Source organism: Melospiza melodia, unplaced genomic scaffold (genome assembly GCF_035770615.1).
Source record: "Melospiza melodia melodia isolate bMelMel2 unplaced genomic scaffold, bMelMel2.pri scaffold_35, whole genome shotgun sequence".
Taxonomy (NCBI): Eukaryota; Metazoa; Chordata; class Aves; order Passeriformes; family Passerellidae; genus Melospiza; species Melospiza melodia.
In genome coordinates, this window is record NW_026948670.1 from 7,180,263 (window position 1) to 7,250,599 (window position 70,337).

General features: G+C 50.2%; 2 protein-coding genes, 1 long non-coding RNA gene and 1 pseudogene across 3 annotated transcripts; 1 reads left to right on the forward strand and 3 right to left on the reverse strand.

Annotated features, from left to right (window-relative positions):
- Positions 1-3,957: 3,957 nt before the first annotated feature.
- Positions 3,958-13,202, reverse strand: LOC134434412 (uncharacterized). Its single transcript, XR_010031862.1, has 2 exons — positions 13,150-13,202; positions 3,958-4,199 (listed from the first exon to the last, which is right to left on the reverse strand). It is a non-coding gene; the product is annotated as an uncharacterized LOC134434412 (long non-coding RNA).
- Positions 13,203-18,800: 5,598 nt separating this feature from the next.
- Positions 18,801-19,739, reverse strand: LOC134434369 (olfactory receptor 14I1-like). Its single transcript, XM_063183034.1, has one exon. It carries the CDS (start codon positions 19,731-19,733, stop codon positions 18,801-18,803), a length of 933 nt encoding a protein of 310 aa, XP_063039104.1. The 5' UTR covers positions 19,734-19,739.
- Positions 19,740-33,369: 13,630 nt separating this feature from the next.
- On the forward strand, positions 33,370-34,080 carry LOC134434336 (cytochrome b-like; annotated as a pseudogene).
- Positions 34,081-39,873: 5,793 nt separating this feature from the next.
- LOC134434386 (serine/threonine-protein kinase PAK 3-like) lies at positions 39,874-49,498 on the reverse strand. The gene is made up of 10 exons (XM_063183051.1): positions 49,198-49,498; positions 48,518-48,770; positions 46,710-46,776; positions 45,974-46,022; positions 45,107-45,219; positions 44,324-44,441; positions 43,523-43,622; positions 42,925-43,121; positions 41,453-41,590; positions 39,874-40,113 (listed from the first exon to the last, which is right to left on the reverse strand). Exons 1-10 carry the CDS (start codon positions 49,477-49,479, stop codon positions 40,027-40,029), a joined length of 1,404 nt encoding a protein of 467 aa, XP_063039121.1. The 5' UTR covers positions 49,480-49,498; the 3' UTR covers positions 39,874-40,026.
- Between the last annotated feature and the right edge of the window lie 20,839 nt (positions 49,499-70,337).

Below are 70,337 nucleotides of genomic sequence, written 5' to 3' on the forward strand. Positions count from 1 at the left end.
CCGGGCTGGACAAGCCCAACTCCCTCAGCCTCTGCTCAGAGCCCAAGGGCTCCAGCCCCACCTTGGAGGCCCTTCCCAGACCCTGCTCCAGCTGCCAGACATCTTTCCTGCCCTGGGGCACCCAACCCACGCCACAGTGACCTGGATAATCCCTGTCCTTGATGTCCTGGTCACACAGCCCAGCCCCTCGTCCCTGTGTCAGGTTTTGGGGTTGATCTTGTGGAACATCCTTGGTGGAGGCTGCAGCTCCAGGTGGGCCAGGGAGATACCAGGGGACAGGAACCCTGCTGGGCATGAACAGCTTTGGACTTCTGGGGGAAAACTGTGAGGGAGGGCTGGGGAAGAGAGACCAACCCAGTGACCTCACACAGCCCTCTTGTGATGTCACACAGCCCTCCTGTGATGTCACAGATGGCTTTATGATGTCACAGCCTGCTCTGTGATGTCATAGTTTATTCTCAGATATTGGTAAGCTGGTCTTTGATGCCACAACACACTCTGTGAAGTCACACATTCCCTCCTGTGATGTCACACAGCCACCCCCCCGATGTCACAGCCTTCTCTGTGATGTCACAACCCATTATCTAATGTCACATGGCTCGTCTCTGATGTCACAGCCATCTCTGTGATGTCATAGTCTGCTCTGTGATGTCAGTCCTCTGCCCTGTGATGTCACACCTGTCTCTGTGATGTCACAGAGACTGTCTATGATGTCGCAGCTGCTCGATGACCTCCCATAACCTACTCTGTGATGTCATAGCCCACTCTGTGACCTCATGTTACCAGATGATAAATTGTCTCCACCAGGTGAGCACACACAATGCTGGTTCTCCAGAGCCCCAGGCCCATGGAAACCCCACAATGCCCATTGTGTGAGAAGGGGAACTGAAATTCACCAGCCTCAGTGTCCTGCCAGCTCAGCCAGGCCCACGGGAACATTGGGGTCCACGACCACCAGGGACCACCAGAGAGAACCCCCAGGACAGGAAAATGCATGGGTAAAGGGGAGGGGAAATATGTTAATTATTTTGGGGAAATGATTATCATAACTATGTTTAGTCCAGGACAATCAATGCATATGTGTGCAAAATACAGAATATAAACAGAAACTTTCCTGTACTCAGCATGCAGAGCTTTGGGAGGAGCTATCCCCCTGTGCATGCAGCCAAATAAAGATTGCTGCTTCTTAGTGCTACATTGGGGTTATGGAGTTGTATTATTTTGCCAATTTTTTGGTAACAATCCCACTCCCAAGAAAAGCTCTGTCTGCTGCTGTTCACAAAGAGAGAAGGGCTGGTGGAGATGTGCTGGTTGGAGGCTGCCTGGGATACAGTGACCATAAAATACTGGAGTTTTCAATATCCTGTGAAAGAAGGAGGGGTATCAACAAAATGTCTACACTGGAATTAGAGAGGGCAGACCTTGGCCTATTCAGGATGCAGATTTGGACAGTACTGAATCAGGGACTGATTATTTAAGGGAAACAGCACTTAAAAACAAAGGGGTCCAAGAAAAGATGGACACACTTAAAGAAACTAATTATTACGGGGAAGGAGCAGCCTGTCCCTTGGTGCCAAAAGATGAGCAAGCGAGGAAAATTACTGTCCTGGCTGTGCATGGAGCTTTCATGAGAACTCAGCAGAAAAAAGAGGGTGCATCACCTTTGGAGAGAAGGTCTGGCAAATCAGAGTCTGTTTAAGAATGTTGTTAGGCCATGCAGAAAGAAAAACAGAGATGTGAAACCTCAATTAGAGGTTAACCTGACCACTTGGGTGAAAAATAATAAAAAATATTTGTATAAATAAATTATAGCGAAAGGAAGTGTAAGAAGAACCTCTATTCATTGTTGGATAGAGTGGGGAATAGAGTAACTAAAGAAGAGGGAAAGACTGAAGTATTTAACCCCTTCTTACCCTCAATTTTCAACAATAAGTGAAGTTTTCCTCAGGACAAGTGTTCTCCTGAGCTGGTAGATGGGCACAGGGAGCAGAACAGCCCCCTGTAATCCAGGAGGAAGAAGCTGGGGACCTGCTGAGCCACTCAGATGCTCACAGGTGTCTCTGGGAGCAGATGGGATCCATCCCAGGGGGATGACGGAGCTGTGGATGAGCTCCCCAAGCTGCTCTCCATCATTTACCATCAGTGCTGGCTCAGCAGGGAGGTCCCAGAGGACTGGAGGTGCCAATGTGAGCCCATCCCCAAGAAGGGCTGGAAGGAGGATCAGGGGAGCTCCAGGCCTGTCAGCCTGACCTTGGTGCCCGGCAAGGTTATGGAACAGATCGACTTGAGTGCCATCACAGGGTGCCCACAGGATGGCCAGGGGTCAGAGCCAGCCAGCGTGGATTTCAATGTCTGCATGGACGATCTGGATGAGGGGATTGAGTCCAGCATCAGCAAATTTGCAGATGACACCAAGCTGGGTGTGAGTGTGGATCTGCCGGAGGGTAGGAGGGCTCTGCACAGGGCCCTGGACAGGCTGGATGCAGGGCCCAAATCCAACAAGGTGAGCTTGAACAAGACCAAGTGCCAGGTCCTGCACTTTGGCCACAACAACCCCTGGAGTGCTACAGGCTGGGGACAGAGTGGCTGGACAGCGGCCAGGCAGAAAGGGACCTGGGGGCACTGATGGACAGCAGGCTGGACATGAGCCAGCAGTGTGTCAGGTGAGCAAGAAGGCCAATGGCTCCTGGCCTGGATCAGGAATGGTGTGGCCAGCAGGAGCAGGGCAGGGATTGTTCCTCTGCTCTTGGCAGTGGCGAGGCCACACGTCAAGGGCTGTGTCCAGTTCTGGGCCCCCAAATTAGGAAGGCCATGGAGGGGCTGGAGCGTGTCCAGAGAAGGGCAACGAGGCTGGGGAGGGGTCTGGAACAGAAGTCTGGTTGAAAAGACATGAGGGAGCTGTGGTTGTGTAATCTAGAGGAGGCTCAGGTGAGACAAGGTGGTGTTAGGGCGCAGGTTAGAATTGCTCAACTCCCTCCATTTATTGTCACAATAAACCTGAGTGATTTCCCTGGTGTCCCCCAGCCCTTGCTGGCCCCAGAGGCTGATGGCATTTGTGCTCCCTCAGGTTCATGTCCCCACACCAACAGCATGAGGGTGCTCCCCCTGCTCTGTGCAATGCAAACAGGGGCTGCTGAGCCAGTGCTGCCGTGTCTGTGCCTGCAAGGATGGGGCACCTGTGTGAGCTGGGGGAGAGGCCAGGCCTGCAGAGGGGGGATGTTTTTGGCAGCTCCATGAGGACGCTCTGGGACGCTGCCCTGGGCTGTGCAGCACAGTGGGGATGGATCAGCTCCTGCTCTGCTGCTCCTTCCCGTCTGCCCTAGGGCCCTTGCAGAGCCCCAGCCATGCTGTTTTCCCCCAGCCTGCCCACAGCCAGCCTGGGGCTGCTCACAGGGGGTTTCTCTGCTGAGCATTGGCCTGGCTGTGTTCTTGAGAGAGCCTGGGCAAGGAGCCTGGAGCCCCCAGGGCCTGGCCTGAGGCGTCAGTGCTGCCCCAGCAGTGCCCATGGCCTGTCCCTGCTGCAGCCCTGGCACTGCCACCCCCAGGGCTGTGCCCGGCCCCGAGAGCACTCAGGCCCTGCAGCAACACCAGGGCCACCAGAGCAGCGGGGCAGGGCCACGGCAGCAGCACTGGCAACACCAAGAGCTGCTGCTGCTGGGCACAGCTGCTGTACCAGCACTGACCTGCCCCCAGCTCTGCACACAGACATTGCTGCTGCAGCTCCAGAGAAGGTAACAGACGGGGGATCTGTGGTGAAAAGTCTCTGATGAGAGGATCTCTTCTGGGAGACCCTTTAGTTCACTTGAAGCCACCAAGGGGCAGAGCTCCTCATTGACACAGTCTGGGGCTACAGCAAAGGTGGAAAGAAACAAAACGAAATATGGCAAAAACAATGGCATTTCTCTGTGAACCCTATTAAAAAAATAAAGGAATGAAAGGAATTAACCAACCTCCAAATTCAACAAGAACTATCAAAGTTCACTTTTATTGCAATGACTTGCAGAAAACGGCCAGCAGTTTAATGCTTCTGAAACCATCCAGTCATCAGTCTCCACACTGCAGCCTTGAGCTCCTGGTTCCTCAGGCTGTAGATGAGGGGATTCAGCGCTGGAGGCACCACCGAGTACAAAACTGACACTGCCAGATCCAGGGATGGGGAGGAGATGGAGGAGGGCTTCAGGTAGGCAAAAAAGGCAGTGCTGAAAAACAAGAAGACCACGGCCAGGTGAGGGAGGCAGGTGGAAAAGGCTTTGTGCCGTCCCTGCTCAGAGGGGATCCTCAGCACAGCCCTGAAGATCTGCACATAGGAGAAAACCATGAACACAAAGCAGCTTGAGGCTACACAGACACTAACAGCAAGAAGCCCAAGTTCCCTGAGGTAGGATTTGGAGCAGGAGAGCTTGAGGATGTGTGGGATTTCACAGAAGAACTGGGCCCAGGGCATTGCCATGGCACAGGGGCAGGGAAAAGGTATTGGCTGTGTGCAGCAGTGAATAGAGAAAGGCACTGACCCAGGCAGCAGCTGCCATGTGGGCACAAGCTCTGCTGCCCAGGAGGGTCCCATAGTGCAGGGGTTTGCAGATGGAGACGTAGCAGTCATAGCACATGATGGTCAGCAGGGAAACCTCTAATGACATGAAAAACACAAAAAAAAAGAGCTGTGTAGCACAGCTCCTGAGTAGGAGATGGTGCTGGTGTCCCAGAGGGAATTGTGCATGGCTTTGGGGACAGTGGTGCAGATCATGCCCAGGTCAGCGAGGGCCAGGTTGAGCAGGAAGAAGAACATGGGCGTGTGCAGGTGGTGGCCGCAGGCTACGGCGCTGATGATGAGGCCGTTGCCCAGGAGGGCAGCCAGGGAGATGCCCAGCAAGAGGCAGAAGTGCAGGAGCTGCAGCTGCCGCGTGTCTGCCAATGCCAGCAGGAGGAAGTGCCTGATGGAGCTGCTGTTGGACATTTGCCGTGGCTACAGGTGGGGATCTCTTCATGGAGAAAAGGACAGTGAAGTGTTAGAGGAGATATTTGTAACCAAAATCAAAGCCATTTCCCGTACACCCTCCTCTGTAACACACATGGATTATTTTAATTATTAATTAACAGGCTTCTGTGTTTAAGAGTTCTGAGGTTTTCTGATTGAGCTCCCCCCATTTGTCTCCTGTTATTCTTGGAAATCAGAAACCCTCTACATTGTTTCTGCACTCAGGGAGAACAGAGTAAGTTCTGTGAGACAAAGTAATGAGAGGAGAGTGAGGGGAGATGGTCTATCATTCTGACCTAAACAGAGTTTCTCTGGGCTTTAACCTTTCTCAGGTGGAGAGTGATCATCTTCCCATGTTTTCCCTAAAATGTCACCAGGTACTGCTGAGAAGAGATGGATCCACCACAGCCCAGCTCCACATTTGTAGCCAAGGACTCATGTTGCTCATTTCATTAACCCAGCAGCATTTTCAGTGTCAGAACAGCTCTGCCTTTCCCCATTAATCTTACAACTCAGAGATACTTTAGGACAGGTTTGCACTCTGGATTGAAGCTCCCAGCTTGGACTGAAATCTCAGGGACACTTCCAAGTGTCCTTATGATGGCATTGGATGAAGGGAGATGCAGCTCCTTCCCTGGCTGCACTGACAGCATTGCCCAGGGCCAGGCACTGGGGACAGCGTCACCCTGAGCCAGCTGTGCCCCCTGCCAGAGCCCCCAGGGCCGGGCAGCTGCTCCCAGCCCTGTGCTCTACAGAGGCAACTGGGCCCGGGGCTGCAGAGCTGCCCCACGGCTCTGCTGCAGCTCTGCCTGCACAGGAGGGGCTGCACACCTTGGAGCCCCGGCCCTGAGGGCACAGGCTGGGCTGGGGCACAGGAGGGAGGGGGCTTGTTCAGAGGGAGGGGCTGCACTGGAGGGGATCCTGTGGGCATCTCTAAACTCTCCCTGCCACAGCATTGCTGGGTTTTGTTTTCTCTCATTGTCCAATCTTCTCTCTGCTTCCTGGAGATTTCCCTCCTGTGGGTGTTTCCCTGTGCCTGATCTCTCCCTGCCAGCACTCACAGAGCCCAAAACTCTGTGCACTCTTCTTGGACTGACAGAACCCTGCCTGTTTGCAGGGCACTTGCTGGGGGCAGGTTCTGTTTGCAGATGGGACAAAGGACAGCTCAGACTGAGCCTGATGGGTCCAGCAAAGGGGATGCTGGTGCTGTCCGTGGGCAGAGTGGCTGAAAGTACATTAGCGATCTCCTGTGAATCTACGGAAAACTAAAATAACAGTTACAATGTCTCAGGAACTTTTAAAATTTCATAATTAATAATTCACAATCAATCTTCAATATTAATGTCCCCGCTCCCTGCCATTCTCCAATATTAGGAAACTGAATACAAAGTCTTTGGAAATGTCCTAATTTAATGAAATCCTTGTATTGGAAATATTTTATGACTGACCAGCATTCCTTCGCATGTCAAAGCCTCATGAGCATTTCACCTCCCCTGCACCAGAAATATTCAGAGATTTACTCACAGAGTCTGGAGGCATTTGGATGTTCCAGCTTTAGGAGATGGCTCCAGGTGCTGCAGCTGCATTGTCCTGCAGCCAGAGGTTCCTGTGCCAAGGGCTGGCAGTGATTCTGCCCCAGGCACTTCTCAGCACCTTCCCAGCCCTGACTGATTGAAGCTCTCTGTGCCTCTGTGGTGGCTTCAGGCAGTGCCCCAGCCTGGCTGGGCTGAAAGAGGAGCTGCTCCTCAGGAGAAATGTCTTTTTGAACCTCTTCTTGGTTTGCCAGGAGCTGCTTCTGTGCAAGGAGCCCAGCCCAGCTCAGCAGCACAGACACATCACAAGGACTTTAATGACCCTCTAGAGGCTTTAATGTTGTTTACATCAGACTCAGTCCCTGAAGGAGTGTTCAAAAAACCTCTCAAGAACTCAAAGTTAAATTGAAACTCTGAAGTTTCTTGAAGTTTTTATGGGTCCCACTGAGAAACTCAACTCAGAAAATGTCCCCAGGTTCCAGTTAGAGCAGAAACCTACAGACAGTGATGACAGCTGGGAACAAACAAGGCAAAGGTGTCTCTGGTGCTGAGCAAAGCTGGATGTGTTTCAGGAATGCAAACGGCCAAGGCCTGAGCCCTGCAAGGGTCACTTGTCCCCTCGTGGCCTCAGGCCTCAGGCCCAGGCCCAGCAGCCATGGCCGAAGTGCTGCCCAAGTTGGCTCTGGCAGGGCTGTCTTGCAGCTGCTGCCCATCCCTGTGCCCTGTGCAGCCCAGGCTGTCCCACGGTGTCCCTGCCCTGCACCTCTGTCCCTGCAGGCTGTCGGCATCCCCTGGCTGTCCCACCTGGCTGGGCCCTTCCTTTGCTGACAGCTCTGCCTCCTGCCTGCCCCTGCCTGCCCACACAGAGCCTGGGGCTGCTCCAGGCTGCTGCTGTGGATGTGCTGCACCACAGCCCTGCCCTGGGAGGGAAATTCCTTTCTCTTTGGGTCCTGTCTGGCCCTCCCTACCTGCCCTTTGCATTATTCTTTCTTTCTCTGGCTGTTCTCTACTATGTCAAAAGGAGCCACCATCTCTGAAACCACCATTCAGTCCCTCCCAGGGCTCTCCTCTGCTGTCCTCAGTCTCCACCCCACTGAGCACAGAGCCCCACTGTCCCTATATTGTGCTCATGTGCTTGAGGCCTCCAAACCCCACCTTGGGAGATCTCTGGGCCCTCTCCAAGGTATTGGAAATTAAAACATTCTGCTCATAATCTAAGAAAATCACCTCAGGACAAGACCAGTCAGACCTGTGTGTCCTGGCTACTTTTGCCTTGGAGCAATCCTTGGATAGACTGAATTTTTTAGGCCGAATTTCAGTTTTGCCCATGCGCACTTTTATGTGAACAACGATTCTCTTCCATTGGAAGGAAAGCTGAGGCCCAGTGTTTCAGGGGCAGATGAGCAGCAGCCACCAAGGGCCAAGGCGAGCCAGACCTTTCTGGAATTGCAGCTTGTACCTGAGAGAAATCCTTGGATACACAGAATTTGGGAGGTAGAATACAAGTTTTGGCCACTGGTCTCTTTATGAAAAGGCCGTTTCTTTTCTATCTGAAGGAGAGCAGAGAGCCCCAGGGTTTGATGGTAGATCAGAAGCAGCCCCCTGGGAGGCCAAGCCACCAAATTTGTCTCTCCTGGCAGCTTTTGATTGGGAGCTATCCTTGCATATATGAAATTTAAGGCCAGATCTCAAATTTGGCCATGGCCCCTGGGTGAGGAGACTGTTCTGTTTCCATCACAAGGAAGGCAGAGAGCCCCAGTGTTTCAGGGGTAGATGACAGGTGGCCATCAGAGCCCACAGTGCCAGTGAGAGCTGGCAAGTTTTGTCTGGGAGAAACCCTTCATGTAGTGAATATTTTGGGAGGAGTAGCAATTTGGTCATGGAGGAATAAGAAGATTCTTTTCCATAGGAAGGAAAGCACAGAACCCCAGTGCTTCAGGGGTTGATGAACTGCAGGCACCAGAGACCAAGGCCAGCCAGACCTTTCTGTAATGGCAGCTTTTGTGTAGGAGCAATAATTGGATATAGGACTTTTGGTGGTGGAATCCCAGTATCAGCCATGGGCACCTGGAGAGGAAGGATGGTTCTTTTCCCTTAGGAAGGAAAGGGCAGAGCCCCAGTGTTTCAGGGTAGAATTCAGGCAACCACCAGAAGCCAAGGCCAGCCAGACCTGTCTGTACTCGGAGATCTTGTCTGGGAGAAAAAAACATTGAATGTAGGAATTTTGGAGGACAAGTACTAGTTTTGGCCATGGGTACTTGTGCAGGAGGGACAGCTCTTTTCCATAGGAAGGAAAGCGCTGAGCCTTACAGTGTCTGAAGGCAGGTGAGACCCAGCCCGCAGGAAGACAAAGCCAGCCAGACTTTTGGCTGCCTAATGGCAGCTTTTCTCTGGGAGCAAACCCTGAATATTAGGAATTTTGGAGGGGAAATCCCCTTTTGGCCATGGATGCTTGGATGAGAAAAGCAGTTCTTTTCCATTTGAAGGAAAGCCCAGAGCCCCAGGGTTTCAGACGTACATGAGAAGAGACCCTCGACATGCCAAGAGCAGTTGGACCAGTCAGGCCAAGCCAACCTGACCCGTTCCCTGTTCCCTTGGATTCATGGGGCCCTGCAGTGTCACAGTGGTGGTGTCACATCGGATCCTTGGTTCCATCAGGCCCCAGATGTGTCATACTGGCCTCTTGTTTCCATGGGGCTCCATAGTGTCACAATGGTCCCTTGCTTCCATGAGGCTTGGCAGTGTCACAGGGGTCTCCTTGGGGCTGCAGTGTCACAATGGACCCTTGGTTCCATGGGGACTCACAGTGTCAGAAGGGTCTCCTTGGTTCCATGAGGCCCTGCAGGGCCTCCTAAACCAAACGAAGCCTCCAAGTGTCATCATAACCTCCAGGATTCCATGAGGCCCCACAATGTCACAATGGACATTTGGTTCCATGGGGTCCTGAACTGTTCCATGGATCCTTAGTTCCATGGGGCCCTGCAGTGTCACAATGGACTCCTTGATTCAATGGTGCCACACAGTGTAACAACTACCCCTTGGCCTGCCAAGACTCCATAGTGTCACAATGGTTCCTTGCTTCCATGAGGCCTTGTAGTGTCACAATGGTCTCCATGACCCCATAAGGCCTGCAGTGTCACAACAGACCATTGGTTTCACTGAGCCCCACAGTGTCACTGTGGTCCCCTTGGCTCCACAAGGCCCAGAAGTGCCACAATGGCCCTTTGGTTTCACAAGGCCTCCAAGTGTAAAAATGGCCTCCATGGTTCCATGAGGCCCTGCTGTGTCACAATGGACCTTTGGTTCCATGATCCCCCAGAGTGTCACAATGGTATCCTTGGTTCCCTGGTGTCAGAATGGACCCTTCATCCCATGGACACCCACAGTGTTCACTGCAGTCTCCTTGATTCCACCAGGCCCTGCCTTGCTCGAATGGCCCCTTGGTTCCAGTGGGTCCCAAAGTGTAAGAACAGTCTCCATTGTTCCATGAGGCCCTGCAATGTCACTGTGTTCCCCTTGGTTCCACAGGGCCCCACAGGGAACAATGGACTCTTGGTTTCATGAGGTTCCTCAACCCCAATGGTCTGCTTGGATCCGCAGTGTCACAGTGGCCCGTTGGCTCTGTGTTCCCACACTATGTCACAATGGCTCATGGTTCCATGAGGGCACACAGTTTAACAAGGGACCCTTGCTTCCATCAGGCCTTGCTGTTTCACAGTGGACTTCTGGTTCCTTGAGCTCTCACACTGCCAGCAGCAGTCTCCTTGGTTCTGCAGTGTCACCATGGACCCTTTGTTCCATGAGGTTCCGCAGTAGAAAACGGTCACCTTGGTTCCGTGAGGTTCTGCAGTGTCACCATGGACCCATGGTTCCACCAGGCCTTGCTGTGTCACAATGGCCCCTTGGCTCCAAGAGGTTTCTCAGGATCACAATGTTCTCCTTGGATCCGCAGTACCACACTGGAGCATTGGTTCAATGTGGCACCAATGTGCCAAAATGGATTTTGGTTCCATGGGGTTCTGCTGTGTCACAATGGACCCTTTGTTGCATGAGTTTGCACAGTGTCACAGCTGACTCCTTGGTTCTGTGAGAAACCAGTGACACCAAATCTCTGAAATATCAGAATAAGGCTCCTTAACACTGATTTGCTGCTTAAGAGGGTATAATTTATTCAACCCTGAGGCCTAGTGAGGGATAACTCCTTACATAGACATGTGATTCTACCCATATGTTGCTTATACACAGTCACAAAATGTGATAATTTTCCCACTTCCATAAAACCCACTCCAAGTTCCTAGATTCACTCCTTGTTTTCTCTATTCCTGTACCCTTGAGCCAGATGACTTATTCTTTTCTTCCATAAACATCCTTTAGGAGAAAGCAGCCCCTGCATGCCTTGTTCCTGTGCTGAAAGTTCACGGGCAGGGTAAAAATGGAATGAACCCTTTTGGTATCAGCCCCAGGCTCTGTGTGGGCAGGCAGAGGCAGGCAGGAGGCAGAGCTGTCAGCAAAGGAAGGGCCCAGCCAGGTGGGGCAGCCAGGGGATGCCGACAGCCTGCAGGGACAGAGGCGCAGGGCAGGGACACCGTGGGACAGCCTGGGCTGCACAGGGCACAGGGATGGGCAGCAGCTGCAAGACAGCCCTGCCAGAGCCAACTTGGGCAGTACTTTGGCCGTGGCTGCTGGGCCTGGGGCCAGGAGGGGACAAGTGCCTCTTGCAGGCTTGGGGCCTCATTGCCTCCTTGTCCCTGCTCAGCAGCCTGGCAGGGGCCGCCCCATGCTCCTGCCCTTGGCATTGCACATCCCCACATGCCAGTGCCCATCCTGGGAAGAGCCCTGAGCAAGGAGGGAGGGACAGGATCTGCCTGGCCAGGGGCTGGGGCTCAGGCCTTGGCCGTTTGCATTCCTGAAACACATCCAGCTTTGCTCAGCACCAGAGACACATTTGCCTTGTTTGTCCCCAGCTGCCATCACTGCCTCCAGTGTTCTGCTCTGACTGGAGTGTTCTGCTCTGACTGGAACCTGGGGACGCCTTCCCAGTCGTGTCTCTCAGTGGAACACATTAAAACTTCATGAAACTTTGGAGTCGAAATTTAACTTTGAGTTCTTGAAAAGTGTTTTGAAGACACTCTCAGGGACTGAGTCTGATGTAAACAACATTAAAGCCCTGAGAGGTTCATTAAAATTTTTCAAGTCATGATATGGAGAAAGATTTCAAACACTTTGTAAAAAAATGCACATTCTTATTTTAAGGGATGTATTTTATTTTATTTCTCTGTAGAGCAGAGGTGTTGCAGCATTCTGTGATTGATATTGACCCAGGGTCTCTCCTCAGCAGCTCTGGCCTGCTCACAAAAGCTGTGGCTGGAGCTCTTAGCCAGTGTGGACAACCTTGCTCCACATTGCCCAGCCCCATCCTGTCTGTCCTCACTGCCCTGGGCCCTGCTGTGCTTGCAGAGCTGGCTGCACCCAGCCTCAGAGGGGTTTTCCCTTTTTGTACTTTTTGCAGCAATCTCAAACTGCTGAGTTTCCCCACTGCAAACAGACACACTGCTCAGGTGTGTGCCAGCCCCAGGTGCCACCAAAGGCACTGCAGAGCTGCCCTGGGCCAGCTGTGAGGGTGGATCATCAGCCCAAGCTGCACTGGGCCCCTGCAAGGGGCTGTGGCCATGGGCACTGCACTGACCCCACTGCTGGGTTTGGTTGCCACGGCCACCGAGAGAAATTAAACTGTCCTTGAAAACACTGGGGAGGACTGGGACATACAGGGGATCACTGGGAACACTGTGGGAGACACTGGGATATACACGGAGTGACACTGGGGAGGACTGGGACATGCTGGGGACAGTGGGAACGCTGTGGGAGACACTGGGACATACTGGGAGTGACCCTGGGGGATACTGGGAAATACTGGGGCAGTGGGGCCATTGTGGAGAAGACTGGGGACACTGGGGCATCCTGTGGATGACATTGGGATGAACTGGGAGGGACTGGGAATAAACTCAGGGTTATTGGGAGAGACTGGGCTGTACTGGGAGGGACTGGAGGGGCACTGGGCTTGTACTTGGTTCTGCTTGGGATGAACTGAGCTGTACTGGGGTTGTACTGGTCTCTACTGGGGATGAACTGGGCTGTACTGGGAGGGACTGGAGAAGTTGAATGGGCTGTTCCCGCCTCCACCGCATCCCATTTGCCGAGACTCCCGCCCATCACCGCCCGAAGCCAATCAGCGCCAGTGATCGGAGACTCGGGGACGGTGCCTACGGTGGCCACAACTTCCGTCATGCTCCGCGGCCCAATTGAGCTTCATTGGAGCCGGGACTACAACGCCCGTCATGCCCCGCGCTCTACAGAACACCGGGATCCGCCCCCCCTTTGTGCCTAAAGTGTCCCCCAGACCCTCCAGGATCCCTCAGTGACCCCTCAGCGCCCATTCAGGAGTCCCCAAAAGCGTCCCCGGATCCCCTAAATGCTCCCAACCCCACAGATGCCCAGGACAGCCGCTTCTGGTAATTCATCTCCTCTCATCCCCCGCAGCCCCAGAGCCCCTCAGAACACAGTCCCGCGCCTAAAACTCCTGCCGTGCCCCCACCCTAATGAGCCCAGTTAGAGCTCCCTGAGCTCTCCCAAGTGCTCCCGAACCGTTTACGTTCCCCCGAGGATCTCAAGTCGCGGCTCAGACGCAGAAGTGTCCCGGACCCCCAAACAAAGCGTTCGAGCCACTTCCGGGACTACCGTTCCCATCATGCTCCGCGGTGCACGTCCAGTGCTGTTCTTGTCGGGACTTCATTTCCCGTCATGCCCCGCGCTCCACCAAGAGCCATTGCAGCTGCGCTTCGAACTCCCGTGATGCTCCACGGCCATGTTAAACTCCATTAGACCCCCGTTCTTACAATTCCCATCAGCCCCCGCGCCCCAGCAAGCCCTGTCAGAGCCCCCCAAGTGCCCGCCCGGACCCCGAAGGGCCCCAAATTCCCCTCCCTGACCTCCAAGGGCCCCCCTGGACCCCCAAGTGCTGCCCCAGACCCCGCACTGTCCCTCAGAATCACTGAGAACCCCTCCAAGTGCCCACCCGGCTCCTGCAAGTGTCCTCCAGACCCTCAAGTTCTCTCTGAATTCCCTCTCCAGACCCAAAACTGCCCCAAATATGCCCCAGAAATGTCTCCACGGACCGCAAAGTGGCCCCTTTTATCCTGTCTTTGAAAATGATTAAAAAGAAAAGGATTTAAAATAGGACTGATAAGCATAAAAAAGGAAAAACTAATAGCCACACTTCTCAATGAATTAATGTTGGGAATTGTGTTACTTAGAACTAATGACCAATACATTTTTTGCTTGTAAATAGCTGTGGGTTTTTAAATATAAATATTAAAATTTTGCAATACAAATATAGAATAATACTATTATATATAAGAAAAATAGTTATAATTTTCCTAATTCCATTAATTATATTTTTAAGGGGAAATGCATAATTACTACTATGTTTTGGGATGTGAGTCTGTAAGAGACAGTCCAAAGATCCCTCATCTGCCTCACAGCTGCTGTCAAGGACGGAGATTGCAGCCCTCCCCAAGGACTGTGACCCTTCAAATTCTAACCCCGGGGTGCTGGCCTGACTGGAGCGGGATGTCTGCCATGGGAAGCAGGAGGTTTCCCATAGGAACCAGTCCCGAAACAACGGGCCCCGCTCACTGCTGGCACCGGTTTGTGCTGTTCAGAACTGGACTGTCTGTGCCTCTTCCCAATGGATTTATTCTCCACTGTTCCCTCCAGGTGCCATCCTGCTCCCCTCCTGGTGGTAGATTATAAAACAGCCCTGAGTTAACCACAGACTTTGGGACTCTCCCCAGCGTGACCAGACGGATCCATTGATTGGACCACGGGGATTTCATCTCTCTGTTGGTAGCTATTCCTCCCTTCCTTTTCTCTCTCTGTCCTTCATATTCTTTCTAATCCTTCTATCGCATTTGCTGTGGGCACTCAATAATAGGTGCATTTTTTTTTGATTAATACATAAAGTCCCCCGCTGTGTGGCTTTAGGTATTGGAAAATAATGATAAATAAAGTACACATAGTTCATAGTATAAAATGTAGACACAAGCCTGGGGGCAGGGAGTGTGCCTCTGTCTGACTTCTGGCAGGGTAGAGAAAAAATATTATAGATAAGAAACAATAAACAACCTTGGAAACCAGAGCCGAAAAATTCAGACTTCTTCTTCGAAACACCAGGCTGGGAAAAAAGGATTCTTGGGGTCATTGCTGACCACAGGGAACCCGAGATTGGCCTTCTGGGTTGTCTGGGTCAACATCAGAGTAAATCTGGCAGTTTTTCTTTAGCCTATTAAGCCATGGTGCTCGGGTCTCATCTTTTTCCTGGGTGCTGTCAAACACTAACCTGGTATTACTCACTCTAGGGACTGATTCTTTTATCCCTCTGGTCATCAGGGACCTGTCATCTCTCATGTTCCTTCTCCCCTCTTCTTGATTAGGGTCCCAATCAGGCTCCACTAAAGGCATTTTTTGGTCACCTGGGGGCCTGGGTTTGTTTTCTCACTCCCAAATTTTCATTCCTGCAGTTCTTATTAATTGAGCCTCCTCTAGGGAAAATAGGATGTTAAAGATGGAGTTCAATTCTCCCCATGTATAAATATTAGGGCTAAAAATGGATCTATTTGATTTGCTATTCCTACTGGGTCTTCCACTAAATTCCTCAATTCTTTCCTAAAGTTTCCGACTTTGGACGCAGTCAAGGGAGCGTTTACAAATCCAATCTCACTGGCCACCCCACCCATGGGAACTTCTCTGAGAGGGAACAATTTTTCCGCTTCAGCCACTTTGGTCCGGGTGTTACAACATCAGCTGTGGAGACTGACTGGTTAACTTCACTCTTGGGCATGAGATTCTGAGATGTTGTTTGGCTTCTCATTTGTGGTGGGGAGGCAGAGCGGGAACTTGCTGGTGAATAAGGGGTGCATGAGATGGTAGAGGTAAGGGGACGGTAGTGAAGGGTAAAGAGAGTAAGGAGAGGGTTGAGGGGAAGGTGTTGGAGGTATAACTGGGTTAGAAGGTGGTAAAGGAATGACAGCTGGGAGAGGAGAAGGAACTGCGTCCACAGCAAGAGGAATTGGAGGAAGGATTTGAGGTACTGCAAGGGTAGGAGGAGGTAAGTGGTCAAGGGGGTCCCAGTTTTTTTTAGCCTTCCCAGCCTCTTCTTCTTCTTTTACTTTCCTAGCTTGCTTTCCCTCTTTTAATTTATAGACTCTTGTATTTTCCTCCTCTGATGCGTACTTTAGCCAACAGGTGACATTTTGTATGTGATGGGTCTTTTGCAGGAACTTGGGGCAAAAAAGAAGGTGCATCACCTTTGGACAGAGAGGCAGGTAAGTCAGGAAATGTTTAGGGATGTTGTTAGGTCATGCAGAAAGAAAATCAGAGAGGTGAAAGCTTAAGGCTTAACCAGGCCACATCTGTGAAGGATAATAACAATGTTTCTATAAATACATTGATGGCAAAAGGAGCTAAAAGGACAATCTGCATTCAGTATCAGGAGAGATATGGTTACCAAATATGAGGGAATGGCTGAGGTACCTAACCCCTTCTTTGCCTCAGTTTTCAAGATTAAGTAAAGTTCTCCTCATGACAAGTGTTCTGCTGAGCTGGTGGGTGGGCAGAGGGAGCAGAACAGCCCCTGTAATCCAGGAGGAAGCAGCTGGGGGCCTGCTGAGCCACTCAGATGCTCACAGGTGTGTGGGATCAGATGGGATCCATCCTAGAGGGATGAGGGAGCTGGTGGATGAGCTCCCCAAGCTGCTCTCCATCATTTACCATCAGTGCTGGCTCAGCAGGGAGGTCCCAGAGGACTGGAGGTGCCAATGTGAGCCCATCCCCAAGAAGGGCTGGAAGGAGGATCTGGGGAGCTCCAGGCCTGTCAGCCTGACCTGGGTGCCCAGAGACGTTATGGAACAGATCACCTTGAGTGCCATCAGGGCACCCACAGGATGGCTGAGGGATCAGAGCCAGCCAGCGTGGATTTCAATATCTGCACTGATGATCTGCATGAGGGGACTGAGTCCAGCATCAGCAAATTTGCAGATGACACCGAGCTGGGTGTGAGTGTGGATCTGCTGGAGGGTAGGAGGGCTCTGCAGAGGGCCCTGGACAGGCTGGATGCAGGGCCCAAACCCAACAAGGTGAGGTTTAACAAGTCCAAGTGCCAGGTCCTACACTTTGGCCACAACAACCCCTGCAGTGCTACAGGCTGGGGACAGAGTGGCTGCACAGCAGCCAGGCAGAAAGGGACCTGCAGGGACTGATGGACAGCAGGCTGGACATGAGCCTGTAGAGTGCTCAGGTGGATAAGAAGGCCAATGGCTCCTGGCCTGGATCAGGAATGGTGTGGCCAGCAGGAGCAGGGCAGTGATTCTTCCCCTGCACTCGGCACTGGTGAGGCCACACCTTGAGTGCTGTGTCCAGTTCTGGGCCCCAATTTAGGAAGGACATGGAGGGGCTGGAGCGTGTCCAGAGAAGGGCAACAAGGCTGGGGAGGGGTCTGGAACACAAGTCCTGTGAGGAGAGGCTGAGGGAGCTGGGGTTGTTTATCCTGGAGAAGGGGAGGCTCTAGGGAGACAAGGTGGTGTCAGGGCACAGGTTGGATTTGATGATCTCCAAGGTCTTTTCCAACCTTGCTGATTCTGGGACTCTCTGGAACCACCCTTGGAGCAGTTGCAGGAGGAGCCCTGGGCCTCCTCTGCAGAAGCTCCAGCAGCCCAGGTCCCTCAGCTTCTCCTGCCAGCCCCAAAGCCCATCCTGTCAGTCCTGCAGAGCCTCTGCAGCTCCTCCTCACTGCCCAGAACAGGGAGCCCCAGAGCCAGACACAGCAGCCCAGATGTGCCCCCCTGGCCTGGGGTGCCTCTGGCAAGGGAGCAGCACGAGGCACTGCAGGAGCCTGCAGACAATTCCTGCAGCACTTGCAGGATGATGCTGCTGCCCAAAGGACGTTCCCATGGAGCCAAGTCAGGAACTGCAGTGGGGAGTGGGGCCAGAGAGGAAAGGGCAAACAGGGATGGGCTGTTTGCAGGGGAGGGAGCAGGGTTGGGCAATAGGAAGAAATCTGGATCAGGAAAGAGGAAAGAAAGCAAAGGTGAAGCAAGGGAAATGCTCAGGGCAGTTTGGGGGTGGCTGCCAGGCAGCCGTGGCTCTGAACAACAGCATCTACAGTGGGACAGGAAACTCCCAGCTGATGGGAACAAACTTTCTGGCTGACTGCAGAGGCCAGGACAAAGCTGAGTGGTTTCCCTGCTGTCCCCCAGCCCTTGCTGGCCCCAGGGGCTGATGGCATTTGTGCTCCCTCAGGTTCATGTCCCCACACCAACAGCATGAGGGTGCTCCCCCTGCTCTGTGCAATGCAAACAGGGGCTGCTGAGCCAGTGCTGCCGTGTCTGTGCCTGCAAGGATGGGGCACCTGTGTGAGCTGGGGAGAGGCCAGGGCTGCAGAGGGGGGATGCTGTTGGCAGCTCCATGAGGACGCTCTGGGATGCTGCCCTGGGCTGTCCAGCGCACTGGGGATGGATCAGCCCCTGCTCTGCTACTCCTTCCCATCTCCCGCAGGGCCCTTGCAGAGCCCCAGCCATGCTGTTTTCCCCCAGCCTGCCCACAGCCAGCCTGGGGCTGCTCACGGGGCTTTTCTGTGCTGAGCATTGGCCTGGGCGTGTTCTGGAGAGAGCCTGGGCAAGGAGCCTGGAGCCCCCAGGCCCTGGCCTGAGGCGTCAGTGCTGCCCCAGCAGTGCCCATGGGCTGTCCCTGCTGCAGCCCTGGCACTGCCACCCCCAGGGCTGTGCCCAGCCCCGAGAGCACTCAGGCCCTGCAGCAACACCAGGGCCACCAGGGCAGCGGGGCAGGGCCCTGGCAGCAGCACTGGCAACACCAAGTGCTGCTGCTGCTGCTGGGCACAGCTGCTGGGCCAGCCCTGATCTGCCCCCAGCTCTGCACACAGACATTGCTGCTGAACCTCCAGAGAAGGCAACAAGAGGGGGATCTTTGGTGAAAACTCTGCTGGGAGATCCTTTATTTCATTTAAAGCAACTGAGAGCACAGCTCCTCATTGACATAGTCTGTGAGCTACAGCAAATTTGGAGGTAAACAAAATGAAATGAAGCACAAATAATGTCTTTCTTTGTGGACAGTATTAAAAAACTGAAACAAAGGAAAAAAAAGAAGAAAGAAATCACAAAATCAAGCAACAACTATCAAAGATAAGTTTTATTACAAGTGATATGCAGAAACTAGCCAGCAGTTTAATTCTTCTGAAACCATCCAGTCGTTAGTCTCCACCCTGCAGCCTTGAGCTCCTGGTTTCTCAGACTGTAGATGAGGGGGTTCAGGGCTGGAGGCACCACCGAGTACAAAACTGACACTGCCAGATCCAGGGATGGGGAGGAGATGGATGGGGGCTTCAGGTTGGCAAAAATTGCAGTGCTGATAAACAGGGAGACCACAGCCAAGTGAGGGAGGCAGGTGGAAAAGGCTTTGTGCCGTCCCTGCTCAGAGGGGATCCTCAGCACAGCCCTGAAGATCTGCACATAGGAGAAAACATTGAAAACAAAACATCCAGAAGCTAAACAGGCGATAATAGCAAGAAGCCCAAGCTCCCTGAGGTTTGAGTCTGAGCAGGAGAGCTTGAGGATGTGTGGGATTTCACAGAAGAACTGGCCCAGGGCATTGCCCTGGCACAGGTGCAGGGAAAAGGTATTGGCTGTGTGTAGCAGAGCATTGAGAAAGGCACTGGCCCAGGCAGCTGCTGCCATGTGGGCACAAGCTCTGCTGCCCAGGAGGGTCCCATAGTGCAGGGGTTTGCAGATGGACACGTAGCGGTCGTAGCACATGACGGTCAGGAGAGAATATTCTGCTGACATAAAGAAGAGAAAGAAGAATACCTGAGTAGCACATCCGGAGTAGGAGATGATCCTGGTGTCCCAGAGGGAATTGTGCATAGCTTTGGGGACAGTGGTGCAGATGGAGCCCAGGTCGCTGAGCGCCAGGTTGAGCAGGAAGAAGAACATGGGCGTGTGCAGGTGGTGGCCGCAGGCTACAGCGCTGATGATGAGGCCGTTGCCCAGGAGGGCAGCCAGGGAGATGCCCAGCAAGAGGCAGAAGTGCAGGAGCTGCAGCTGCCGCGTGTCTGCCAATGCCAGCAGGAGGAAGTGCCTGATGGAGCTGCTATTGGACATTTGCTGCCTCTGGACATTGGCACCTTTTGAAGAAGGAATGACAGTGATAATCGAGCAGAGATTTCTCATAGAAATGTCAAAGCCCTTTCTCATAGACCCTTTCCTACCACTAAACACCTCTCTCTTGTGTATGTCTAGGAGATCTTCCTTCACCTTTGTTGCTGGAGCCCTGGTTGCTGCTGTCCAATGTTGTGTGAGGAGATGGACCTTGACCTGCAGGACACCTGGGAGTGAGACCTGACCCCCAGTCAGTGCAGTGGCACAGTAAGGGCAGGGGCCAGTCCTGGTTTTGGGATTTGTATAAAGAATGTTGAGCCAAGGCAGAGGAGCTGCCTGCATGAAGGGATGGGGATTGTAGGAGGCAGAACCAGAGATTCTGCTGCACAGACTGGAGAAGAGAGTGTCCAGAGAGGCAGGAGCATTGTCTGAGGCTTAGTGCAGACTGAGGGGAGCTGCTCTGTCCCTCTCTCCTGCTCCAGCTGCCCTGCACTTGCACCTTTCTGAAATCCACTCCCGTGTTACCCTGGACAGCCAGGAGACACAGCTGAGAGCAGAGGGATCCCTGGCACACAAAGTGGCTCCTGCCTTTCCCAGAGTCAGGAGAGTGGGCTCAGTGCCAGCCTCCCAGGCTGCCCTGCCCAGAGCTGCCCGGGCACAGGGAGCTGGGACACCCCATGGCTGTGCTCAGCCTGCACAGCAGGAGCCCAAGGGCTGGGCCTGGCCCTGCAGCTGCAACTGCCATTGCAGAGAGCCCCTCAGCAATGCCAGCAGCACCTGCGAAAGGCAAGGAGAGAGAGAGCGGGGCCTGAGGAAAAGCCTTTCCCTGGCCAGCCCTGCCCAGCCCCTGCCAGGCAGCAGCAGGGCAGGACAGTGGCCCTCAGGCCCTGGTCAGCAGGGAATGGGCACTTGGCCGCAGAGATGCCCTTCATCTCTGGGGCTGCTCTGCCAGCCCAGGAGGGACTGAGGGTCCTGAGCCCCCGGGCTGAGGGCTGTGCTGGCTGCGAGGGGACACAAGAGCTGTGCTGCTCAGGGCAGTGTCTGCCCTGCAGGGCAGGCCCGGCAGGTGCCACATCTGCCCTGCAGCAGGGCTTCCCTCAGCACTGCCTCCCTCCCTGCCTGCCCACGGCTCTGCTGCTGGAGCTGTCCCAGCCCCAGCTGCTCCTGTGGCCCCGGGCTCCTTCCCTGCCAGAGCTGCCAGAGCCCAGCCCAGCCCCTGGGCCAGCCCTGCCCTGCAGCTGCTGGGCCCTGCAGGGATTAAAGAACAGCTCCCCCAGCCTGCGCACCAGGGAAAGGTGATGCTGCATGGATCTGGAGGCTGGGCAGGTGCAGGCACTTCCTGAAGTGCCCAGGAATCCTCGGGGTGATGGTTTAAGGGCCTCAGCCCCTGCTCTGCCCTGCACAGTTGAGTTTGCATTGCCACCAAGCTGAGCCCTTGGAAAAGTAGGAGCACAAATTCAGGAAAACAGAGACCCAAGCAGGAAACCCCAGCCCTGAATGAGTTCATGACAAGTCCCCTCAGAAATGAGCTGGAGCTCTGAGCAGCCCTGGCTGCAGCCCCAGATTCACCCCCTGCAGCCGTCCCTGGCAGCAGGAGCCGTCCTGCCCTCTGACAGGGCAGGATGGCTCTGACAGTGCCCAGGGCATCCCCACTCTGCAGCACATCCTCCTCCTCCTCCTCCTCCTCCTCCTCCTCCTCCTCCTCCTCCTCCTCCTCCTCCTCCTCCTCCTCCTCCTCCTCCTCCTGTGCTACAGAGAAACTGGGAGAGTCCTCCTGGCACATCCCCCAGGCTGTGGGGTGCGCTGGCTTCAGGAGATCCCTCCAGGAGCACAGGGGACATTGCCCTGCACCCACACACTCACCATGCACAGGGCTGTGAATATCTTTCCCCAAGTGAAGTCTCAGCTCAATGTCTTCCCAATCCTGATTGCCTTCAGCCTGTCTCTGCCTGGCTCCTGTCCCCTCAGTGTCTGCAGGCAGAGCCCTCAGCCCTGCTGGGCTGGGAGGGGAGCTGGTCCTGGGAAGAGCTGTTCCTTTAAAACTCAGCAGACAGACACAGCACAAGGAATTTAATGAGCCTCTTGGGGATTTGGTGTTGTTTACATCAGAATCAGTGCCTAAGAGGGTGTTCAAAAAACTTCTCAAGAACTCAAAATTAAATTGAAACTCTGAAGTTTCCTGAAGTTTTAATGGGTCCCACTGAGGAACACAACTGAGAAAGTGTCTCTAGGTTGCAGTTAGAGCTGAACACTGGAGGCAGTGATGGCAGCTGGGGACAAGCAAGGCAAAGGTGTCTCTGTGGTGCTGAGCAAAGCTGGATGTGTTTGAGGAATGCCAAGGGCCAAGGCCTGAGCCCCAGCCCCTGGCCAGGCGGATCCTGTCCCTCCCTCCTTGCTCAGGGCCCTTCCCGGGATGGGCACTGGCATGTGGGAATGGGCAATGGCAAGGGCAGGAGCATGGGGCGGCCCCTGCCAGGCTGCTGAGCAGGGACAAGGAGGCAATGAGGCCCCAGGCCTGCAAGGGTCACTTGTCTCCTGCTCCTGACTCAGTGCTTTCCCCAGCTTTGCCAATTCAAGAAAACCATTCACAACTGGGCTACCACTGCTGAGCAGTTTTCCTAGGTTTTGAAAAGCTACCACCTTAAGAAACCTGACAGATTTTCCTCCAGGAGGACACCAGCAGTAGCATGATGCCAATGTTTTCCACCCCTTTTCTGTGTCTTTTAAGAGCTCCACAGTGTCCAGCAGGAATGAAATTACCTGTGATAATGTAATTTGAGAGCTCTGTGTTGTTCGTTGCCACATGAGTGTTCATGACAAGCTGGACACCCCACTCGTGGCTCTGTTGAGTTAAATTCATCCCAATTGTGTGCAAACAGCAGCCCCGAGATGCTGAGAAGAGCAAGCACCGTAGGTGGGTGTGCATGCACACACCTGGGGGCTGACTGCTCTGTGGGCAGATGGTTTTGCACTGTTGTGAATATTCACTTTCCCAAGCTGAAAACCTATTTCAAATATATATCTTAAATGAAAATATATATCAAAAAATGAAATTGTCCAAAAATACATGTGCATTAAATTTCATGCATATTATATATTATATATTTTGATTAATATAATAATAACTTTATATAATATAATATAATATAATAAAATATAATATAATATAATATAATATAATATAATATAATATAATATAATATAATATAATATAATATAATATAATATAATATAATATAATATAATATAATATAATATAATATAATATATATATATATTATATATTATAATATAATATATACATGAGATCATTTTTGAAGCCATTGCTTGTGGGGGATATTAGATGATCTCCTAGTGTTTGTACATTTTTGCTTTCTGCTACTGCTGATCCTAGCAGCAACTCCCTGTCAGTTCTTCCAGGTCACTTCACACAAAGGGATTCCATCATTTCAGTGCCTGTGAGAGCTTGGCACTGAAATGCCAAGTTGATTCCCAGCTCTCCAGCCTCCTTCTGGATTTTGAGGCATCTCAGCACTTGTGTCCATGGCCCTCCCTTCATCCCCAGCCTGCAGCAGTCACAGTTGCTGCTGCCTCCCCCTTGCTGCAGCTCATTTGCCAAAGTGCTGCCAAAGGCAGCAGAGCTGGCTCAGGATCCCTGCTGGCTTCTAGTCTCTGGGATTAGCTTCAGGGGGACACTTGGAGCACTTTCCTAAAGAGCTGCCCGTGGGATGAGGGATTTGTCCTCCTCGGGTGGCTCCTGCTTGGATTCTGTGCTCATGGAGCCCCGGAGTTTGCTCAGCTGCCTCTGCAGCGAATTCTGAGCCAACGTGGGGCTCTGCTGCCAGCCCAAATCTGCCCTTCCCCTGCCCAGCCTGAGTGCAGATGGGGCATGTGCTGGGCATGGCCGGAGATTGGCATGGCCAAAATCCTCCAGCATTTACACCTGCCCATGGCTTTGGGTAGCACAAATCTACACTTACTTCAGTTGAAACATTGAATTTATTGCAGGTAGTTACAACCACACTACTAATGTACAAATACACAAACATTAATTCATGTTTAAAAATGAAATTTATTTTAAATTGCAACAGCTTTGCTACCAATATAGAAACACAGAAATATCAATTTATGATTAAAATCTAATTTATTCTGAGAATTGTTATATGTAAATATATATAGATATCAACTACAGTGGAAAAAAAATTACTTTATTGCAACCCTCTGCAACAACTCACTGTACACAAATATTGAAGTTACTGAATTGAAGTTTAACAATTAAATTCATTACATATTACTACAACCGTACAGCCCATATACAAATACAGAAACATCAATATCCCTCTCTAAAGAATCTCAAATCCAGAACTAAATAAATAGAATTTAAGAACTATACAACTCTATACATAATAAATAGAAGTAAATACATATATAGACATAACAATTTAGAGATGTAAACATGCATTACATATTTCACGACATATAACATGACAATATAATACAAATATAACAAACCTGTCTATAAATGCACAAATATCAATGGACCAATAAAAAAATCCATACGACCCCGCTATAGAAATGCACAGCTACAGAGCTGTATAAGTATGTAAACAGATGAATATACACGCATCAGTATAACAATACACACACATAATATCCCTACACAAATATCAGTCAGTGTATGTAAATATCCCTATACTTGTAACCATCCAAATCCAACTACACATCCATAAACAGCGCTAGATCAGGAGGGATTGCAGCCGCCGATGTTCCCAGGCTCTCGCTCGGTCTCCTCCTCCCGAGCAGAGCAGCTCTCCTGGACAGGGACAGCAGATGGGACATCTGGCAAGCACAGGGAACACTGAGTGAGTGTGGGGACGTTTCCCTTGGCAGCAGCTGCGCTTCCATCAAGGAAGAGGAAATGTCAGAGCCTCCCCAGGAGGGTCAGAAGGAAAAGCAGCCGAGCGGGCCAGGCTGTGGTGAGCTGTTCACTTCTTTCTGGCATCCCAGTTGCTCTGAGGGAACTCCCTCATGTCACGTTATTGAACCACCTCTGCACTTACCAAGACTGTGGCCCCCAAATCAATCAGCATTTATGTCTCCAGCTGCTTGCACCAATGACAGGGATTGTCCTCTAACAGTGCTGGGGCACAAAGTTACCTTGCACAGGTCATCTGACAGGGCCTTGTTCTTTCTGTGCTTCCTGTCTTTCTCCTTACCTTCCAGTTGGAAATTTTACAGCATTTCTTTTTCTTTCCCTTTGATCAATGCTGAAATGCCTGTTTCTCTTCCAAGTTTCAGTTTGTTCAGTGATCCTGTCATGCCTTTCCTCAGAAGCTTTTATCATGGAATTGAGTGTTAATTTCCACAATTTTGGTGATTTTCTGTGAGATTTATGCGAGTATCCTGTTCATTGGGTACCATTTAGGAAGGTACAAAAGAGAAAAAGGATGCTCTGTAGGTCAGTTCACTAGTGGAATATTCATGGATAGAGAGAGTGATTGGCTGAATTTTACATCTACTCCTAACCTGAAAGTGCAACAGGTAATTTGGGGAGAAATTAAAGCCTGATTTCTCCTTCTACCAGCCTGTATTCAAATATAAAATAGAGCAGGGTGAGAATGTCAGTGTTCAGTTCCTGAAGTGCCTTATTAAGGTGTTCTTAAAGTAATGGACATAAAATCTGGGTGAGCATTCCTAATTTCAAGCCACTCATTGTCAATTTCATTGACTCTGAAAACAGCAGAGATGTGCACATCATACCTGATCAATCCATTTGGGGATGTTTTAGGTTCAGATTCTCTGAGTCTTTAGATTTTTAGATCTCTAGACAATGCTTCCAGGAATCTAAACAGCTTTCAGAAATTCAGCTTTTTTCCTTTTTTCCTCAGTCTTTGCACTCATGGGCACCAGAGACCTTCAGTGAATGGATTCCACTCTAATGCATCTCCAGGCTGGATCTCCCAGCTGTGTTCACACTGGTGGTTTGTGTGTCTCTCCTGCACAGTGCAATTTTAAAATCTTTCTTCCTTATTATCTCTGCCCTTCTTTTTCTGTTTTAGCTTGCAAATGCATGCAGATGTATCAGAAATGATACATCTAATTTCTGATGCATCAGTTCCTGTCTAGCAATTTCATTTTATCCTGTTCTGATGTTATGCTAGCCTTCTATGTTTTATTCTAAGTGGACTGCTGTTTTCTTGCATGTGGAAGTTTTACAATGCAATGCTCTCATTCACCTGCTTCCATGAAACACTTCATTAACATTAGCACAAGTAACTGTGTGATTCCCTTCTGCTTTGTAGAAGATTTGGGAAATTCAAGTCCTGCTCAGCTACAGAAAAACATACATGGTGCTTAGTAATTCCCCTAAGAGCTTAAGTTAATGGTAAACAACTGCAGCTTATTCATTTCACAGAAATTGGGAGAAAAGACATTGCAAATATTGAGGAATGTAGTGCAATATTGATGGGCTTCCCTCAGTTATCCGGACAGACAGATGTCACTGGCAAAATTCCCTCTTTTCCAAAGGTTTTCATTTGCTTTGGCTGTGCTTCGTATGGCTGCAGGTCACATTTCCCCTGATTAAAGAAGTATCTTGGCAGTTACTCTTGGTGATATATCTTGCTAATTCTACACTTGGAGGAATTACTCAGTTCTGCAGTCCTTATTACATGCCCTGTTCTAAAAGATGTCTATGCTATTTTCCCTCTCTCTGTGTTTTCACACTTGTTCAACAAGGTTTTCTTTCTAAGAATATTAATCACAATATCCCAAAGGATTAAAAAATGCTTAGGTATTTTTTCCCTTAGTATTTACTAAAGAAAAATAATAATTAAAAAAAACCTGTATGCATGTAAATCTGGATGTAAAATACAAACAGAAATAAACTTGAGAGTTGTCCCAAAAACCTTAAGAAAAAAACCCCATGTAATCTATAAAGCCCAGAGTATTCATCTACAGCATACAAAAATGGGCATGTTCCAGAAGAGAAAATTTGTGCAATTGTTCTGCACAGAATTCTATGCTTTCAAGCTTTTTGCCCTTCAGGGGCAGTGCCATTCTCTGAACTGTAATGCTCCGAGCATGTTCTGCTCACCGTGGCAGCTTTCTGCTCTGCCCTGGTACAGATCATCCTCCCAGCAAAGGGACAGTGCAGCCACCACAACTTGCAGCACCTTCCCACACAGCAAGAACCTGAAGGACAGAGATGGCTTTCACCAGTTGCTGCGGGATCTAATAGTGCCACCTCTCAGCTGCTGAAAGCCTGAATTTCTGTGTTGCAGTGAGTTAGTTTATTGAGTCAAATATTCTGTTATATAGTGGTATGTTCAAGTGTTCCCTAAGTTATTACAGTTAGTCTCTCCCCTATGTTATGCCCTCTTACCCAAGTGTCTCTCAAGGAATCCCCTCCGTCCTCACCAGATTTTTCCCTGTCAAGACAACCTGGCCCCTTTGCCCCATCCCTCAGCCCAAACCCTACCCTTTGTTCCAGAAAGTTCCCTGTCTCTCACCCTAAGATCCAATCCCTATCCCAACGCGCTCTCTTCCCCTTGATTTGATTTGTTGTAGCCCTCAAAACCACACCCCAAGAGTCGTTTATTGGTTACCATATGGTGTCCACCACCTGTTTTGAAAGATTTTAAAAACCCATGCACAAGGGTGCTGGGGGTTCTTTCAACATCTGTTCCCTTTGGGAATTCTCACCTACAGAGCCTTCCCCCCGCCTCTCCTGATGAATTTGCTGCACTTTACACCGCGGAAGAGCCTCCTCTGCTTCCTTCACTTGGCCCTCCAAGGGTCTTTACTGCTCGGCATTTGGCCTAGAGGTTCTGGCTCAGGCAAACCCTAACCTAGCCAGTTCCCCGCTCTTGCCATTGTCCCTGGAGCATCACAGAGCTAGCCAGGGCTGCGGAGGGCAGTGACAGTGACCCATGCCCTGGCATGTCACAGCCCCCAGAGCCACACCTGCCAGGCCGCAAGCCTCAGCCCTGGTCCCCACTGCCGGCCTCAGGGGCTCCTGGGCATCCTCACCCTGAGTGCAAAGGCAGCCTCAGGAGCCCCCAGGGCGCTCTGGATCCAGGCTGCAGACACCCTAAAGCCAGCACTGAAAGGGACATGGATGGGGACTGCAGCTGGATCTTCCAGTGCTCGCCAGCCCTGACTAAGTGAACCCAAACCTCACCTGCAGCACCTTGAGCACATTGACCCTGCTCGCCCCTCCTGGAACGTGGTGTTCCCACATCCTACACCAGCCCTTTGCAGGGAATGACCAGCTCCCAGCTGCTCTGCTACCCTGGCCTTACTTTCTATTTGCCAGCCATGAACTTAACGGAAACACTCCTGAGAAACCTAGCACAACATTTGCTTCTCAGGAGCTCTGTGGCAAAAAAACTCCACTAATCCCTAGTTTTTGCACAGAGAAGGAGGTCCTGACATAAGGCACAGGCACAGGTAGGGCTCTGGCATATGAATTCTCGAGTCGCAGGATTCCACCCATTGTTGTTCCTAGCTGCTTTGCTGATATTTTAGAGCCAAGTTCTGGACAGGGGGTGCTGCTGACAGGGTAGGAAAATTTGGAGAAAAAAAGGTGCAGGAGACAACCAAAAAAAACCAAGGGGGAAAACCCTTAGAAATACAGAGCACAACAGAAGTCCTTGGAGATGGTTCAACAGAAAATGCCACCAGCAGTGAGTAGAGCCCAAGGTTGCTCACTGCCACCCCAGGGGCTCCTCAGTCCCCTGCTGGTTTGTGTCTGATGCAGCCCTGCCTGGAAAGGGCTCCATGCTCTGGTGTTCCCAGCTCACTCCAGGCTACATTCTTAGCAGCACTGAAAAAAGAGGTGAAACAAAGAGCCATTTTCTGTGCTGCCTGCAAACTCTTCTCCTTCAGTGCCACTGCCAGAGATCATCCCTCTGTCAGCTTGGCACTGTGCCTGCTGCATCCTCGTCCCTGTCCCTTGCATCAGCTCCTGCACATCATCAGCACTCCCTGCCCGCACATCGTGAACAGAGAGAGCTGTGTCAGAAGAGCAAGGAGTGCATTTTCTTGGCCTTTCTAACAGACACAAGAAGAATGAGTCCAAATAACTTTGATGTTTGTTCCTGCCCTCCTTTTTGCTAAGTCTATTCTGCTTTAATGCAAAAGCCTCTTCGTACATGGATGGAGTGATCTGGAATTGGCAGTTGCTTCAGGGTGTCAGGCACCATGGCAGTTTTCCCTTGTCTCTGATGAGGATTTGGTGAATTTTCCGTCGGTCACTTGGTGGTGTCACCATGGGCTGAGCTCAGCGGCCGACCCTGCTGTCCCCATGGGATGCATTGGGACGCCAAGCCCCTCAGGGCTGGAATTCGGGGTTGGGCGGGCTCGGAGTGCCTGGAGCCTGGGCCCGTGAGGAGCTGCTGCTGGCCCTGGCTGTGCTCAGCCCGCTGTGCCGAGCAGCCGCGGCCATGGAGACACAGGCGGGAGCTGTGGCCGAGGCCGGCAGGCGACCCGGGCCGGCTCGCAGCTGCAAGGACGCCGGCAGCCTGTGCCCTGAGGCCGAGGCCGTGGCGGGCGCTTTGCGGGCAGGGCTTTTCCGAGCCGGCCGCAATGTGCTGCCTCCCGTGTGGGCCCGGCTGCGGCAGAGGCAGGCGGGAGCGCGGCGGGGCCGGCAGCGGCGGGCAGAGGCCGCAGAGAGCAGCAGCCCGGCCGGGCCCGCTGCGGAGCGGCAGGGAGCTGCCGGCCAGCCCTCGGCCGTATCTATGCGCACAGGGCAGAAGCAGAGGCCGGAGCAGAGGCAGGAGCCGCGGCAGGAGCCGGCCATAGCGGCAGCTCGCCGTGCCCAGGGCTGCAGCCGCAGCTCTCCCCTGCTGGCCACAGCAGCAGCCGCTCGCCTCCGAGGCTCCGGCGCTTCCCGAAGACGAGAGGCCCGGCCCCCAGCACGCCCTGGAGCCCTGCAGCGAGAGGAGCCGCCGGCGCCGCAAAGGGCAGCGAAGAGAGCGCAGGGTGAGGAGGAGGACGTGAGGCTCGCTCTGGGCCGGGCTGGGGCAGCTCTGCCCTGTCAGCCTTCGCCTTGAGCCCTTTTCTTCTTTGCCATGAGCCCTGATCCCCGTCCTTGGCCAAGGGCCCCCACAGCCCTTTCCCGGGCTGCAGGAAATGCTGCGTCAGTCACAGAATCACGGAATCACTGGCTTAGAAGACAGACACTTTAAAAATTATCGAGTCCAAACTATGGCCTAATACCTCAACTAAAGCACGGCACCGAGTGCCCCATCCAGTCTTCTTTTAAAGGCTTGCATGGATGGTGAGTCCACCAGCTCCCTGCAGGGGTCTGTCCCAGGAAGAACCAAGATACCCCTGGGGCCTTCTACCCCCTGGCGCTTGGAGCTCTGGAAATTTGTCTTACTGCTTCGGCAAAATCCATAGAAGAGGACTGGGAAAAGTAGTCACAAATCGAGTAGCCTACAGAGCTCTAAATTGATGTGCAAGGAATACAGAAAAGACAGAAAAGAAAAAAGGCAAAACCCAAATGGCATCAGCAAAGTCTTGGGCATGAACACATAGCTGCAAAGGGTCTTCTCAGCCCTATTTCTTTGTATTTCTGGGAACCAGATGAATCCTGCTTGAGCCTCTGGGGAGATGGGTTTGGGAGGTAAAAGTTCATGTCTTTTTTCTCCTTGGGGCAGCTCCTGTTGCTAGCATCAGCTGAGCCTCTCTCCAGCCTGATGCCTGTTCTGATTGTTGCAGCAAAACAACTGATGGCAGACAGAAGACACTGACGCTTGCAGAGATGTGACTTTTTCCAGTGCCAGCTGGGAGTGGGAGTCAGAAGAAAAACTCGTGAAAGCACAACTCCATTGGAAGATTGCCTTCCTTTTCATTGCGTAAAGAAGCTCTAGATCCACTTGTGAATTGTCAGTTGTTCATTAAGGATGGGAGGTTCTCTTTCATGATTTTTTTCATGTGCTTTGGAAGTGGATGAGGCTCTTGTTCATTCACAAACTCCAGACCAAAATGCCTTTGGAAGATGGCCCATGTGGCAGTTTTTGCCCAGCCATGGTACTTGTGGATATAAGAAAGCAAGGGCAATGGTATTTGCAGCCAAAACCCAGCAAAGCTTGGCTCAGCCAAAACATCCTGGGGAGATAGAGGCCTCCAGCTGTTCCTAGAAATCAGCAGAGTTCCAGCCAAATGGTTGTATAGCACTAAGTGCAATCTCTTTCCCTGGATCAGATCTTTGCTCAGCTGAAGAAGCAGAAAGATCAACAAGGAGCTCCCAAAGGCCCATCACATCATTTTGATTTTGCTCATCTTGTGTAAGTTTGCAACTAAACATGTGCTTGCAGTTGAGCTAATGAGAGAAAAAAAAAAGTAAATAGAGGCTTTATGGTAGGGCCATGATATTCCACAAGAGGAATCACTGGTGTGCATTTCATTGGACCTCTCTAAATCCTATAAAAGTATTGCAGCTCTGATTTAAAATAGACCAATATGAACCAACTTGGAGAGACAGAGACTAAAATGGCTTATGGGTTTTTTTTAAGAGTGAGAAAAACTACCCAAAAGGTGTTGTTTTGTGACATTTTAAAATATACTACCTGAAAATTAAATCAAGGGTTTAAAACACAGTGTTTAGGTATATGAATAATTAAAACCACAAAAATGTGCAGATATGAATGCATGTTTTCATAAAAATCATGAAATTATAGACAAAAAATCACATGCCCTGAACTACAATACAAAGGCAGGTAGAACTGTACTTGAATGATCTCTTTTTAGATTGCTGGAGTTTTTTCCTTGTGAAGAGGAGCTAGGGTATTGCTGAAGAAAAGTGGCACCAGCAGGACGAGACAGCGTGCCGTGCTCCGTGCAGAGGCTGCCAGGGGCTGCCCAAAGAGCGCCCTGCTGCAGCCAGAGCCCTCCTGGCCTGGGGCCCGGGAGCAAAGGGCCAGGGCAGCCACCTCCTCCTCGTCCTGACCCTGCCACCGCTCCCTGCTGCTGCTGCTGAGGGAAAGAGAAGACTCTCCTAAGGCCCCATGAACGAATGCACTTACACAGCCCTGGGGATGCCAGTGAAGGAAACCATGTGTCACATAATGCATGTGTGACCAGAGTCACCAAACACCACCTAAACATGGAATTGTTGCACCTCTCTAGGACAGGCAGAAATTTAAAGAATTAACTGGGGAGTTGAGGGCAGAAGAGGCTGGAGGAGGGAAGCAACTCTGAGGGGAAAAAAAACCACCATATCTGGAGGGGAAAACATCTCTGCCTGCTCAGAATTGGTCGAGGGAACATGTCTTAAATCCTCTCCAGAAAGGGATGCTTTAGGTGAGCTTTGCACCTCCAACTGCCTTGGACCAGAGCCAGGAAGATTCAATTATGTAAATGATAGATAGATAGATAGATAGATAGATAGATAGATAGATAGATAGATAGATAGATAGATAGATAGACAGACAGATAGATTTCATTACTGAAATCTCTCTTTACTGTCCTCTCTGTTGCTACAGATATCAGAACTTGGTAGCAGTGCCACACTCAACTACAATCCTGAGATTGCTCTCCTGTTGCTTCAAAAAAGCACACTCTTGGGGAATGTGGAGCATGTAGGTCCTTACAGAAAGGGATCAGACCCAGAGCATTGCACTGGGAATTGCACTCTTTGTGCATGTGTGCTCAGGCAAGTTCTTCTCTTGGACTCGACCACACTGGTGGAGCTAAACTGGCTGGAATCAGAAATGCAGCCCAGCCCCTTCCAGCTCCTGTGACCTCTGAGGAGCAGCTGGAATGCAAGGGCGTTGACCTCCTGCTCAATTCCCAAACACAACACACACTGATTCCCTGGGCTGCAAAAAGGCATGGGCACTACTAAGCTCAAAGTGATGTATAAGGCCATACTGGCTGGCCTGGAACCACAACAGTTCCTTCTGCACCAAGGTCCCTGCACAGAATGATGTGTTCTCATGCAAAACTTCTGCATTCTCCAGAAGTGATACCTTGGAAATTAAAATTCTAGCAGACCCAGTCCCAGTGCTATAAAAGGGCAGAAAATAATGATGAAAAGAACTTCAGCTGGGAGAAGAAGAAAATGAACAGCCTCTTCCTCCAAGCAAACAAACAAACAAACAAACAAACAAAAATATATATACCCAAGAAAAAAAAAGGGGGAAAAGTCATTTCCAAAAGTGGCTCAAATATTTGGATGCACTGAGGAGATGCTGAAGGCCCCTCACGAGGCTCCTGCTCCTGTTGTCCAAGCTAAAGCTTTCTCATCCTGACCAAACAAGCCCCCTTCACAAACTTCTCAACATCCCTAGGATACTTTAACCCCCTATCCCACCGCCTAAGTATAACCAACTTCCTCAAAGGAGGACAGAACATCGCATCCCACCTAATTGACCTCTCCTGATACAAAATAGTAGGTCCAGAGAGGCTAGCCAGCCTACAACTTACAGCAACCAAAACTGCCACCACCTCCACTCAGGCCTAATCAAAGCTTACTTAGGATCATTCGCCTTATCCATTCTCATTATCCTCGTAGCCACATACAGAAATAACCAATGGCCCTCAACCTTCGTAAAAACCACCAAATCCTCAAAATCATCAACAACGCCCTAATCGACCATCAAACATCTCAACATGATGAAACTTCGGGTCTCTAGTAGGCGTTTGCTTAATTACTCAACTCGTCACAGGTCTTCTGCTAGCTATGCACTACACAGCAGATACCCATCTAGCCTTCTCCTCTGTCGCTCACATATGCCGAGACGTACAATTTGGCTGACTCATCTGCAACCTCCACGCAAACGGAGCCTCCTTCTTCTTCATCTGCATCTACCCACACATCGGCTGAGGACTCTACTACGGCTTATACCTAAACAAAGAAACTTGAAACATTGGAGTCATCCTCCTCCTAACCCTCATAGCAACCGCCTTCGTAGGATACATCCTACCATGAGGCCAAATATCATTCTGAGGAGCTACTGTAATCACAAACCTATTGTCAGCCATCCCTTACATCGGGCAAACACTAGTCAAATGAGCCTGAGGAGGGTTCTCTGTCAACAACCCCACACTGACCCGATTCTTCGCTCTCCACTACCTCCTTCCCTTCATCATCGTAGGCCTTACTCTCGTCCGTCTCACCTTTCTCCACGAAACAGCCTCAAACAACCTGCTAGGCATTCCCACAGACTGTGACAAGATCCCCTTCCACCCATACTACACCATCAAAGACATCCTAGGATTCGTACTAATGCTCTTCCTACTCATCTCACTAGCCCTATTCTCCCCCAGCCTCCTAGGTGACCCAGAAAACTTCACCCCAGCCAACCCGCTAGTCACCCCTCCTCACATCAAACCCGAGTGATATTTCCTATTTGCTTACGCCATCCTCTGATCCACCCCAAACAAACTAGGAGGCGTACTAGCTCTAGCCGCCTCAATCCTGGTCGTATTCCTCACCCCACTACTACATACATCAAAACTATGATCAATACCCTTCTGCCCCCTATCACAAATCCTATTCTGAACCCTAGTCGCCAATGTCCTCATCCTAACCTGAGTAGGCAGCCAGCCAGTAGGACACCTCTTCATCATCATTGGCCAACTAGCCTCATTCACATACTTCACAATCATTCTAATTCTATTCCCTCTGATTGAGGCAATTGTCAGTGGGCTGTTGCACACTCACAGGAGCCTTGCTTTTTCCACTGTGTGAGCACAGCCTGCAAACTTGCAGGGCAGTGTTAAAATGATTGAGTGAATTGCTCCTTTGCTTTTCTCTGCCTATGGCATTACTTATGGTGCCTATTTTATGACACATTTCACAAGTAAGTAGATGTTTCCTCTCTACTTAGGTTAGGGTGTATCCTTACCTGGCTTTTGTATGTCTTCCTGCTCTTTCTTAGTGACTGAGTTTCTGATTTTGAAACAGAAAGAGCATTAGGATGCCACTGGTTTGGTAAAGCTGCTGTCAAGGCGTTCAGCTAAAAAGGGGGTGTCTGTAGCCACAGGGGCAGCTAGGTATATACATGCAAGTATCCGCGCTCCAGTGTAGGTGCCCTGGACACCCCAGTCAGGCAGATAGGAGTGGGCTCTGGCACTCAGGGCTTCCGTGCACCAAGGCAACCTTCTGATGTCACTACGAGAAGGTGGCAACCTTTAAGTTTTTAAAGGTTTATTAAACCTTAAGAAAAGACTGTAAAAGGAAAGATTGCAGCACTGGGAAGTCTCCATAATTAGCAGCCACATGCTCATCTAGAAAAGGGATACTCTGCTTTTTTACCTTTAGCCCCTCCCAATGTTTTGTCAGTCAATTCTTTCTCTGCCGTCCAGTGGTGGAGATTACTTTCTTGCATCTTGATTGGAGGTCAATTTTTGTTACACCCCGCCTGCTGGTCACAAGCCAGCCCTCCCCAAATGCCCTGACTACCAAGACTGTTACAAGGGGGATAAGAAAGAGGACTATGGGAGGACATATTACAATAACAGCACTTTACATTTGAACATAATATCTCTCCACATAATATCTATCTCTTAATTGTGAGAGCCAACTATTACATTACTCACCTATAATGCACAGAAGCAGGAGAGAAGGCACTGGCTTGGCATAACAGCTGAAATAATTGCTAACAAATCTCCCCACATATTTGCACCTTTATTGGACATGGCCAGGACTCCTGTGGATGTACATCTCTGCCTTTCTTCCCCTTTGGAAGCAGTCAAACTGGCAACTCGTGGGGAAACCAAGGGCTTTGTGGGGGCTGCATTGCTCTGCACACACCCAGGCCACCCGTGGAACAGAGCTTTGGTGCCTAAAAAGATCAACCAGAGGAAAACAGCTGGAGGAGGTTTCATTTGGACCTTTCTTAGTCGCTAACAGAAGTTGTCAAAATGAAAGTGACCAAGCAAGGCCTGATCCCTGCTGCCAGCTCAGGGTTAGAAAGGAGGCATTACTTGATTTCAGTGCTGGGTGCACAGGGAATCACTTCCCTAAGCCCTGCACACCCAGCAATCTCACCTAGTAGTTTGTATCCATGGAACTAAGACATATTCAATACTTCGCTGAAACTTACTGGCTAAACATTACCTCCAATTTTTTGACATATTTCAGTCACTTCTCAGAATTTATTGACATCAGAGTAGGAGTGTCCTGTGGCTCCCTGCTGGTCATTGTCACAGGTTCAGGTGACCCATGCACAAAATAACCCAGGACAAAACTGGGCTTGCAAAGCAAATTCATTCCATTAGTTGCAGTAGCATATAATACATACTGACCTCTGGATTCCCAAAAATCCACTGAACAGGAGAAGGAGTTGGAGCGTGGTGCTCGGCAGCAGGGGCAGGTAGGCAGTGCACTTCCAGGACATCCCCTGGATCAAAACGCTGTGCATCTCGTCCTTCTCAACCCTTCAGCCCAGAACTAGGCCTTGTATCTCCTGCTCAGGAGTGGAATTTTACAGCAGGAGTTAGAGCAGCAGCTCACACATGCCTGGCGTGTGAGATGAGGCCATGATGGCTCAGGATGACTCCATGACTCCCTGCCACCAAGGGCTGCATTGTGCATTGTTCTCCTTTCAAAGCTTGACTGCTCACCCATTGACCAATCCATTGTTTCTCTTTCAAGGGTCATGGTCCCACCTGCTAAACAAGACACTTTTCTTCATTGTCTTGTCAACCTGCTCAAACATGGATCAAATATGGCAAGGCCTGGGACATGACTCCAGTTCCTGACACAGTCATTTGGGAAATATTCCCATTCCTCAAACTCTCCTTTGGTGGTCAAGAGCCTCCTAAAACACTTTCTTCCTTTTGAATGCATTTCAGCTACCTTCTTAGCAGGACCACTCTCCTTATTCTCAAGGCCAAGATAGCCACTTGCACACAGTAAGCACTGCAGTGGGGGAATACATGGTTCAGCACTCCTGTTAAAGCTAAAGGAATTCAAAAGACTATGCCCTGTTTGTTAGACTAAATGCCTCTCCTTCCTATTCTGAGAATCAAACACCAGTGTTTCATCAATACGCCCTTGCAGGTGCTCTTGCTGAGTGAAGCCACATTGCTGTGTCAATAAAGCAGCCGGGACTCAGTTTCTTCATGCAGGAAAAGCCAATTCTTTATTCACATAACTCATTTTTATACTGTTTTCACAGACTTGTGTTCAACTTCAACTGGCTGGTAGTTTCCTTGCCACACAATTTATTGCTTAGAAGGTGTATTAGTGTGTACATGTTAAGACTCTCTCTTTTTAAGACTCACTGTTACTCAGGTGATTACATTTTTCTTTCGTGGATGCTCATGGGACAGGTTTCTTGTTTATTACAGATGCAAACAGTTTTCTTAGCACAATAGCTTGTGCTAACTGCACTCATGACTATTCCCATGGGAAGTTAGCTGGCTGCACGTAGAAGATGGAACAGGCCAGCTGGGAATTTACCACAGTGTGGTAAATAGGTATGATTCGTGCTGATAACAATTGAAACAAGAATCAATATTGATACAGTAATTAATATTTGTAAATATTAAAACAGGTAAAATTAGTAATGCCGAAGAAAAAGGGAGAGGAGGGGCACCATGCCCCCCCCCCCCCCCCCCCGCAGATGTTCAGGAACAGGAGGAAAGCAAGAGATAATGGTTGCTAAAAATTAACAAAGAAGGAACTCTCTGGTTGTGTCCCAGGAAAATGCTAATTATAAGGGATTTATTGCCTTGATACTCTGTCGAAGGAAGGAGACCAGGACACCAGATGGTTCATCACAGGTCCAGTTTATTGAAGAAAGCATCAAACACTTATACAGCAAATAATAAGCTTATGAATATTCTGTAAGCCAAGCAATCTATTGGTTAAACTATACCATCAGCTCTTCCTCATTCCTTTGGGCCTACGTTCTCTACTTCTCACGTCTCGCTGTCCATTTCTTTATCATACTCAGCTAGGCCCAAGGACACGTTATCTTGCAGGTGCAAGATTTGGAATTAGCCACAGTCTTGTACTTTTCCATTCTCTAGTCAGCTAAATTTCCAACAGACACCTGCCTGCAAAAAGGCCTCGTCCCTAGTTAGGACATCTTTACCAAATTAATTCGGCTGTGTCCTCTCTCCTCAAGCCACTCTTTGACAAAACTCTCCACAATACTCAGATGTAGTAATTATGTTAGTTTTGGCTTACATTGTATTGGCTTGGTGTAACCCAAAGGTTAATTAAAGGACACAGAGGAGGACTACAAAATCTTCATCAGATGACCCCCAAAGACTTGTGCGACCACCAACCAAGTGGTGGCATATGGATGGTAAAGGTGATGATGAGGGTAGAGGTAGAAGTGTGAAGAATCGAAAATGGGAGGAGACGGCATTGACACATGGTATATAAGGATGAATATTCACTTGGCAAGCTTGTATGTGATGTGGCAAGGGTCCCAGAGGCCTGCACTCCGTACCCCGCAGTTATCTGTTGCTTATGCGCTATTATTAGAAACAAATTATCCCTTATTTTAATCAAATTCTATTCTATCCAATTTTATATTTTTATATTTTAAATATTCAATTAAAATTGCTACTACTTTTAATATTGTTTGGGGTTTTTTTTATGACGGGATAATTGGGCAAACATAACAATAGGTAGGCCTGATTTTATAAGGCCTTTCTTTTCTAATAACCCTACCTGTGTGCAACACATTATGACTTTCTTTCAGAAATTAATGAAGAAAACGCAAATTGCCTGCTGAAACCCTTCTGCCCCCTTCCAAATCAGTTCACTCCTCAAGCACAAGCCTCAGGCACATCCCTGATGTGCCTCTCTCCCAGCAGCTCAGAGCTGCATTGCACAGCGCTTGCTGTGTGCCACAGAGCACAAAGCAGGCTGGCCTGGTGGGCCTGAATATTTCTGCCAAACACTCTGCATCTCACACCTTTGCTTTGGCTCAGTGCAGAACTGCAGGGTTGCAGGCGCTTCCTCCCAGAGCTGCGTTAGGCGCTGGCTCCTGCAGTTGGGCCCTGCCAAGCTGTCCCGGCCTCACGCTGGCCTCGCTTCCCTGGCACAAGTGCAGGGCCTGAAGGAGCTGCCCTGTGCTCCAGCCTGCCGAGCAGCCCGGCTCCCTGCCCCAGTGCCCAGAGTGCTGCACACACTGCTGGCCTTTGCCAGGAGGTGCAGGGCAGCCGGCAGAAGAGGAGGAATCCTCAGGCAGCCCAGCGGCCCGCGGCTGCCCTTGGCCTTTCTCTGCTCCTGGGCACATTCCAGATGGCCATGGCCCCCAGGCCGGGCTATGCCCAGCACGGCTGCGCTTCCCCTCGGCAGCAGCCAGCTGCCACCTGGGCTCTGAGAGCAGAGGATTCGCCCGCTCCCAGCAAGAGGCACCCAGGGCCCGGCTGCTGCCTCTTGCAGCTCCAAGGGCCTCCTTCCAGCCTGCCTCTGCTAGGGCTCAGGCTGCTCCGGCCTTTACCGGGGCTCTGCTGGGGCTCCAGCCTGGGCAAGGCCGGGCCCGCTCTCACCTCACAGGCGCTGACAGCTCTGCACCACAGGAGACCTTCCCGAGCACCCTCTCTGATCTTTCTGCTTTCTCACTTGAGCAAGGCTCTCCTCCAGCCAAAGAGATTATTGCATTTAGGGAGCCCCAATGCTCTCCAGTCACAGCTGAAGGCCTGCATCTGTATAAGATGTTTGGGCTGCCCCATTCTTCCTGTGCTTTTGCCTTCAAATGCCATTGCCCTTTCTGCCTAAAATAGAAGTACCAAAGATGGCCAAAAACAGACCAGTGGGCCATATTCCAAAGGCAGTGTGGTCTGGAGAGGATGAATGAAGAACATCCTTCCCCACTTTCACACCATGCCAAAGACACTGTTTCACTTTCCACCTTTAAGAAACAACAGACAATTCAGAAGGAATTCTCGAGTTTATTCGCAGAGTGAGAAGGAAGGGAATCTTCAAGGTGAGTTGTGGTTTCAGAAACTTTATTGATTTTCAATCCTACTCTGCAGTCCTATTAGACAATCCTACTCTAACCCTAACCCTTACCTTAACCCTAATCCTTATCCTTATCCTTATCCTTATCCTTATCCTTATCCTTATCCTTATCCTTATCCTTATCCTTATCCTTATCCTTATCCTTATCCTTATCCTCATCCTCATCTTAATCCTTATCCTTATCCTTATCCTTATCCTTATCCTTATCCTTATCCTTATCCTTATCCTTATCCTTATCCTTATCCTTATCCTTATCCTTAATCTAATCCTAATCCTAATCCTAATCCTAATCCTAATCCTACCCTACAATCCTACTCTAAACTGATTGAGGAATAAATGGTCCTGATGTGATTATCACATTCTTGTCTCCTTCCTCTTCTTCACTGAAACAATCAGTGGCACCAGGCTGGACGCAGGCTCAGCAAATCTTACAAATGGATGCTGCCCAAAGGGAAAAAAAAACAGATCAACAAAAAACAATGAACCATGACTTTCCAAGCTCAGTGCTTCACAGGATTCCTCCTGCTCCTAGAAGGATGCAGGAAGAGGAACAATGGGACTGTCTACACCTCCATCTTTATGTGCAGACTTTGCCATCACAGGCAAACCTGGCCCAGAATCCCACTCATCCATTTATACAGGTGTCTTCATCTTGCTGAGATTTTAGCCCTGCCAGTGCTCTAGAAATGGTGCTTTTCTTCTTTTCAGGAAACTCCAAAGCCTCTCATTGGTCCCTCTCTTTGAAAGACAGGCACTGTGCTGATTGCCACAGGGACAGAAAGCAGTGTCTGCCTTTCCATGCCCTGCCCCTCATGTGCTGGATGGCACCTTCCTTCCCAGTAGGGCCAGCCCAGTGGCACTGGGCCCTGCAGTTCCCTCTCTGCCACACAACCTGGCAGTAACCCTGGCACAGTTCCCGTCTCCTTGAGCGTGCCAGGCAGCAGATGGGGCTGGGACAAGTCCCTCCCAGCTGTCCCTGTTTGCATGGCAGAAACCTCTGAGGGTGGGCTGGGGGGCACAAACCAGGGCCCCTCATAGTGAGCCCCCCACAGCCCCTCCTGCCCACAGCCAAATCTCTGACCCCTAGGCTGGGACTGGCTTCCTTGGGTTCCTCCACCACCATTTCATGTCTCTGTACCCTGCATTGCTCTACTTCAATTCTTTTGCCATTACATAAAACTGAATACTCCACCAAATCACAAGAGAGGGCAACAGACACAGTCAGAGGACAGAGCACCTCTCCTCACAGGAAATGCAGAGGGAGCTGGAGTTATTCAGTTTTGTGAAGGACAGGCCCCAGGGAGACTTTATTGCCACTTTCCAAGACTTCACAGTGGCTTTGAAGAAAAAACAGGACATCTTTTTTAACAGGGCCAGTTACAATAGGATATGGACAAATCTTTTTAAACACTAAGGGCATCTTATCAGAGTAGGTCTAAGGAAGAACTTGTGTACTCAGAGCATGGTGCCACACTGGCACAGCTTGCCCCAAGAGCTTGTAGGTGCCCCATCCCTGCAACCATTCCGGCTCCAGTGGCAACGGGCTCTGAGCAACCCGATCTCTTTAAAGATGTCCCTGCTCATTGCAGGACACTTGCACCAGAGGACATTTACAGGGCCCTGCCAGCCCAGCCCAGTCTAGGATTCCTCACCATTTTCATTTGAAGAGCAGCAAGAGTGGAGGTGAGGAGGAAGGGGGCTCATCTGCTGCCTTGGGCTTGAGTGGAGGAGGAGCCCATCCCTCAGAGCCTGTTTCACCTGCAGCCCCTTCACATTTTACCTGCAGGAGCTCCTTGGCAGACCAGCGCTGCTCCTCGTCTGTCTGCAGGCAGCAGCTCAGGAAGTCACGCAGCAAAGCCGAGAGGAGCTTGGGCTGCCGCAGCTGTGGAGTCCCTACTGTGGCTATCAGGTATGTAGCCTGGAGAGAAAGGAGACACCAGGCTCCACCTCCTGCTTTCACATCTCTAAGGCTCTCCCAGATCCCTTTGTTTAACCTCTGTTCTTCAGTGGCAGTTTCTGCCCTGGCACAGACCCAGAGATGACTTTCCTTTACCAACCAAAAACCCAAACCCCGATGCAGCCACAGCTTTTCCACCATCCTGCAGATCTTGCCTTGGCAGCTGATTTCATTGCCTGACCTAGTTAGTGGGAACTACATCAGCAAAAGGACATTTGCTTCTCTGAGGATTCATGCCAGCTTGAGATGGTTTTTGGAAGAGGGACTTTGCTATACTAACTAATTTCAAGGGTTAGTACATGAAAGGCATCTCTGCAGTGCTAGTTGGTCCTTTAAGCGCACGTGCCCTAGAACAAAACTCATCAAGCTTTTTGTGCTGTTCTTGAAAACAATGGGAATTGGAAGAAAAGAAAGGAAATCCATCAGTTAATACCCAGGCAGGGAAACAAACATTGACAATCTCCTCTTCAACACAGACACATTAAGATGCCTTATTGGGATGTATTGGGATGAAAATGCCTGCTTGGGCACACAGGAGCCACTTGCAGCTCTGTCTCTCAGCAGTCTGAAAATTTCAGCTTCCCATTTTTGCAGCCAAAGAAAAATTTTCTAGGTCAGAAGAAGGAGAGGTTCCATCCCTATGGACACTCTCTAGTCATTTGGCTGCTCAAGTCAATGCATTAATGGTAGGCCCATGCCAGAAAGTGCCAGGAAAGAAACAGGAGGTTTTGGCAGGCTCTCCACATCACCAGGCTCTGCCTTGGTGACGTGCAGAATGTTGCTTGGGCTAGGAGAGAAACACGGTCACTGAGTGTTTCAGCAGCACTGCACAAGAAGCAGAAGAGACTGTGTGCATTACACCCTCATGCCCATATTTTCCAGTGAGAGGAAACTGCACACAGGGTTAGGTTCCTCTCTAAAGACCACGGTTTTAGAAACTTTGTTGGGTTTGGGTTTCCTTCCTTCATTTCTGGAAAGATAACAACACTTTTAAGATGCTTTTTCCCTGTTATTAAGGCCATCTACACAGACAAAAGAACTGGAACCACTAACCCAAAGGAAAGTGTTGAGTGAGAATGGAGTTTGTTTGGAGTTTGTTTGCATGTGGTAAGGCTTGAGTTCCCCCACTGATGCAACCAAAAGCACAGCAGATGCTGATGTGTTGCAGGGACATTTGTAGGAGGGGACCTTGGTGGAAGTAGTTCCAGCAGATGGCAATGGGATTTTGTCCAGTGGCACACAGGACATGGGACAGGTGAGAAAGACCGTGGGATCAGTGAGTATTTGCTCCTTACCGTGCCAGAACTTTTGCCCAAGTAAGGAGGTTCTTGTTCTATCATTTCAATTCCCACAATTCCAAAAGACCATATGTCCACTTTGGGGCCATATGGTTGACCTGTCACCACTTCAGGCGCCATCCACCAAGGAGTCCCGGTTACCGAGCACCGTCTGCTCTGCTCAGGGGTGAGCTGAGTAGCGAGGCCAAAATCAGCTGAGGAGAAAACAAAATACTGGTTTTATCTGAATTCTGTGCAATTAGGAAAGCAAGCAAAAGAATTCCCCAGTAGAAGTTTGAAATTGCTCTGTTGAATCTCCTGGCATTGGCGACTTTAAAAATCCCCCCATGTTTTACACTGCCTCTAGCAGTGGCTTTTGTTCTTTGGAAACTTTAGACTTGTAACTCCCTCCCTCTGGAAGGGACCCACACAGAGCAAGGCCACTCTTGACTGCTTGTGGCTCCTTCTACCTCTGTGCACGTTGCAACTGTGCCCTCAGCTCGCAGCAGGGGTCCCTGCACTGCCACCAGCACCATTTTTGGGGAGCTGGCAGTCACGCCAAGAAGCCCCACACCCACATCCCTGGAAAGCTGCACCTGACCAAGAATATACTGACCCAGTTTGACAGAACCGTCCGTTCTGAGAAGGATGTTGTCACTCTTCACGTCTCGATGGATCACATTGTTTGCATGAAGAAAATCCAGTCCTTGCAGGCACTGAGCGAGAAAACAGAAACAGAAGGGCAAAAATGAGTGATGTGATTTCATCACACAAGAAAGGAAACAAAGAATCTAAAAGATTCCCTCTCCAGGGGAATGGGGAGTAATGGCAGAACAGTCATGGCCACTGAGAGGAAGAGCTTGCTGCTCCAACAGTTGCAGAGCAGGACCTTTCTGAGGAAAGGCACGTCAGCTTTTGAAAGAGCAACAGCACCTGCTGTTGTAGGCTGTCCCCTGCCAACCAGCCAGGATGACTCCTGCTGCAGCGCATGTGCTCAGAAGCAAAGAGCATTCTGGCTGCACTCCTATCCTTTTTAGCTGAGCATTGAGAGAAACGAGTCTCTCTCTTCTTTCTTTGCTGTTTGTTTCAAATCCTGCCACCAGCACCTTTGCTTTTACAGGCAAGGAATGCAGTGAAGACAGACTCCAGGCAAACATTTAGAGAGGCAAGGTGGAGAACAGCAACTACAAATACAAGAGACAGAGCGAGAATACAACAGCAGGAGATAAGAGTACTGGCACTGAGTACAGGGAGTGCAGGGGCACTGGCAGGCCTTTCACTTGAGATGCTTTTACTTGCCCATAGCATACCAGCAACACAGAAACAAAGCTCGGCACAGGAAACCTCTCCTGTTCTGAGCCCCTGTTTCCCAGACAATCCTGCCCAAGGCCTTGGAAACACAGCTGGGATTGCTGACCTCCCGACTGATGGCTGCCATCTCATCTTCAGACAGGCAGGTCTGGCTGACGATGTCGCTCAGGACACCTCCATCCATGTACTCTATAACCAGCAAGAGTTCCTCGCCCAGAAGGTAGCTGAAAGAAGGAAACAAGGGGGTAGAGATGAACATGCATGGCTACGTTGATTTTTTGCTTCCAGGTTTCTTATTTCCAGATGCCTTTGTGACAAGGACAGAATCAAAGGAATAGACATTCCCTCTTGGCTGTGCATTATTTGCAATCTGTGCAGTCTCATAGAGAAAGACACATCTGTGAAAAAGGAGATGTCTTAGATGGGCAGCAAATGAAAAGTGCAGTTTAGAAACAGCCCAGATATAAAACATGCCAGGCATGGTGTTTCTGGAAATAAGCACCTAGTCTTCCTGGCATGCATAGCAATGGCAAAGAGGGGCAACAATCCAAGGGAAATCCACTTTAGGATGGTTCATCTGCACTTAAGAAACTTTAAAAAATCAATCCCAAATAAATGTGGAGGCAGTGAACTTTGAGGCCATTGAGTTAGGAAGATACAGCTGATCCAGGTTTTGAATAATTTTGGAGTAATTATCAAACTAGGTGTGCCAGGGAAGACTCATGCAGACAAGATGCACTCTCTTCTCATCCATTGGAGATGAGTAGAGAAATATGAATAAATATAAATTAACAGCTTTACTTGCTGCCACTGACCAAAGTGGGTTTTTAACCTCTCATGTTTGCTTTATGTAAACACACATCCATGGGATAAGACCATGACCTCTCACCTGTCTAAATAATTCACAACATTGGGACTCCTATACCTCTTCATGATCATTATTTCATTAAAGGTTAGCTCCTTCCTCCTCACTCCTTGAAGATTTATTTTTTTTATTGCCACCTAAAATGACATTGAAAATCAGTAACTTGAGGGGTTGGTGGCACGAGACCACAAGGCACGTGGAGCAAGTGATTTTGCAATGACACAGCTGAGCTGTGCCAAACTGCCTTGTGATTAGGCACTGCAGTAATCAGGAACTGACATTCCAACAGCCCATTTCTCTGCTCCCTTGGGAGCCAGTTACAGGACACGTGGGGCCACTGACATTTTGCCTTGACCACTTGGTAACAGCGATGTCTCAGTTATCACCCACAAACCTCTGACCACACTCTCTGCTGCTTTGTTTGGGACTCAGAACTTAATACTCTGTGGATAAATCTTGGGCTATGGGCAGGGCTTAGGGCTTTCAAGGACGCCTTGCAGATCTCTCCCTACGTGCAGTTCCCAAGTGCAGCACTGCAGGTGGCTAAGGAACTACCAGTAACTTTCAGATGGATTTGCTGGCAGCCAGAAATGAGAATTCAGGACTCTGAAGCTGTAGCCCCAAAGAGCAGTGAGGTGCTCGCAGGCACCACCTTTGTTTTAGCAATGGAGAGCGAGTGAGTGCGTCCTTCTCTGAAAGGAACCGCTGCCCTCCGTGCCTTCCTTCCGGCAGCTGAGGAGGACAAAGTCCCAAATGTGTTCTGTGGGCTGGCACCAGTCTGTGCTTCTTGTGCCTTTTCAGCACAGCTCTGCCCAAAGCTCCAGCCACAGCTCATACCAGAGGGGAAAGCCCTCGAGTGCAGCAGAGCCTGCCGGGGCTGGTGACATTTACCTCTCCTCCTGTGGCACTGTCGAGTGCTCTATAAACATCTCCAAAAGTCCTAGAAAAAAAAACAGAAGCAGAGAAAGCAGAAACTGTTTAGATCTTGCAGTGAAAGCCAGCCCACACAGGAGATCTCTGCTGGTAGTGTCAAAACCTGCAGGATGCAGGAGGGCTCTGCCAGAAGGGAGATGATGCATTTTCCTCTCAAGTGCATGGGCACTGGGCCTGTTCCTGAAGCACTGGGGTCCAATTTCTAAAGGGAGTCAAGTCTTTCCTCTTGGGTTTCACTGTCTAAACAGTGTGGTTCCTATCCTGACCACAGAGTGTTTCCCTCTTCAAACCAGGGGAAAGAATTGTTCCTGGCAACTGTTATCTCACAGCTTTGATAGGGCATAGGTTGCTCTTTCAGGCAAGCAAGTTTCTTCTCTTTTCATTAGTGTGCCAGTATGATTTTGAGACATACACAAAAAATGCTAAAGAAATTAACACAGAGCTGTCCCACACTTGAGAGACAAGGAGACCTTCCAGGTCCTGTTCCTTGATGCAGGCAAGACCTCGGTAGCAAGGCATCTCTGACAATGCCTTCTGAGCCCACTCACAAATTCTGAGCAGCATTGAGAGATGGGACAATCTATCCCCAGTGTGTGATCATCTTTGCAGCTGTCCTGACTTCACGCTGGATAGACATTCCACCCCAAAAACACCTGGCCCATCGTTGTGCAGGAGTAACTGCTGTTGGACTCACCCGCTGCCAATATAATTCAGATGCCTGTATTTCATCAGGGGATTTTCAGTGGTGTTCACCATTCTTCCTGAGGGAAACAAAATGCAAGATGCTGACTTTTAAGTAGAGATCCCAGCTTCCAGGAGATACAAAAGGCAGCCCCAGCGCCTGGAGCTCTGAGCCCTTTGTGGTCGGCTGGGTAGCAACAACCACAACCAGGCAGACAGCCCTGCAGCACAGGTGGCCAGCACAGAGACTGATTTGTACAGTCTTTTGAAGAGTTCTCTTGACAGGAAACAAAGCACAGGGACATACAATCCCAGGAGAGGAGGACATCTTCCCCACCTTTCAGCAGTTTGCCAAAGGAATGCCTTCCCATTTGTAAACCAGAGCAGCTCCAGCTGTAACCGATCCTGACGGGGCTTTCGGCATCAGGACTCTGACCTGTTTGTGAGCAGGCTGAGCTCAAAGATGCCCCTCTCCCAGCTAAGGAAGGCTCCAGCCTCTGCAGTCACTCCAGCCCTCAGGGACAGGGCAGCGACCACAACAAGGCTGGCAAAGCCCAAGCGTGAGCACTGACAGGCACTGATGGGAAGAAGCCAGAGTGAGCCTGAGCCCCAGACAAGCTGTTACCCCCATTCAGGACACAACAGGATGGGCTTTGAGATCAGCCACACCGAGGCACAGTTCAGTGCCCTTTTTGTCCCAACAGGTGATGGCAGACACAGAATTCACTGGGCTCTGGTCTCAGCCCCACCAGGTCTCTTATCTGAGAGCACAGCACTGGCAGCTGTTACGGGCAAGAAGCAGATTCATTGGGTTGTGCCGCAGAATCACAAAGGGCTTGATGTGTTTTCCTAGAGACTGATCTGAGCAGGGCCTGGGCCAATGGGTAGGATTCTAACAGTCATGGGAAAGAGTGGGAATCAGGTATGGAAAAGTGCCATGGATCTGAGGGATATACCATGGCTGGGCTGGAGGCTCTCTCCTGAGAAATGCCTGCAGTACAGTTTTATCTGATCACGCCACTTGGATGTGTCTCCTGGACACATCTTGATAAGCATAAAACTAGAAGATTAAATAAAGTTTGTTATCAAAGTCTCTGTTTTTTCTTTGGCGGCACATGGAAAATACCTTGTGCTCTCTATTTGTCCTGTAACCTGATGTTCTTTCAAAGTAGTTCTTATTGACAAAAAGATAGCATTCTCTTATTGACAAAAATATACCATTCTCATGAAAATAAACTGCAGATGTAGTAGTGGTAACAGTAACAGTCATAAAAATGACATCAGTAAAACGTGGGGTAGAAGGGCTCCTTCAGGATGGAGAAAAACACAACAAAAAACCCCCACCAAAAATGAACAACAGAAAAGCAATCCCACCCCACCCCCCCAAAAAAAAAATCCCCAACCAAAAAGACAAAACTCCAAAGTCAGTCCATTCCTGTGAAGTTTTTTTGCTGTGATGACTGGTTGCAAGTCAGGAGTCTAAGGAGAATTTAGGAAGCTAAAAATTCTGTTCAGTTTGGCCACTAGCACACAGGACTTGCCTAGATCATTTGCTAGGTCACAGCCTTCTGCTGATCCAAGAACAATCCCTGCTTCAGCCTTTAGCAGAGAGGGAAGCTCAGGCAAACCCAAGCCAGTCCCAGGTGCCCTCAGAGGCTGCAGGAACACCCAGAGCTCTCTCGCTGCCTCGGAGCACAGCACTGCCTCTGGGGAGTCCTAAATGGCCCTGTGACACCGAGCTCAGGAGGAGCATTGGGTACAGCTCTGCTGACACCTGCACACAACACACTGTCCCTCAGATAAGAAACACCCCAGACGTACCCAGCAGCTCCAGGTACTCCTCCTCAATCTCCTGTTCCCGGGATGTGCCCGAGCCTGAGTTCCCAGGTTTCACAGAAGGGCTTCCTCGAGGTGATGCTGCTGCAGCAGCAGGTTCAGAGCCCATGATGTGCTGGACCTGGAGCATTTCTGGTGGGCACTGTTCCTGTGCCTCACTCCTAACTTGGGGTTCTTCATTGCCACACATTCCCTGCAAGTCTTCGCAGGCTGCCCGGTGAGATGTCAACACTTGCACCTCAAGTCAAACAGAACAAAGCAGTCAGACACTACAGCTTGTCCCTGTCAGCCAGGAGTCATCGACTGTGAGGAAAGGCAAAGAACAGATTGACAGGGGATACAACAGCTTGTTTCAATCCTCCATCTGGGTCACCAAGTTCCACTGTAAAAACACCTCAAGAAAAAAGGAGAGCAGGAACAGGCCAGCAGGAATCAATTGGGATGACTGCTGGCCAAAAGGCCAAAGGACAAGTTTCACTGTCCAGGGCAGACGTTGAGATTCAGCACACCGGGAAATGTCCTTCAGAGTGACTGTGATACACACACTACAGCAGCATGGCACTCAGAGGCATGGCCCCACTCCCTGCTGCTCTGCACTGGAAAGGCAAGAAGGGCAGAAACCACCAGATTGGTGACTGCAGTGGCTGCATCCTTCTTTCACTCACTTGGTTTTGCAGAGACTGACGGAAGTGATTAAGTTTCTCTCTGATGATTTTCATTTCTTCCTCCAGCTGCTTATGCCTTGCCTTGATCATGCTGTGAGCTGTCTGAAGCTCTGCATCCAGCTGTTCCTTCATGTTCTCTAATAAACAAAAGAGAGGACATTTCATGAGTGGAGTGGCTGCCACTCTTTCATTCACCTGGTTTTGATGATTGCCCCTCTGCTGATGGAGATTCTCCTCTTGAATTCTTCCCATGTCTTCCTTGTTCTTTCTCTTCACTGCCATGATGTCACTCTGAGCTTCGGGCAGCTCTGCTTGTGGCTCTGCCTTGATGTTCTGTACACACAAAAGGAGAGCAAGGGACTGAGAGCTGCCATCAGGCTCAGCTTTTTTCCTCCTGCAGCCTCAAAATCACATTTATTCAGCCCCTTCTTTCTGCTTCCCTCCCCACATCTGCCTCCATTGCAAACCTCCTGTCCCAGGGCTGATCTCTGCAGATTGCAAGGCTCTGTGCTTCCATTGCCTGTGGGACTCCTGGCCTCCTCAGTCCCAAGAGGTTGATGCCCCTCTCCCTGCCCTTCCCTCTGTGCCCTGGCCAGTCAGGCTCACCTGGCCATTCTCCTGTGGCTCTTCCACCTGCTGCCTGAGCTGCTCTTCCTGCTCTCGAGCTGGGAACAGCTCTCCCTGAGTCTGGCATGGCAGCTCAGATGAGGCAGTGTGCTCCTGCTCTTTCTCTAGAAGCACCTGCACAGAAAGCAAGAGAAGATGGGTTTCAACTTCCCATACGCCCTTTGTGGGCCAAGACTCACAGACTGCTGGGCTCACACCTTCCCAAAGCACTGTGCTGCTGCTCTCCTGGGTCGTTCTCTGCCCGAGGGGAGGCACAGATTCCAAAGTGACCCTGGCCTACAATCAGGGGCCATCTGGGTCTGAAGCTCCAGCAGCCTCTCAGGCAGCTGACAGGGAAGGGGTGGCATTTCTCAAGGGTCTGGTGAGGGCCTCCCTCTGCTTCTGCCATGTCCTGTTTGTCTTTCAGTAGTGACTGACTCCCCGCCCTGTCCCACAGCTCCATCCTGGCTCTGCAGGGGCTTCCTGGGTGAGCTCACTCCTTGTGAGAGACACTTCTGGAATTCACCTTCTCTTCAGGCCTGCACCAGCATTCCTCCTTCCTGACATCCACACTCTTGTTAGAAAACCGGGTCATTCAGGAGATAAGGATGCATGCAAAGATCTCTGATGGAAGTCAGAGAACCTCTATGGCCATCTCAGTATATGGAGGAAGACCAAGGTGTTTCTTCTCCCTCTTTTGTCAACAGAGAATTCTGACCAGCAGTAACAGAGTTTCTCATAAGGCCCCATTAACGAATGCACTTACACAGCCCTGGGGATGCCAGTGAAGGAAACCATGTGCCATGTATGGCATGGCATGTATGACCAGAGTCACCAGACCCCAGCTACAGCATGGGATAGTTCCACTCCCTTAAGACATGCAAAAATTTAAAGGACAAATGAAGGCTTCAGGTCAGAAAAGGCTGGAGTAGGAAAACATGAGGGGAAAAAACAACCATCTCTGGAGGGGGAAACATCTCTGCCTGCTCAGGATCAGTCAATGGAACTTGTCTCTACTTCTCTCCTGAAGGGATGCCTTTGCATCTTCCACTGCTTTGGAGCAGAGCCAGGAAGATTAAAATAGATAGATAGACAGATCTCATTTTTATCATCTCTCTTTACTGTGCTGTAGAATTTACATTCTTTGAATGGAGAGAGATATAATTCTCTCTCCTAGGTTTTTTTTAAGGGAAGGTAGTGAGAAACTCATAGAAGGAGAGAAAACAATTATTATCTCTACTTGCTGTTCTTGTTTTTAGTACATGAAGAATGTGTTATAGTGATTGTTTACTGAAAGTGATTTGTTAATTGGATTTTAGAGATAGTTGTTAAGACTGATTAGATAATTAGATAAAAGGCGGTGTGGAGACAGTCACGAGTTTTTCTTTCGTATGTTTTTAGTATAATATCTCTTTAGTATAGTTTTAATATAGTACTAGTGTAATATAACATAGCTTAATAAAGCATTTGTTTAAACTTCTAAATCATAGAGTGAAAGCACATTATTCGCTACGTGGGGGTCACCCGGAATCAATCCTGTCCTTTCTGTCGCTACACACATCAGCACTCGGCAGCAGTGCCCCAACCAGCAGCCATCCTGAACTTGCTCTCCTGTTGCTTCAGTAACCCACAGTCTTGGGGAATCTGGAGCATGTCGGTCCTTATGGAATGCAATCAGACCCAGAGCATTGCACTGGGAACGGCTCTCTTTGTGCATCTGTGCTCGGGCAAGTTCTTCGCTTGGACTCGCCCACACTGATGGTGCTGAAGTGGCTGGAATCAGAAATGCAGCCCAGCCCCTCCCAGCTCCTCTAATCTCTGAGCACCAGCTGGAATGCAAGAGACTTGATTTCCTACTCAGTTCCCAAACACAACACACACTGATTCCCTGGGCAGCCAAAAGACACGGGAGCCGTTAACTTGAAAAGGATGGGCAAGCCCTACTGGCTGGTCTGGCACCAGAACAGCTCGTTCTGCACCAACATCCCTGCCCCAAACTATGTGTTCTTGTGCAAAAATACTGCATTGTCCAGAACTGCCCCCTTGAAAACTAAAATTCTAGCAGAATTTCTGCCAGTGCTGTAAAAGGGTAGGAAAGACTGAGAAAAAAGCTCCCTTGCTCCCTGGAGAAGGAGAAATTGCACAAGGCTTCTCCTTCTAGCAAACAAACAAATAAACAAAATATGAAAGTGTTACCCACACCAGTGTCTAAAGCACTTGGATGCAGTGAAGGGATGTTTGGCAGGGACACAGCCCTTGTGCTGAGCATTGGCTCTATGGATCCAAGGCAGGGATCAATGGCAGTCTGCCTGAAGGTCCCTCATGAGCCCCCATTGTCCAGGCTAAAGCTCCCTCAGCACCTCCTCCCTGGCCTTGTGCTGCACCCCTTGCCCAGCTCCCCTGTCCCTCTGTGCCCACGCTGCAGCCCCTCCATGACTTTCTGCTTCCCAGGGCCCACAGCTGCACACAGCACTCCAGCTGTGGCCGCAGCGCTGCCCAGCACAGGGCCACGCTCCCTGCCCTGCTCCTGCTGCCCCACTGCTGCTGGCACAGCCACCGTGCCCTTGGCCTTCTGGGCCCCCTGGCCCCACGCTGCCTCATCTTCAGCTGCTCACGGCCGCCAGCCCTGCGTCCTTTGGGCCCACGCAGCTCCCCAGCCACAAAGGTGCCCATTGCACTTCAGATACAGCAGGCACCATTGCAAGATGGCCTTCCTGTTCTACCACCTCATGTTCCAAGTAGATATCATCAAGTTTGATAGGAATACGATTCTAAGTCCCTCTCTCTAAATTAAAATGATCTAATTCAACTGTACAGGAAATTGCTCTTCATTAAATTTTCCCTATCTGCTCTCTGCAAGCATCGTTCTCTTTTCAAAACTAGGTTTTTAGTTCTTCAAGCTCTGAGAAGGAAATTTAAAAATATCCATCTCTGCCTTTATTATTTTTGTTACAGGCATGAATATGGTTTTTCTTTCGGCCTTCCTAGCTGGCCCTCTACAGTCTACTGCTACTGGCCAAGCTCTCAGCTTGCTCTACAAGTCTTAAACACCAGGAACATGAAATGTTCCTTTCTCACTCACCTCAGGATCTTCAGCGCTGCTGAATACACGCTTCAGGTGTCCTGTAGTCGGAAGGGAAAATGAACCAGATGCTGTCAGAAAACTGCCTGGGCTGCTGAATCCCACAGAACAAGTCAACCCAAACAGAGATGATTTCCCATTTCACAACATCCCTCCAGGAGACACATCTCATTCACACAGCCAGCAAGAGATCAGGACAATATTCTTGGTTCCTGCCTACACTGCAGCCAGTTTAGCCAGGAAATGAATACAAATATGATCAAGCAAATGCAAAGTGTTTTTAACACTCAATGCTCCTGTTCTACCAAACACATAAGACAGCTTCTGAAATCTTCTCCTTCAGGTACTCTTTTTTTTTTTCACTCAGTGTCATGCACTAATTCTGATTAACTTGCAGGAAACCGTTGCCCAGAAAAGCTTCCCCAAAATCCCCCAGAGGTGGCGCAGTTCTATTGTGGAAAAGTACAGCAGCACTTCCTTTCAAAGGGAACAACTATTTTAGCATTTAGTAAAAGGTCAAGTTAGTCAAATCCTTTCATGACAAAATTTAAAAAGAAAGAAGCTTTCTCTGAATTCTGGGAACAACTGCAGAGTTTTTGGAAAGCCTTAAAGAAGGTCTGCCAGTCTACATTTTCAAAGGTGTCTTGCTTCTCCCAGCAACCTGAGGAAATGACAGACTCTGCTGCCACAGACTCTCCCGTGCAGGGAACGGAAGCCCTGCAGGTTCCCCTGCAAATGCTGCCCCTGTGGCTACAGACACCCCCTTTTTAGCTGAACCTCTTGACAGGAGCTTTACCAAAGCAGAGGCATCCTAATGCTCTTTCTGTTTCAAAATCAGAAACTCAGCCCCCAAGAAAGAGCAGGAAGACATACAAAAGCCAGCTTAGGATACACCCTAACCTAAGCAGAAGGGAAGCCTCTACTTACGTGCAAAATTTGTGAAATAATAAATGGAATAAGTAATGCCATATGCAGCAAAAGCTGCAGTGGCCAGATGGTTAACTATTGGCATTTCTGCAATTTTTCTAAACGCTAAAAAAACAAGCCTCTTGTCAGTGGGCAGCTGCCTACTGACAGATGCTTTGACCAGGAAGGTTCTCCTGATCTGAGCAAGGCCTAGGGCTGCTCTGACACTCAGGCCTTCCATGCACCAAGGCAACCTTCTGATGCCACTATGACAACGTGGCAACCATGCCCTGACATCACAAAGGGACAGCTCTGTGTTGGTCTTTATGCAAAGCAATAACCAACCTTCCCTACAGAAAACACAAAAGAGCCTGGGAAATTCTCATCTGTCACAAAGCACCAAAAATTCCCCTCATGGGCCAAACCCTCTTGTTCAGGGGATCCAAGAGGAACTCCAGGAGTGCCCCAAGCACCTACAGCCTGTACCCAAACTGAGCACTCAGATGGGACACAAGCAAAGGAAACCAGACCAAGATAATGGCCCACAGCATTGCATGTGTGAGAAATGACTCTCACTTTTAAAATTTTAAAGGTTTAGTAAACCTTCACAAAGGACTGAATAAGGAAAAGTTGCATCATTGGGAGTCTCTGTGATTAGCAGCCATGTGCTCATCTGCAAAAAGGGGTCTCTGCCTTTTATACCCTCAGCCCCTCCAAAAGTTTTGCCAGTCAACTCTTTCTCTGCTGTCCATTGGTGGAGATTACTTTCCTGCATCCCGACTGGAGGTCAGGCGTTGTTACACCCTGCCTGCTGGTCACAAGCCAGCCCTCCCCAAATGCCCTGACTACCCAGGCTGTTACAAGGGGGATGGGAAAGAGGACTATGGGAGGATATATTACAATATAATCACTACTCATTTGAACATCCACATAACATCTGCTTCTTAATTGTCAGAGCCAACCATTGCATTACTTGTCCAGAACACACAGAACCAGGAGAGAAGCCACTGTTGGCATCACAGCTGAAATGTTTCCTAACAAATCTCCCCACACATTTGCACCTTTATTGGACATGCCCAGGGCTCCGGTGCGGGTACATCTCTGCCTCTCTTCCCCTTTGGCAGCAGTCGAACTGGCAGCATCTGCCCGCCAGCAGCAGCTGCTCCAAGCTGGGAACGCCACTGGCGGTGCTGATTTCCAGAGGCTTCTGTGTGCCAGGGGAAGCCAAGGCAGGAGCGGGTTGAACGGTGCTGGCGCTGCTGCTGCTCTGTGCCAGAGAGCCCCGGCTGGGCAGGGCACGGTGCCCACTGCGCTGCGGGCTCCTTCTCCTGCCACAGCTGGGCACAGCTGGCAACCAGGCATGACAACCTGTGGGCAAGCCAAGGGGTTTCTGGGGCTGCACTGCTCTGCACACACCCAGCACACCTGCAGCACACAATTTTAACCCTCAAACAGGTAAACCAAAGGAAAACAGCTGGACAAGATTTCATTTTCACCATTCTTACCTGCTCAACACAAGTCTTCAAAATGAACGTTACCAAGCAGGGCCCAATTCCTGCTGCCAGCTCAGGGTTAGAAGAGAGGCAATCCTTGATCTCAGCACTGGCTGTGTGGGGAATCACTTCCCTAACACGTGCACACCCAGCAATCTCACTTACTAGTTTGTATCCATGGATCTAAGACATATTCAATACTTTGCTGAAACTCACAGGCTAAATATTCCCCCAAATGATTTGATTTACTGATTGATACTTATTGACTTCTTGATACTTAAATCACTTCGCCGAATTTGCTGACAAGAGAATAGGAGTGTCCTGTAGGTCCCTACTGGTCATTGTCCCAGGTTCAGGAGGAGACCCATGCAGAAAATAAGCCAGGAAAAAACTGGACTTGCAAAGCAAATTCATTCTATTTGTTGCAGTAGCAAATAATACATACCAAGCCCTGGATTCCTAAAAATCTGCTGAGCAGGAGAAGGAGGTGAAGCGTGGTGCTCGGCAGCAGGGGCAGGTAGGCAGTGCACTTTCAGGACATCCCCTGGAGCAAAACCACGTGCATCTCATCCTTCTCACCCTTCCAGCTCAGAGCCAGGCCTGGCATCTCCTGCTCAGGAGTGGAATTTCCCAGTTACAGCATTGGCTCACACATGGCTGGTGTGTGAGATGAGGCCAATGAATCCAGGATTTAAAAGAACTGGAAGAGTTAAAATTTTAGCAAGATTTAGTTAGGGGGAAAGAGTATAGCAAGAAGAGAAGAAATAATAAGGGATAACTAATTTTTATCAGATAAGGTAGTTAAGGCTAGGGTAATATATCACTTGCCTGTCTTTACTATGTTTAAAGAAGCGGGATGGGATGCGGATTTCTTTGGGACAAAGAAGAGGACCGTAGCCTGCACCTGGGCCCCAAAACTTCAGCTATAGCCAAGGGGTGTGAAAGCCTGCCAACAGATCATAAGGAAAGAGGTCAAATTGAGGAAGACGTCTTGGCCTTCATCAGAAGGAGACCATTCCCCACTTTAAAACCCACCAACCCATTTGAAGTGAAAGACTGCAGAAATGTGAAGGAACTTTGGACTCAATTATAATACATTTTAATTCAAAGGAGGGTAGGCAGTGTTATCTAATGAATATGTGTCAGGTTTTTTGGGATTTATATGAATGTGCAAGATATTTTAGATGAGTAGAGATGAGAGAGAGAGCCAGTGATTCTTCACACATGTCTTTAGGAGACAACTCCTCCTGTGCCTGGCTGTAATAAACACACCACCTCCTACCTTTAACTGTGGGGAGTTCTATTCCACACCTCATTTGCTGACCGCGGCAGGAACGCTTCCCTGCTCCAGCAAGAACATCCGGGCTCTGGACGTCTCTGGGCGCTGCCAGGACATTCCTTTCCTGGAGGCACCTCCGCTCTCGGCTGCTCCTCGTGGGGGACAGACAAGACTGCTGGCACTGTGGAGAAAGGAACGTTTAACTCTGTATAAAGTAACCCATAAGGCGTATGCAGGGGAAGGGCTGTTCACAAGTCACACAGAGATGTCCTGTGCACAACGTACGCCTGTGCAGTTTGGGCTTGGGTCTGGCTGATGGCAGAAAGGATTTGCTGTGTCAATAAGAACCTGCAAGGAATTCTGGGGCTGAATTGAGCAAATCCTGTTTTATTGCTGCTGTTTTTCCTGTGTGTTGTAATTGTGGTTGTACTTTCAGTGTGTGAATGTTTGAGGAAGATGATGTGGGTGGATGCCGATGTGGTGGATGGTGTGTGTTGTGTTGAGAAGAGTGAGCTCTCTGTCCCCTCATAAAGAGATATTCCCTTCCCGGTGTGTGTCTGTGGACTTTCTAGTTGCAGGGATTGGTACTCCCTGTGACACCTGGTGCTTGGGTATACAGGGGGGTTGAGTGGTTTTTCTCCCACACTGTGGTCATTTGGGACTGCACGGTTGTGTTTGGGAGATTTCAGGATTTTGTTTTCAACAAGTGCAGCAATTTATGCAGAAAACTACAGTGTGGTGATTTATTATGCTGAACTATGGCAGTTCCTTTCTACTGCCCCCCTCTCCGAGCATTTACAGTCTCCTGCCACGAGGAGGACACTCTCTTGCCTCCCCTGGACATCCTCTTTCCTTTCCTGGACACTCCCTTTCTCTCCTGGAGCTGTTCTCCATTAAAGCTGTGGGACTTTGGTCCCGGGAAGAGAGAGCGCCTCTCGTCTTTTGCTTTTGTCCTTGTCAGTGTCACTGGGCCCAAAGCTCGCCAAACTGATCCCCCACGAGATGAAAACTGACAAATGGTCCCATATACACAGCTCAAAAATTGGCCACATTTTTGATGGACTGGAGCGTTCGCCACATTTTGGAATTCCCTATTCCTACACAGGTCAGGCAATTGTTGAAAGGACGCACCACACTCTAAAACCATTCTACAAGAAGAAAATGGGGAGTGGCCCAAGCAACACCCCAGATGAGGTTGAGCAAAGCTTTATATGTCTTTATGTTTTTAATAGCTCATTTGCAGGAACTAATCCTCCAATTTTTAGGCACTTTTCAAACAGCACACAGGAAAAATTGAAAGAAAATCCTTCAGTTTTGATCAGAAACCTTGAGTTAGGACAAATTGAAGGACCATTTTCACTAATCACTTGGGGCAAAGGGTATGCTTGTATTTGCACAGGTGCCGGACCTACGTGGGTCCTGGTGAAGGATGTGAAACCGTCTCATACACAAGAGCACACCGACAATTCCACCAGCAGGGAAATGAGCACGCAGACGTGAGCCGCACGGAGAAGCTACGGTGCATGCCAGGCGTTCCCCGTTCAACCTGTGAAAGCTACAATTCTAGAGTTTGATGTTGATTTTTGGACTGGGAAAATGGTTTGTATCATAGAGCTCTTTCAGCAAAAGCGTGGTGTCCATTGTGTTCCAAAGAATTCTAAGATATCCAAATTTGTAAAAATTGAAGGTTAGAGGGACAGTTTAGTGCCCTATAGTTGGCCAGTCCCTGAACAAGCGCTAAAAGATTTGCTTGAGAACTGAAATAGATGGGGAAGCTTTTGCCAAAAAACAGCTGAACAGGAACATGGAGCTTGATCAAATGATATACTGGCACTTGTTGGTTTTGCTTGCTTGCTTTTGCATGCATACGTGCCTGTAGATCAACCAAAAATGAATGTTTGCCTTGCTTTAGCCAAGTCAGCAGGCTCAGACACCATGTGTTTGACCCATTTCAGCCCAGACAAATCATTTGCAACCCATCTGGTCGGTGTGCCTGTGCCAGCCAAGGAGCAGCCAATACCCAATCGTGACAAATATTGGTGTGAGGCTGCCAACGAGACCAATCCCATAACCAGCTGACATCACTGGGCCCCTGATCTTCTTAAAGCACCTTCTGAACCTCAAGAATTGGAATTCTTGGTTCATTGGTGATGGAATTTTGTGCTGAGTTTCAGTACCAGGGAGATCAACAGTTAAATATTACTCCCCATCATCCTGAGGACAGATACTCCAGTTTGTGGTGCAATTGTACTACCCCAGTGCCCCCTAAGGGTGAAACTGCTGAGGAGTAGATGACCTAGATGAGTCCCCACATCAATTAGCAACAGAATATTGGCTCATTTGTGGAGATAGAGCCTGGCAGGACATTCCCTCAAAAATTAAAGGTGGCCCATGTAGCATCAGACAACTCACTGTGATAGCACCTATCGTTCAAAAAGCCATCAAGAGAAAACACAGAGAAAAAAGATTTGCCCATCATTATAAAGAAAACTGTAATAGCAATTTCAGACCCTAGGGCCCTGCAAAATGAGGTACATTGAATTTATTTCTACATCAACTTGCCTTGGGTGAGGCATTGAAACCATTACACCGATTGGGGCGTTGGCTGAAGAAAGAAGACAGTGCTACTTCCATTGCAATTAGTGGCATGAGGACTGATGTTAGTGCTGTCAGACATGCAACCTTACAGAACAGAGCAGCAATTGGTTTCCTTAGCAGCCATTCCATGTGTTCAGTGTCACCCCCATGTTCAACCCTGTCACTGTCAGCTTTGACAGCTTTTGGACTGTGTTTGAGAAGTCAATTTTTTCTGACTGTTGAAGGGCTTTGGGGCCCAGAGTTCTTGTTAGGAAGAAGGGATTAAGCGTGTGAGCCATGGAGTTGTTGGACCAGGTGTTTTGTCTAAGTGGTGAGAAGGGTTTCTTCCTTTCTGTTCCTCTTTCAAGGGGAATATTAATGTTGCCCCTGAGTCCTCAGGAGGGGAGCCTGTGGACAGAGCTGCAGCAGAGGGAGCTTTGCCTGGCACCGAGAGCTGTGGGAACAATCCCCAGGAGCCCGAGGAACCTGGTAAGGACAGAGCCCCCACTGGTTTAGAGAGGTGTGAGATGGCTGCTCTGAGCCTCCCTCTGGCAAGGGAGGGAGATGAGAAGGGTTGAGTTCCTGTCTGCAGCCTTGGTGCTTCCTGGTGCCTTGAGTTCAAATCCTGCACTGGCACAGCCTGCCTGAGCCCAGCCCTCCACACTTCTCTAGAGGCTCTGACACTGAGTCCTCTGAGGGAATCCACAAAATTAGAGAGTTTTGGGAAAGCTGCAAAAGGCAGGTCTCAGATACAGCAGAACTGTGATTAGAGCCAAGCAGCAGCCGTGAGATAGGTCAGCAGAAAAATTATTTAAACTGCAGAAAAGCAAGGACAAATAGAACAATGGTCTGTGTATTAATGCTGGTCTAGAATAAATCTCCAAGGTACAGAAAAGTTTATCTAGCAAGATATTGGGAAGGTTGAAGCTTAATAATGGAGCTCAATGCATTGTGTTTTATGGCTTACTGGTAGGTATTGTCTTCAAAATAAACAAGCACTGTTTTAACCAAAGGTACCTGTGCTTATAGTGATTGGATAGAACTACTGTCAATATGCTTTTGCTTTGTGTGATTGGTCAAAAAACTTTTAAAGTAAGTTTGAACATTAAGTTCTTTGTCTGCTGCCTGGGATGTGAGCTGCTGGCATCTTCCCATTGTCATAACCACGTAATGAGACTGATGCTGGAAAACAAACAGCTCGAGACGCGTTCCTCAGCAGCCCCAGCCCGCTCGTGATTTCTACATAGCCCCCTGCCAGCGTCAAATGGCACGGCTTGATTTGCAGGGCAGACAGTCTTAAACATCTGCAATATACTATCAGAGTCCTAGTTTGGCTTCATTCAAAGAAAGAGGAGAGTGCACCCAACACTGACCACTTGTTAGGCAATATCTTCCACCTTGCCCTTGTACCCCTACAGAGAGGCTGTCTGCAAAATGCCCAGAACACCCTCCAAATCTGCAGCAAGGACAGGAAAAGCAGGCAGAGAATCTTTCTGTTTTCAAGGTCCCCCTTCCTAGGCAACTCGACCCTTTCTACCTGATTCTCACTTGAGATCTACCCATGATAGAGCATTGCTGGAAAACACTTTAAAGGGTCATTAACCAGAACCTGCTTGGAGAGCAAGGGCAGAAACTCTTTCCCTCCCTGATGGGATGTGGGCTGGCAACTGCTGCTCTGAAGATGTGCAGCTGCTCCTCTCTGGAGAGGCCATGGAAGGGCTGTGATGGTCTATGGGGACCAGAGGAATGATGAGCTCAGGTTGGCATTTGAGCTTCATGGGAACAAGCAGAATGAAGAGCTCACAGTGGAGATGAAATTTGCCTGTGCCTGGCTCCTCCAATGAAACCCCAAGAAGTCCAGATGAAGCAAACACCTTCTCCCAAGAAGCTAGGAAACCTCAGAGTCCTGAGCACCTGCACTTAGCCTGGAAAGGCCAGGAGGCAGCTCTAAATCCTCAGGTGAGGCAGCACTGAGGTCCTGGTATGAGAGCGCTGTGTAGCAGTGTTGTCCAGAGCCACTGCCAGGAAGTTCTGGGAGCTCCAGTCTATGAGATTCAGTTCTACAATTTGAAAGAGCAATGCAGGTCACACCATGCTTGGCTAGAGAGCCCTGCCCTTCACCCGTGCTGCTGCAGCAGGTGTGGGTGCACATGTGCACACACACACATGCAGGTGAGGGGCAGCCTTCTGAGTGTCACTATGCCCAGCTGCTGGGGCCAGGTACCCTGCTCCAAGGCATCTACACTGTGCCCTAGACCACTGTCCCGCTAAGGCCACACAGGGACACTCCAGAAGGGGTCTGTGCTAGCCTGGGTACACCAAATAATACAGATAGCCCAGTTACACTGTCCTAGGAACAGCGATCCAGTGCAGAATGTTCTGGATGCCCAGCACTCGACCCTGTAGCCTACTTACAGTAGTCGTTGAACATCTCTGGTGCATCCAAGACCCGTTCTGGCTTTGAGGGAATATTTCTGCTATTCTTCCTGCTGGATCCAGGTGCCATTTTCTGACTGTAGAGCACTTTCAGGTTATTCTGACAGCCTGTGTGCAGGGGAACAGGTTTGTTAACCTGAGTTAGTTTCCTCCCAGCTGAGTGCTGCTCACCCAACTAGGAATCCCTTGGAGTGAAAATAAAGTCCTAAGAGAAACACTCACAAGCCTGCAGTGCACTAAAATCACTGGCAGTATCAACTGCTGAACAGGGGTGAGCTACAATTTCCTCATTCATGGAAACAAATTTGACAAACACTTGGGTTTTTGAATCCCATTATATTTAGTTGCAGTTTAAGCTAGAAAGTGCACAGCAGAGGGTTTGATGCTCTTACAGACTTCATGAAGGTTTGGAACCTGCAGTATAGGTGAAAGGTCACTGACATCTTTTCATAAAAATCCTTTCTTTAGGATTTTTCCCCCTTCTGAGAAGCTGTGGCCTCAGCAACAAAAGGTAAACAATGGTTATCTGCTGCTGGGGAATGCAACAGGTGGATGTGTGATTGGTCTCGGGTGGATGTTTGGATTTACTGACCACTCAAGGCAGAGCTAGGTCTCGCTCTCTGCTGAGACACAGCCCTTTGTTTATTCATTCTTTTTCTATTCTTAGCTTAGCTAGCTTCTGAGAACTTTCCTTCTATTTCTTTTAGTATAGTAATAATGTAATATATATCATAAAATAATAAATCCAGCCTTCTGAACATGAGGTCAAGATTCTCGTCTCTCTCTCCACCCTGAAGACCCTTGCAAGCCCTGTAACAGGTGACCAACTGGCAGTCATAGCACCTCTCCTAAATAAATTCACTGTAACTGTTATGCCCTCCCTCGACCTCAGGAACCTTAAGAAAGGAGACTCCAGCCTGTACAGCTCTCAGAAACCAGTTGATTTCTCCTGTGACCACACACAGAGCCTCTGTGTTGCTGTTCCCCTGACCTGATCTCTGCTGCTGATTCAGCTCACACAGACTCTGTATCATACCTTCTGGAGCATTCTGTGGTTTTCCTCTGAGGTGGAGGATTTTTGCCTCTTCTACATCAAAACCATTCAGATTCACTGCCCAGGCTTTCTGTTGCTCCTACAGAGACAAATCACCCTCAGTGCAATGCATTTAAAACAATTCCCACACTGCAATTTAAACAGACACCTAAGTCCCCTTCTCTTAGAATCTGAAGATGTTTGCCTGTGCTGCAAGGGTCAGTCACACAGAGGCAGGTCAAAGCAGTTTTTCCTCAGACTGTCATACATCGTCCTGCTCACATTTTCACACAATGGCAAATTCAGTGTCATGGCCAGTGGGAAAAGCCACAGCCACAAAGCGACCAAATGCTTCACAAACAGATTTCAGAAGACAGTGTAAAACATTCCAGAAGTGTTCCCTGTGGAGACATTGTCCTAGAATAGCTATCACCAGCAGTTTCACTTTGCATAGGCTCACAGCTTTGTGTTTTTGTTGCCTGCTACATTTTAAAGCCTCATGAGTCAAAAGCTAAATTTTGCTACCAGAAGCAGCATAGGCTTAGAGTGCATGGCAGTCTCTACAGCTTCAGTCTCATCCTAGGCTCCTGAAGCCCAGAGCTGCAAGTAGTGATGGCTGGGACTTGTCAGCCATCTTGATAGAACCTATTGTTCACTGCTCTGTAAAGGGGCAGGAAGGAGTAGCGGTTGTTGAAGCAATTGTAACTTAGCAAAATGCTCACCTTCTTGGTAGGGGAATCCTCAGCAGGGTCATTCTCTTTGGTTAGGAGGAAATTTGCCATCTCCATCTGCATGGTGCTGCGTTTGGGAATGTAGCGATCCCCCCCAGCCTTTGTGGGGTAGCTTTGAATTTTGGATCCAGATTTACCTGCATTCACATATGAAAATATTGTCTTACAGCTATTTAACAGCCTGTATTGGAGCTTTCACGGGAGCAAACCCAACACTCTTCCACCTCACACCCACCAGACAAGTAGGACTCTGAGGTCTCATGCCACAGTCACAACTAACTTATATTTTCCTCCCTGCCACCAAGTTGGTTAGGGACAGTGTGGTGCAACTCCTTGGGTCTAGTGCAACAATTCCAGAGTTCAGAGATAAGGGGAAGATACAAAAACGCTCACAGGATGTAAAGCTGTCAGCTGACAGTCCTGCCCACTCTTGTCCTAGCCTCACGCTGCGGGCCGGGCAGCACCTCCAGCAGGCAGGGCAGGACGGTCTCCTCCGGCGGCTGCTTGTCGAAGGCATGGCCTGGGGCGACATGGAGTGGACGGGGTAGGGGCTGCCCTTTGAGCTGCCTCCGGGAGCAGCTGAGTCGCCCTGCCCACCCACTCGGCTGGCCGTGCTTGCTGCTTTCCTGGAGGAAACTGCCCAGAGCATGGTGCAGCTCTGGAACGGGCGGCCAGAGTTTCTGCTTCATGTTGCTGGGTACGCAGGAAGGGGCATCGAATTTACCCTCAGACTTGAGGTGCCCTAATGCCCCGTGCAAGGTGCCCAGGCTTGGTGCTGGACCCCCCCGCCTGCCCCCGGCACTGCCCTTACCTGTAGAGGGAGGGGAAGGTGCAGCACAGCCCTAGGAGCGCTGCTGAGAGGAGCAGCGGCACCACCGTAACACTGGGGATGAGCCAGCCTGCATCGGAGGAGGAATGCCGGAACTGTAGCCTTTCCCAGAGCCACCATCTCTGAGCCCCTCGCAGCCTCCTGCCCCGTGCCCCCCTCCCCATTTCCAGCACTGTCTGCCTCTTGCCGTCAGCCGTGAGGCTCCTGCGGCCGCAGCCTCCAGCCCTGCCCCTTACCCGCATCGGCCACGGCATCATCCACAACGGGTTTGGGCCCGGCGCTCCAGCTGCCCCGGTATCACGGCCCGCTGGGCTGGGCCCGCACCTGCGCGGGGTAGCGGGAGCCTGGCCGCAGGTCCAGGACCTCTTTCCTCGCTGCTCGCGGAACCTGCAGGACCTGCGGGGCAGAGCCGAGCTGGAGGCATGGCTGCTGTGGGCTGGCACCAAGGGGCGGGTCCCGCTTGGCCCGACCCCGCTCCTGCCGTGTGTCAGCAGCGGAGGGGGGCAGCGCTGCTCGGGGTTCCCTGGGCAGGCCTTGCCTTCCAGTCATGGCTGTTCTCCGTGGCATAGCCGAGCTGGTAGTCCAGCTGCTCTGCAGGCAGCTCCAGGGGCGGCAGCCACTGCAGGCTCAGCCGGCCCTGCGACACTGTTGCCTGTACAAGCTGTGGGGCATCTGTGAGCACTGCTGGTGTTGGGGATAGGCATTCGTCACTCCTGTGAAACAGGACATGGGACACTGTGTCCCCTGTGAGCCAGGCAGGGGCTGCGGTGGCACTGGGACTCACCAGCCTGGTGCAGCCAAAAGGGCTCCTTGAAGCAGCTGAGTGTGGGCAGCATGTGGGTCCTGGTGACATTCACCAGGACAGAGATGGCACTGCCAGCCTTGGGCTGGAAGGTGCAGGCATAGGTGCCCTGTGCCCCCCTGCTTACCTCCTCGCACTGTTGCCATGCATCTTCCTTGTGGGAGGAGTGGGGAGCCAGTGAGTCTCACCAAAGCTTACCCACAGCCAGCATTCCTCCTGCTCTTCCCCAGGAAAGCTACTGCTGCATGTAGTTGGAGGTGCAATGTGGTGAGGGGTTATGAGATAGGTGGTGGAAGGGCAGGACAGAGCAGGGCATGGGCAAGGGGCCCAGTGTGGGATATTGGGACACAGCAGGACCAGTGGTCTCTGGGATGTGCCTGCATGGGTGCCACCTGCCTGCCATGCCCCTTACCTTGTGCCAGCCCCGCTCGGAGGTGGCCGGTAGAGGAGCTGGTGGGAGCTGTGGGGCTCTGCAGGGTCCCAGCTCCACTCGCAGCGCACGTGCCGCAGGTAAGGGGTTCTGCAGCACAGCCCGATGTCTCCTGGGCAGGGAGAGCCAGGACAGGGAGGGGGCTGCTTCCCCTTGGCCCCCCAAAACTTGGGAGTCACACCTTGCTACAACAGGACCCCCACCCCTGCAGCCCCAGGCGTGGGTGCCTCCCTGCTGTTGCTGCCAGCACCCCTGCAGAGGGGATGGCTGCTCACCGGAGGAGTGGGGGGTCTCTGCAGCCAGAGCCTGTGCCCAGGGCCCCCAGACGCCATCCATGGAGGTACTGTCAGGCTTGCTGCGCACCTGGATGTGGTGCCTCACCCCTGGCTCCAGGCCCCGGAGCACCACCCAAGTGTTGGCCTGGACCAGCCTCTGCAGGAGAGGGGCCAAGCTGAGGAGCAACTGCAGGCTCCAAACGCCCCTGCCCATCCCTGACACCTCTATGTACCTGTCCCAGTGCTGCTCATTTCAGAGGGTGCTGCCTTGGTGGAGAGAAAAATCAATCTTCTGCCTTTCAGGGAGCTGAACGAGAAGGGACTCTTCACCATCCAACACCTGGCTGGGTCCCATTCAGAGGTCCTGCTTTGTAGACTTGGTGAGGTTTGCTTGGCAGTTACCAGCGAGGTGAGAACATTGTTCTGAATTGTCCCCTATACTTCATACACGGCGTGTAGAGTAGGTATGTGCTTGTTCATCTCCATGTGTGCTCAGAGTCTGCCTTCATTTCTGGTTTTAGACCTGAAATTTCTAATTTCTGTCAGCTGTCTGTAGGAACTGTGGGCACATGCAGCTGTATTTACTGGCAGGTCGGGTATGTGACACTCATCTTTGAGTGAAAATGCAGAAACTGAGACGCTAATGATGTTATTTCCCAGAGTCCCAGTCTCTGCCCAAGCTGTAATTCAACACTGCAAATTATTCTGTAGACCTGAGCCTGTGTTTTCTGTTTCCTGGCTGAGTGCTTCAACTGCTGGTGTTGCTTTTTGGAACAGGAGCACCTGACTCTTTTATCTTCATGATGTGTGCCTTGATGATTTGAAAGCAGCCCTTGCTTTAATTTTCTAGTAAAAGGGCCTAAAATGAAAGCTGTGGACATTTTAGAAGTGTTAAGTAGAACACTGAATGAAATTTTTATTTTAGGCCCACAGTGAGCAGGTCTGAGGCCAGAAATTGGTGCCAGAGTAAGTGCCTTTCTGTGCTTGTGCTCTCCAGCTCTTTGTTGCCTTCTGGATCAAGGCAGGCGACCTGGTTCTGAGGTACAGCACGACGGCCCACTCTCCAGGGCCGTTCGGGCCAGTGACACATGCAGACACCCATATGGTGGACGGTCAAAAGGCGTTTATTACTTCTTCTCATGGGGTCTTATAGTCTTAGGTGTCTCTACGTCAAAAGGGGGTTTGTCCTTCTTATCTATGGTTAGTAGGGAATGGAAAAGTACTGGGTAAGGAATGGAAAGTTACTGGCATTACTGTTAGTGGGGCAACATTCCTACTGTTAGTGGGGCCACATTCCTAGGGTAATCTCTTATCTTAGAGGAACAAAGGGTCCTGGCTTTCCGTGACGTCGCGAGATCTTCTGCAGCGCCTTCTCCCTAACTACCACATCTCCCCCCCCCTTTTCACAAATGAATGAGGTAGTCATATACATAGGTACTGAAATGAGTTATAAGGTTGTAACTTGACAAGGGAAAGGGGTTTTGGGAAACCTGAGTAAGCTTTTGCAAGTTCGGAAAATCTTGTGACTGGCATTGTTCCCTGGTTGAATTCACAGCAACTGTCGTCGGCCTATAAAGAGGATGTTGGTCTGTTCCAGGCGGCTCTGAACGAACGAGACCAGCTTGTTCAGCAGGCATGGTCCGAAGGTAACTGTTAGAAACAGCATCGCCAATGGACCTATCAGGGCAGAAATCAGAGTGGTTAGCCAAGGTGATTGATTGAACCAGGACTCGTACCAGCCCTGTTGAGCTTCCCTGTCTTTCTGTCTCTGAGCCAGTCGGTTCCGGAGTTCTGCCATGGAGTCTCTCACGACTCCCGTGTGGTCTGCATAGAAACAACACTCCTCCTTCAAGGCGGCACACAGGCCCCCTTGCTGCATGAACAGGAGGTCCAGGCCTCGCCTGTTCTGCAAGACCACTTCTGAGAGTGAGGAGACTGACTTCTCTAGAAAGGAGATGGATTTCTCGATCCTTTGCAGGTCCTCGTCAATCGTTGCCTGCAGTTGGGACAGTCCTTTGTGCTGGGTCGCTAGGGCTGAGACACCCGTGGCCGTTCCGGCTGCTCCCAGGCTGAGCAGCATTGCGATAATTATACCTGTCATTATTTCTCTTTTGTGGATCCGGCTGGGTCCCTCAAGAAGATGGTACATTTCTTCGTCTGAGTGGTACAGGACCCTAGGAACAATCAGAACTTGGACACAGAAGTCGTTAGAGTCATTGAATTTGGGAAGGAACACACAAGGACTCACTCCGGATCGCTGGAAAACCCACATCCCCGATGTGGATGGGACTGCCCACTTATTGTTTTTCCTGTTAGGCTTGACAATTTTGGTGCAGACGTTGCCTTTCCGCCTAGCTAGGGTTGCATTGCCAAAGCATCTGCCTCGGCCTGTGACTTGACTCAGGGTGATTCCTTTGCGAGGGGTGTCCCATCTGCACTGGTGAGGGTCGTCGGCTGAGGAATAACTGAAGGGAGTGTTTAGAGTGACTCCTTCGTAAAAGGGGGGTTTGACATCGTAACAAAGCCAGCAGGATTCAGTTAGGTTAGGGTTGGATTCGTTCAGGGATACAAAGGTAGCTTCTAACATACGAAGGATTGGGTCTGAGTCTGACTCGGTTAAGCGGCTCATCTGAAAGGTTTCCGCTTGACCGGTTGGGACATTGCTGACCCCTGTGGGTAAGGTTTTGGGGTAGGTTACGTTTCTCCCTTTCGGCACGCTTTTAATCGCTTTGTTGGGTCCAACTGCTCGGGGTGCTGACGGCTGGAGCCTGATAATTTGCACGTTCACCCTCTCTTTTGACCCTTGAAGGACTACTGTCCATGTTTTGCCTGTGGCCCAGCTAGGGTGATCTGGCTGCAAGACCGTCATGTTGTAATCAGTGCATGCCCGAAATCTAGGGATTTTATGTTGGTTTCGATGGAAGTTTCCGTGAGAGAAGAAGGGTGTTTTGCAGCTGATGGGTGCCCAGGTGATCTGTAAGAGTTTGTCTGGCTCTTGTGGATCCCACCCAGGCCCCGACGGTCTGGCATCTGTAACTATGGTTTCGCAGCCCCAGTGCCCACAATATCCCCACCCTGGGTGATTGCAGTAGCTTTTCCCAGGGTTTGAAGCTGGGCACCAGTAGGATAGGTACGAGTGTGTGACGTGTGGGGAATAAGGGTTTACCCTTGGCTGTCCCGGAAACAGGTCGGTGATGCGGAACACGAAGGATGGGGTGTTTGGTGTGGTGATTTCTCTGAGTACTTTGCCCCTACTAGGGTGTCGCATGACCCACCTGAAGGGCCGATGGGGGTAGTGGTCTGGGCTGGCTTGCCCTCTGGCGGCAAGCCCCAACAGCAAAATCACGCAGAAACACCCCTCGTGCTTGGGTCTTACCCGTGCGGGTCTCTCGGGTGCTACCTGACGGCTTGGTGGTCTGTCACTTTTGTCTGGAACCAGGATGTACGCGTCACGAGGACGTCCCACGAGCAGGTCCTGTAAACAAAGACTCGCAATTCTCGTCAGTCTCATTCTGCTCGCTATGAAGGTCCGGTTTAATCGACTTAAGTGGACACCACCTGATTTTGCCATCCTTTTTGACAGCTGCGTACCCTCGCCCCGTGAGCATCAGCCTCCAACCCTGTTCCCACTCACCTAGCTCGTTTCTAATTACCACCTGTGGGCCCTCTTCTAGCGTTCGAGTGGCCTAGTGTTTTTGGACGGGACTGTTTGTTTCACCTCCCCTAGGGAATTGATTCAGTGCCAGCAAAGCGGTTGCCAGCATACGTGCCTGATCTCCTGTGGGAATGGAATTGGCAAAGCCCTCTGCTTTTGCCAACACTTCTATCTTGGTTTTCAGGGTCTGGTTTGCTCTCTCAACTATGGCCTGCCCGGTACTGTTGTATGGGATGCCTTGCACTAACGTGATGCCCCATTTCGAGACGAATTCCTGTACTTGTTTGGAGGTTAAATTGGAGCCATTGTCTGTTTTGATCTGCTTGGGGATACCAAGCCAAGCCACGGCTGTCAGCCAGTGTTGAATTGTGGTTTTGGAGTTAGTTTTGGGGTGCTGTGTGGCTATGATCGTTCCGCTATAAGTGTCCACTGTCACTGCAAGCCATGCTCGGGGCTTCAGCAGTTCGCACCAGGTGAAGTCCGACTGCCAGATTTCTGAGGGCTTGAGACCTCTTGGGTTGACCCCGTAGGTCCAAAGGGATGACTTCTGGCAATAAGGGCAGGTGGCTACCACATGTTTTGCGTCCGTCGTCGAGATTTCGCATTTCTTCGCCAGTGCTTTGACTCCGATGTGGAGCGACTCGTGCAGTTGACGAGCTCTTTGCAAGGTCCAAACGCCTTTTGCTGCAGCGTCCGCTTTGTCGTTGCCGATCTGAAAGTAACCTTTGACTGGGTCATGGCTGTTGATGTGGATGACTGACACGGTGCCCTGTCGCGAGGAGAGTGCTTCTTCCAGCACTAGGGCTGCTGCTGATGTTGACACACCTGGTCCTGCCATGGCTAGGCAGAGCCTTGCCACGAATATAGAGTCCGTTACGATGTTGAGGTGTTCATCTTGGAAGAGTCCGCACGCCAAAACCACTGCTGCTGCCTCCAGCTGTTGCACTGACAATGTGGGGTCACATGCTTTGACACAATGCCATTGTTCTCCTGCCTGCCACGCTGC

Bases quoted from the DNA above. Each gene is read 5' to 3' on its own strand.
- LOC134434369 (XM_063183034.1), bottom strand. From the start codon at position 19,733: ATGTCCAATAGCAGCTCCATCAGGCACTTCCTCCTGCTGGCATTGGCA.
- LOC134434386 (XM_063183051.1), bottom strand. From the start codon at position 49,479: ATGGCAGTGAAGAGAAAGAACAAGGAAGACATGGGAAGAATTCAAGAG. The intron at 46,777-48,517 runs GTACGTCTGGGG...TGTTTCCCTCAG, and splicing joins GGAGTACCTGGAGCTGCTGG to GAAGAATGGTGAACACCACT. The intron at 41,591-42,924 runs GTAAGGAGCAAA...CTTTCTCTCCAG, and splicing joins TGGGCAAAAGTTCTGGCACG to GCTACATACCTGATAGCCAC.